Source organism: Eucalyptus grandis, chromosome 1 (genome assembly GCF_016545825.1).
Source record: "Eucalyptus grandis isolate ANBG69807.140 chromosome 1, ASM1654582v1, whole genome shotgun sequence".
NCBI lineage: Eukaryota > Viridiplantae > Streptophyta > Magnoliopsida > Myrtales > Myrtaceae > Eucalyptus > Eucalyptus grandis.
The window spans coordinates 219,059-291,147 of record NC_052612.1 but is presented as its reverse complement, the minus strand read 5'-3'; the positions used below and the strand labels follow the sequence as shown (position 1 = coordinate 291,147).

The window sequence follows — 72,089 nt, the reverse complement described above, 5'->3', positions numbered from 1 at the left end:
TTGCTTGGGTACTTTTGGCAAGTTTCTGATATGTTGGAGATCGTGATTGATTCTGTCTGTAGATTGATTGATTTAGTGAATAGAAAGTTTTAGTAAATAGGAAATTTAAAATTCTTTGTATATTATTTCCTTTTATTCTCTTCCATTCCTGCACTATAAATGTAATTAATGTGCTTGTATACAGATAAATGAATACACAGTAAAATTCCTCTTTCTCCTCTATTTCCTGTCATGGTATCAGAGCAGATACTCCTGGTTAGCTTCCGCATTTTTTGAATTGCCACCGCTTCATCTTCTGGGCTGTTGTTGCACGATTCTCACCTGCAAAACAGACCAGCAAACCGGTTAGGAATTCAACTCTTTTTTGAGTACCATGACAAAGAATATTGAGGGCTCTTCAACAGAGGGAACACCCACCTCAAATCCGGTTATCCCCTCTGAAGAACAAAGATCTTCAGAAAAAACTCTTTCGGGAAGATTGGCTCCTACGATGGGCCATATCCCCGGCCCAATGCAATGGCCCGCGAATTTCCCACCAGTTAATTGGTATCAGTGGGCTTCTGGGCCAGGACAGATGTGGTCCCAGTACCCATATGGACCAATGCCAGGCCCCACTGAAGCATCGGGCCAGACGAACTTGGGCCAAGGATTCACGTCTGTGCCGGGTCAAGGATACGGAGCTGTCCCGGGTCAAGTCCGGGTCAAGTCCAGGTCAAGGGACGAATCCCTACCCGGGATCTCAACCCGAATCCACGCCGCTGGGTCAGGAATCCGGATCCATGCCGAGTCAAGGGACGAATCTCTACCCGACATTTCAACCCGGATACATGCCGCCCCTTTTTCCGGTCATCGGCGGCGGCCGGCTTGAACCCGGCGACCCACTTTACACATCGCCGGCGGATGGCCCCAAACTACACCTGATCAGCAACCAACTTACCGGACCGGAAACTTACTCGTCGTGGGCTCGTGATCTCCGGCGGGCTCTGCTGACAAAGGACAAGGACGGCTTCCTCGACGGAGCCGTCCCGTTCCCGACCGACGAACGCCTCCAGCGTCTCTGGCGAAAGTGCAACCAGTTGGTTCGCACTTGGATCGGCAACACACTCGCTCCCGACGTTGCCGCTGGACTGCCACCCACCGAAGACTCCAAGCAAATCTGGGACAGCATCAAGGAGATGTACGGCCGGCTCGACCGAGCACGGCTCTTCAGCATCACGCAAAGCCCGATGCACTGAAGCAAGGGAACCTCTCGGTTACCGTTTGCTTCAACCGTCTCTCCTCTCTCGTGGAACGAGTTGGAGTCGGCCGAGGAGCGTCTCCGGGGACCCGAGGCCACAATAAGGCAGTACAGAGACATGCGGGAAAGGGAAAAGAGCACACGATTCTTACTCATCCTTAACGACTCTTACTCGGCCTTCTGATCTCAGATTCTCGCCATGGAACCATCGCCGCCGCTCGGACGCATCTATCAGCTCGCCGTCCAAGAAGAAAGTCAGCGCCTCGCCGCGGCCGAACACGCTCGAGGAGGAGAGGGGATGAGCCTTGCAGTTTTTCCGTCCGGCATGGGCTCACGAGAGGCGGTGGCCGGAGGAAGCAGCACAGCCGCACGCTCGGGATACCCAAAAATGGGCAATGCGGCTGTGGCGAAGAAGACACCCGATGGAAACCCTAACCCCCCTTTTTTTTTCGAATGAACAGCCCAGATTTGCACGGCAGATCCAACGGCTTCGATTCAAGCAGGCTGATGGACGGCTCAGATCAGCGAGATGGAATGAACGGCCACAGATCTTCCGTCAGCTCGAATGGATCCGAAGGCTATTATGGTGCCACGTCAGCTCCTTTTAAAGGATCCTACGATCCACGTGGCGCCACATCATCAGGAAAGGTTAGTGGGCAAAATATTAAATTCAAAAATAGATATTGTGAATATTGCAAACGCCCACATCATACGTTGATACGTGCTGGAAATTGCACGGAAAGCCTGCGACAAAAATAGAAAAGAAAAAGAACCGTCGGCTTATCGGGTCTCAACACAAAGGATAGATGGGGTACAACAGACAATTACTGAAGACCAGTATCAGAATATCATGCAAGTTTTGAATCAATTGAAGATGGGCGACAAAAGTGCAGGATTCTCAGGTACTTTATTTCATGAGGAGAATTCTTTTTCTATGAATGCATGGATAATCGATACGGGGGCTAGTGACCACATAATTTGTAGTGAGCAATTTTTTTCCCATGTTGATAGACAATCAGAATTTCCCATATCAATGCATCTTCCAAATGGAAATGTCACTCAAGTTACCAAGACCGGCATTGTTCACCTTGGTCCCCATTTTGTCCTCAGAAATGTCTTATACATTCCTGATTTTGAATTCAACCTACTTTCTGTCTCAAAAGTTTGCATAGATAGTTCTTGTCATGCAATATTCAGCTCCGACAATTGTTTCTTTCAGGACCGTTCGACCGGCAATTGATGGGCTTGGGTAGTGTTGCACAAGGATTATACTACTGGATTGATTCCCTAGAGATGTAGAATTATTAAATAAAGGCATCTCTTGTAATGCTATCATCGAAATAAAAATATTCTTTTGCATCAAAGATTGGGTCATAGTGCATGTTTTCCTCATCCTAAATGCCCAATATGTCCCTTGGCTAAACAATCTCGAACGTCCTTTCCGAAAAGTACATCTCGAGTAGATAGAAAATTTTCTTTACTTCATATAGATATCTGGGGACTATATCATACTTCTCATCGTGATGGATCTCGTTTTTTTCTCACGATTGTCGATGATTATACAAGGGCCACTTGGGTATATCTAATGCAATCCAAGAGTCAAACATTTACTCATCTGTCGAACTTTGTTTCCTTGGTTAAAAATCAATTCAATCAATCTGTGCAAAGAATTCGTACAGATAATGGATGTGAATTTTTCACCTCTGATTGTACCAAATTTTCTTTCTTCTCAAGGGATACTTCATGAGAGTTCTTGCACCTACACACCACAACAAAATGGAATTGTAGAGCGTAAGCACAGGCATCTCTTAGAAGTAGCACGTGCATTAAAATATCAAGCCTCTATTCCTGAAGGTTTTTGGGGAGATTGTGTGGTCACTGCTGCCTATTTGATTAATCGCATGCCAACTCGCATTCTGGATGGGAAAACTCCTTTTGAACTGCTATATAATAAACAGTCTCGAAATGATCATCTTCGAGTATTTGGTTGTCTGTGTTATGTGGCAAATGTCGGTCCTTTGGATAAGATGGGCCCTCGGGCCACAACATGCATATTCATGGGATATCCATCTCTTCAAAAAGGTTATCGAGTTATGGAGATTTCTACGGGACATTTCTTCATCAGCAGAGATGTCATCTTTCATGATGATATTTTTCCTTTTAAAGATATGATATCTTCATCTTCTACATCATCATCCCCAAGTCATAGGCCTTTTTTATGTGAGGAAGATTTATCTATGGCTCCTCAATATCTGTTCGTTGCTCCAGAACCAACAATTTCTGCTCCAAGGAATGCTATCATTTCCGAAGACGACTTACCTTCGCAATTACCTGAGGATCCTCCTTTTGTCTCGGCTCCCTCAGAAACTAATTCTGAGCCTTTCTCAGCACCTGAAACAATAACAGCTGAGCAACCTCGCCGTTCCGGACGACAAACTCGTCCACCCACATGGACTAAGGATTACATTTGTTCTGCATCACGTTCTCCAGGTACAAAGTATCCTGTCTCTTCATATGTGTCTTTTAATCGACTGTCACCAGAACATATGTGTTGCGTTAGCCGTCTCTCGGAAGAAAACGAACCTTCTTCTTTCCATGAAGCATCTCATGATCCAAGATGGCAGCACGCCATGGAATCAGAACTTACTGCCCTGATCGAGAATCATACTTGGGACATTGTTCCTCTTCCCCAGCACCGGAAACCCATTGGATGTAAATGGGTCTATAAAATCAAGTTTCGGGCAGATGGTTCAGTTGAAAGATATAAAGCTCGGCTAGTGGCTAAAGGATTTACTCAAAGAGAAGGCTTCGATTATCATGAAACCTTCTCACCTGTTGCCAAGGAAGTCACCATATGTTCCTTCTTGTCCATTGCAGCCATCAGAAATTGGTTTTTACATCAGATGGATGTTAACAATGCCTTCCTTCACGGCGATCTAGATGAAGAAATCTATATGGAGCTTCCACAGGGATTACGCAGACAGGGCGAGTCTCGAGTATGTCGTCTACGCAAATCCCTGTACGGATTGAAACAAGCATCTAGACAGTGGTACGCTAAGTTTACTACTGCATTGACTAATGCGGGATTTCGGCACTCTAAGCATGATTATGCACTGTTTACATGGAGTGAAGGTAATTCATCAATCTATTTGCTGATATATGTTGATGATATACTTGTTATGGGAAACAATGACTCTCATGTTGCAAGATTTAAAGAATATCTGCACTCTACTTTCCATATCAAGGATGCAGGACCGCCCAAATATTTTCTTGGGATTGAAATTGCTCGATCTGACAAAGGTATCAATCTCAGTCAGAGAAAGTTCATCCTCGAAATCGTTTCTGAAGCTAGATTATCCGGATGCAAACCAGCTATCATACCAGCTGAGCAAAATGCCAAGTTGACTACTCATGAATATGATCTGAATTCTTCTTCATCTGTTGAGGATCCAGTGCTCAAAGATCCATCAGCATATCAACGACTTGTTGGTAAATTAATATATCTTACTATGACAAGGCCTGATATATGTTATGCAGTGCAGATACTCAGTCAATTCATGCATAGTCCAAAACAATCTCATATGGACGCAGCCTTAAAAGTTGTGAAATACTTGAAGGGATGTCCAGGACTTGGAATTTTCTTATCTCGTGACTGCAACATGAAGATGATAGCAATTTGTGATACCGATTATGCTACTTGTCCAATGACCAGAAGATCAATTACTGGTTTCTGCATCAAATTGGGAAAGTCACTAATCTCGTGGAAGACAAAGAAGCAATCAATTGTCTCCTTATCATCGGCTGAATCAGAATATCGAGCCATGGCCAAGACTACTTGTGAAGTGGTTTGGATTCAAGGATTACTCTCAGATCTCGGTTTACAGGTTAGTGGACCAACTGAATTATTTTGTGACAATGATGCTGCACTCAAATTGGCAGCAAATCCTATTTTTCACGAAATGACGAAACATATAGAAGTTGATTGCCACTTCACACGGGATAAGATCAAAGAAGGAATCCTTGTAACAAAGGGTATTGGAACAATGGATCAACCTGCAGACATCTTCACTAAGCCATTATGTCAAAGACAGCATAGTTATCTACTGAGCAAGCTGGGTGTCCTCGACATATATAGGCCATCAGCTTGAGGGGGAGTGTTGGATATCGTGATTGATTCTGTCTGTAGATTGATTGATTTAGTGAATAGAAAGTTTTAGTAAATAGGAAATTTAAAATTCTTTGTATATTATTTCCTTTTATTCTCTTCCATTCCTGCACTATAAATGTAATTAATGTGCTTGTATACAGATAAATGAATACACAGTAAAATTCCTCTTTCTCCTCTATTTCCTGTCACGATAATCTTACAAGACTTATCCTCAAGAGGTTGGGCAATATGGTGTTTTTCTGGGACTTTTTGGTTCTGTGCTATCTACTATGAAAAATACAACGAATTTATTTAGATCTACCGTAATTTTGATAAAAGAAGATAATCTTTAAGTGTAGTAACGAGTAGTCCATCCATCCGACTTCTAGAGAATGTGTTTTTGCATGCTTGTACAGAAGTATTTTATTGTGTAAAACTGATTAAAGCATGCGTGTCTGGCTTTTGTGCAGAGGAGACAAAGAAGATGATCAAAAGTGGGCCGATGTTGCGGATGAGAATGTTGAGAGGAGGAAGAGATGTGATGAGGAGGCTTGCTCGGTCAGTTCGGAGCGACGTTCCAGCACAAAAACAGAGGTTATAAGAAAGAACGATATTACTAGTGGCCGCAACTCAGCTGAGAAGAACGAATGCAACGCGGAAATTGCCGTATAGTTTGGTAAAGACCTGAAGGGAGGCATGATTAGTCTTTTTTCTATCAAAATGTCCCCAGGAGGTTTGGCCTCAATAACGACTCTCGATTCATATCCATGGCAAGCGCTATTCAATTTTCACAGAAGCTACTTGCGATTAGACCTGTTAAAAGGGATCTCAAACCATTTATTAACTCAAAAGGAGAAGCCTTAAAATAAATGGGTTTAAATGGGTTATGTTATGAAACCATTTTCGATCCATTTAAGAAAGGGCCCGATGACTCAAGGCAACCCATTTAACTGCGCCAGATCTAGAAAAAAAAAATCACAAGCCAATGAATCTAAAAACATTGATATCAGGAAGAACATAGGTCCAAGTAACTAAAACATAACAAACCAGAAATCTAAATTCCAATCACGCCATTATTTGATTTTTCCTGCTAAGAGGCCACAAAGACCTGCACTTGCAGTCGGCAGGGTCGGTGGCAATGCGCTTAACATGAATAGCTGAAGGCAGAATCCATGAAAAGATCCGCGGTGATCACTGCGAGCTTATCGCCGATGGAGAGATCCACCGATCTCGCTGGGGAATCGAAATGGAATGCGAACAGCTGCATGCCGCTCCGCACGCTCCTCAACTTTGCGGTCGTGTCCGCGCTTCCATTAATCAGCCTCTATTATCCTTCAAATAATACACACAAAATCGACCTCCGGGTTGATGACTGTGACATCTTGAATTTCGATCCCATCTTGATAACATGAAATGGGCATTTCGTCAACGTACCTATGGTCCTTTTTCTCGAAACTGATCACTCACGAGTTAACTGATCTATCAGGTGAAGCCGTTAAGGAATATAAATGCGGTAGACTTGAGAATCCGATTAGAAATCGACTGCTCGACCGTGATAATCGGCGAGGGTTAATACAACACCGTTATAATCGATTAGTGATCGGATATAGGTCAATTCGACGGAATGGCGTAATTGAATTGCGGTGATTCCGCATTATTGCAAAATTCGTGTCAAACGGCATTAACCCAATTTTCTGTCGATTCTGTACTCGGTACTTGTGACATCCTGAAATTCAAGCCCTCTAAGAGATGAATGGATATAAATTTCGTCAATGCATTGTCGGTTGATCTCACTCGGAATTGATTACTCTAGAGATATTGACCTTGAGGGGAGAGGCTAATGAGAACAGAACTTGTGCAACTAAAAAACTTGACCTGGGAAAACAACTTGACCGTGAGACTTGCGTGAAGACAATCCTGTAGATAGGCAGGCCAATTTTAAGGATGACTAGAAGTTGATTCGCAAATAGAACATAATGAAACAACGGGTGATTCCGTTTACTGTTATCAAGCCCACAAACAACCCTATGTTAATCCTCAGTAATCATGTACTTTGAAATAAGAATCTATCCTCCGCAGTTTCATGTAGTCAAAGATGTCCCTGTGTCAAGATGTCTTGAACGTGGTTTGGCACGAGTCGGTTACGCGTGAATCCTCAAAGCCGTTTGTCAGTCTGAGTTGTACCTAAAATAGCGTTGGGCGAAATTGACATGGCATGAGAACTAAATATTGGACTTTGAATTATCGAGAACGTCTAGGTCAGACTTTAGATGAAGCTACTTTGTCAGTCGACAACACCGGTTAAGCTGAGTATTTGGAAAAGGGATTTTCGGACTAAGGAATCAAGCCCATGAGGACGTGGGCCGAGCAAAGCTAGTGTGGGCCTCAGGCCTAAGGTGGGACAACCACCATAGTCGGCCCAAAGTAAGCAAGTGAGCCCATTGGGCCTAACCACCTATTTCTTCTTCCAAGCCCATGGTCCAATCCTTAGCCATTTGAGCCCAATCTGTCATGCCCCGAACCTCGAGCACATGCCCATCCATCTCTGGTCGATAAAATTTTGCGACTTCCCAAGACGAGTCGCCGACCCTTTCATTTTATTGCACATGCGAAAGCAAAAATAAATCCCCTGACAATAATCATCTTGGAATAGAAAAGCAGGACAACTGATTCACAAACAAACATGCTTTTATATATACACTGAGTCATGTGCAAGGTCTATGAAGCGGTCCTAACTAACCTACGCTTCCGATCACCTCCTCTCAGCTCCAGGTCCTCCACTCGACGACCCTGAAAATGGTTATTCAATAATCAGTGAGATAATGTCTCAACAAATTCATGCTCTAAACCCTGATTAGGAGGCAAATACGCCCAGAAGCGCACTAACCACACAATCACATCATCATAAGGACTTACCTTGCCTCAAATCAATCCTGCAAGTTAGCACAGTTTATATCACAGACAGCCAAACAAATATGAGCAACAATTAAGCTCCAACAACTACAACGCCATACTCAATTCTCAAATCAACACAAAGGTTCTGATTATAGGGCCAAATCATTATGACACTCTCATACCGTGCCACACAATTTTATTCCATAATCCGGCGCCTTTAACTCAAACCCTCATGCATTCCTAATTTTGCTCTCAGCATATAGTACGGCCTACTTTCTGTTCGACAGTCCTCCAATATTATCAGGCATCGTCTCACACTATTGTGCATGGCATCATCACTATGTTGACGGCATTCCATAAAGGAGCATCAGTCCAAAGTCTACTGAGACTGGCATCCATTGGTAGGGCATCCATTAGCAGGGCATCCCATAATAGGGGTAATGTCTAGCTTAATAGCTCAGGACGAATTCTCTTAACCAACATACAATTATTCAAATATGGCCCCGAGTACCGTGCATTGCACTCATTATCTCTGTTAAAATGGTGAGTCTAGCCTATTTTCTTCATCTTAGAAATACCCATCAAAATCGTCATGTGTGGGTACACAGTCAATTCATTCTAGAAATTTGATATCCTTTCTTTTAAAATCCCATTATTTTATATAGTACTTAAAACTGTTTCTAGTGTCAAAATCCGACACTCGAGATTTTCTGAACAATTATTAGAAATTCACAATTTCAGAATTAAACACTCAAAATTTCAATCAGCACTCAATTTGCAAAATTTAACACTCAATTGCAGAAATTAACCATACCATTACAATCAGCACGAAATTCTGGTCAACGGCTATCCCGGCCTAAAAAAAAAAAAAATAATTAATAATTAATTAATTTCGAAAATTAATAAAATAATTCAATTTAATTTCTAAAAATACCAAACTAGGCCAAAATTATTAAATTAAATACCAATACGGACCCGAAAATTTCCAAACCCTTCTAGATAAATAGTATAATTTATTTAGGCCTTAGCTAAACCATGCTAACCACCTAATATGCTCAATTGAATAATTTTTAAATTTCTAATTTAATCTAACTAACCATCTAATTCCTAATTAAATAAATCTAAACACCCCTTAAACGTTATTAGCCTACTAAGAAGATGAAAAATAATTACAATTCGATTTTTTTATTTTTAAAAAATTATAAAGTTAAATAGGGAAAGATTGTGTGGGGCTTGGGTTGGAAATTTATAAATGAGTTCTAAGGTTCTAACCCACTTGACATTTTAAATAGGTCGAAAATGGGTCATAAGTTCTGACTTATTTTCAAACCCATTTAAATCAGACTCACTTTTTTTACCTTTTTTTTAGTTGGGTTTTTAAAAGCTTCTGACCCATATACAACTCATATAAATAAAATATGAGTCCAAAATTGGGTTCGTGATCCATTTTGACACCTCACACCAGTTTGAGATACATGTGGTAGGGGTGTACCATTTTGGGAGCCTTTGCAATACAAAAATTAGTCTAGGATAAATGTGATAAGATGCTAATTTGGAGTTTTTCATAAGGACACCTAAAACAATATAATACTTCTATTTGAAACGAAGAGTTTGGTTTCAATGAGAGATCAAATGTTCTTATTTTGGGGTCATCATCTATTGACTCTAGGTATAAATAAACCGTTTCTATAATCAAGCCACTAATCCTGTAAAAGTAATTATAATAATTTTCATAATAAATGAAAAAGAATGTACACAATAAAAACTTTTAATTGTTTGCAGATAAATGGGTGTGCAATACTCAACCTGTCTCTATTTACCTCAGACAAATGGGCTGTCTTCATTCGCATCTTTTCTTACCATGGGATTTAAGACCTTGTCCACGCTTCTTTGTATTGATTTTTGTTTGATTTTAGACCATTTACAGGTTGATTGGATGTACTTTGGTGGCCTTGTCTGCTGTTGCAATGGGTCTGGTTACATATTCAGGGTGAGCAACTAACGGATTTTCATAGCTATCTATGGGTTTCGCTCACATTTGCTTTTTAAAAGACCCACTTTAGTCAGTCTGCCTTCAGTAGCTTGTTCAAGCAGTTCAACTTTAGGAATCACATCGCTTGATAACCTCACCTCACAAAAGTGAAGTAAATCTGTTTCCTCACCATTGGAAATCAGTTAGAGCGATAGAGATTGCTTTACAAATTTAAGTAATGTCCCGTTATTCCCTCTGTTTTTTCTGGGTACTTTTGGCAAGTTTCTAAAATCTTTTAAACCTAATTTTCAAGATGTTGGGCAGTACGGCGTTTTCCGGGGACTTTTTGGTTCTGTGCTATCTGCTATTAAAAATAGATTGGATCTACTTTAATTTCGATAAAAGAAAATATTTTCAAGTGTAGGGAGAGTGGTCCGTCGATGTGTTTTGATATCCCTTCATAGAATTGGTTTATTGTGTAAAATTGAAGATGGCATGCGTGTCTGGCTTCTGTGCAGAGGCGATAAAGACGACCATAAAAAACGGGCCGATGTTGCGGATGAGAATGTCGAGAGGAGCAAGAGACTTGATGAGGAGGCCTGCTCCGTCAGTCGAGAACGAAATTCCAGCACAAAAACAGAAGTCGTGATAAAGAATGCAATTACGAGTGGCAGCAACTCAGCTGGGAAGAATCAGTGCAACACAGAAATTGCCTTACAGCTGGTAAAGATCTGGAGGGAGGCGTGATTGGTCTTTTCTCTGTCAAGTATCCCCAGGAGTTTGGCCTCAATAACAACTCTCGGCTCATGTCCATCGCAAGCGCTACTCAATTGTAAATTGAGGGAGAAATGCTGTTTATTTCATTTGCCTCTTCAATATTCACAGAAGCTGCCTTCTGATAAGTCGTCATTTGATAGTTGAATCGGGATTTCTTTCCGCGTGCAATTTCAGGTTTTAATGCCAGATTGTTAATTTTGGCGAACAACCATTGATAGGTGGATAACAATATGCATACATAGACTGTAAACGCAGAGAAGCACACTAATAAACACAAATACATGTATCGATTCATATCCCAGACAGCAAAGAAAGCCCCATTTATTCGACACCCATCTCTTAATTCTATGTAGGTAGTTATATAAAAGAAATCACACAGCATCAAAATTATTACTTTGCACGCGCCAATGATCCAGCTGATGGTTCCGAATAGGGATTTTTTGGGTGTGTACTAAAGTTTGTCGAAGAACGTTGTGGATTTGACGATGGCATGTGCGACTAAGGGTTCTGGGAAGTAGATGATGGCATGTCTAGTGGACATTAGCACGTGGAACAAGAGGCTCGACCCTCGCAGAATGGACGATGGCATGTGGGACAATGGTGACATAGGCTATCAAAGATCGTTGTGGATTTGACGATGGCATGTGCGACAAAGGGTATGTAGATGAGCAACGCGAAGACGTTGACCGCGATCAGGACACCGACAGCATTTAAAGTCTCGATACCTTTGCAAGTGACCTTGCCGAGCCGCAGCTGAATCGTATCGACCATGGAGTACAAGAGCAACACGCCGCCAATGATGGAGGTGGCAGTGGAGAGAAAGAACAAGGACCCCCTCAGCGCCTTGCTCGACCAGTGCGTGATTTCGTCGTAACTGGGCTGGGTGATGAGGTAGGTGAAGAGGTGGGTCTTGAGGGATTTGGCCACGAGGCTGGAAAAGAGATAAAAGGCGAACGAAATGACTTCATTCTTGACGAGCCTCCTCGCCACGCGAACTCCAGCTTCACACTTCCTGTTGCCCGCTAAGTTCCGTTGCTCAGCGCTCGCGAACGCCAGGCCCACGAAGACCGCAATGGTGAAGAGCGAGTTCACGCTCACCAGACCTTCCAGTGCTTTCTGATAGATATCCACTTTCTTCTGCAGCTCATCATAGCTAGTGATGCAACATGACAAGCCACCACCAAAACAACAATAACAAGAACCGTTATTTCAAAGAGCAAAATGTAGAATCTTATATCAAATCATGGAAAGATAAAAACGAAACTTATATCGGATAATAAAAAATTTTGTACTGTGATTAGTTCCGTTTACTATAAAAGAGAGAGAAAAGGGACTGACTTGACGGGAGTCCCATCCTCAGACGATTTTTCTTTGCAATCCTTGGACGGTCTAGATGGCGTTTCGCTATCTTGATCTCTCATAATTTCTTCTATCTTGTATTCTTAATTACCAATCTTACGGATGGAGGGCTTTTATAGAGATGAAGAAAATATGCTTAGCCAGCTTTGCAAGCATCCCTCGTGAAAGAGGTAAAGCAAGAACGGAATAAGGACAACAATATGATTGATATTCTCTTCTCTTTTGGTGTTTCACGTTTGAAGCTTATTACTCAACATGCTAAAAAGAAAGCAAGCAAGCTATGGAAAAGTGGCAAGTCAAGAACAATTAGAGAAAAAAAATATATACTATGATTCCCTTTGAGGTTCTACCCCTATAAGTGTTGACATCGAAATTTTAATTAAGTATTTTATAATAAAAATTGCTTAAAAAATTAATGACTAATTTAGCCCTAATAAAAATGATTTTTGCATCACCTAGATCTTAGTTTTTATTTGCAAGCACTAAGTTTTAGTTCCTATTTTATTTTCCCTCTTTTACCCTATATTCGGATAAATTAATATTAAAAAAAAAAAGGCCGCATGGGGCTGGGCTTTCACGTGTAGCCCCTTCTTCTTCTGTTTCCCCCACGCGGACCTAAGGCCCGGCCTCTCTCTTCCCCTCCTTCCTCCTTCCTTCCTCTTTCCCTGCAACTCACGCGCGCAGGACACCCTGCCGAAGCAGAGCAGGGTAGACCAACGATGGACGGGACGCGCCTTCAATGCCGCTGAGCTAAGGAGCCAAGCAAAGCAGGTGGGCGGCTAAGGGGACGCCGGTTCGGCCGCCCAAGGCCGGTCGGCACACAGAGGACCAGCGGCCCCCTCGGCCTATAAATGGGGCTTCGGGCGGAGGCCGAAGGACACATGAAGAGAGAGATCTGAGGGGCTTCTTCGGAGAGACATCCAAGAAGCCCGAGAGATCCGAGAGAGAGGGAGCTCGAGCAGAGACTGAAAGTGAGTGGTGAGGTGAAGCCATGGGTGGCCGGCACGCCTTGTTCCCGTCGAAGCTGTGGTAGCTCCCGCTTTTGTTGAGTTGGGGTCGGTTTGCCGAGGAATCCCGGCTCAGGAATGAGCGAGGCGGACGGACGCAGCCCGATCTATCGAGCTCGTCCGCCGTCCGACGTCTTCGAGATAGGTAGGGAACGCCGTCGACCGCCCCCCTCCTTTCTTTCCATTCATGTGTGATGGATTTATGAGATGGGCCTAAGTTGGCCCGTCCGCCATCTTTGGGCCCAAAGGCCCGCCCACGGGAGAATAGGGCCCATGGAAGGGGAAGGTATAAAGGAAGGGAGAGAGAGAGAGAGAAGTGAACGCTTGGCTGAACGTACGTACGTTCTCTCCCTCGCTCTCTCTCCAAAAAGACAAAAAAGAACCGTAAGGCAAACGGCACGTTCTTCTTCCCTTCAAGGCGCCATCGGATCGAACAGGACCAGAATTTCTTCTCGATCTTCAGCATTGGTGTCTAATCTGTGGCTAACAAGGTACACTCGAATCCGTGGTGTGCTTTACGATCGGTGATACGTGTTTTCCCGGGCTTCGTCTTCCGCAATGATTTAGGGGTTCGATTGAGTGTCGAATCCGGTTTTCGGGGATCAGTCATTCCCAACATTGGTATCGAGCCCTAGTTCACGTTTTCCCGATCAATTTGATGTTTTTTGCTTGATTTTTCGCAAAAATTTTCGGCCGTACGGATCGGGCGAGAAATCCCGACACCCGAGCGTTGTTCGGCCATTTTCTGAGTTTCAGTAAGTCGGAATCAAATTCTGAAGGCCTTTGGGTGAAAGGCGACGTCGAGACGAGTCCGGTGACATGTCGTGCGTCGCGGAAGACGCCGCACATGCCCACACGCGCGGCCACAAGCCGCTGCGCGTGGCGCCACGCGCCAGCGCTGGCTATGGCCAGCGCGTGCGCCACACACGCCGGTGACGAACCGGCACGTGCGCGCCGGCGACCGGCGAAACGGCTCGCGCCGGTCGGCGAACCGACACGTGCTGACGTCACCCGATGACGTCATTGTGACGTCACCCCACGGTCGATAACCGTCGGGATGACGTCATTGATGACGTCAGCGCCCGACAACGGTGGCCAGCGGCGACCCGACCCGATCAGCCTGGCGCATGCCGCGCACGTGCGGTTGACGCGCTGACGTCGGCACGCTCACGCGCGAGGCACGTGCCGGGCCGACGTCGCGTGACGTCACCAGCGCACGCGCGCGGCACGTGCAGTCGGTTCGTCCGACCGGCACGGCCGGTCCGACCGGCACGACCGGTCCTCCGACCCGCGCGCCCGTTGACCCGACCCGTTGACCCGTTGACTTTGACCGTTGACCGTTGACCCGAAAAAAAAAAAAAAAGAATTTTTCTTTTTTCAATTATGTCTGTGTGGGTTGTAGGTAATCCATTTTTATTCTGCATTTGTTGCATGAATCATGGAAATTTATGTATTTTCCATTTTGTTTATTGTGGATTATAAGTGATCCATTTTAGTTCCGCATTTGTTGCGGAACTATGATGCGTTATGCACGGATACCCAATCCCAAGAACGGACGAAGGAAGAGCTAGACTGAAAAGGCTGATGAAAGAGTTAGCTGATTATCGGTGGCTTGATGGTGATTTAGTATCACACATGGTCAAGGTCAATCGGATGATACAGAAATCATCGGAATGGTTATCTTATACCGGACTTTGAGAAGGTGCCGGCTTTGATGAACACTCTTCCACCCGAATGGCAAGCGGTGTTAGATCGGCTATGGGAGGTCAACGTGGTCCCGGATTACGGGGGCTAGTGGAAGCTTTTGTAAGAGAGTACTATAGGATTGAGTTGGCCAAAACTTCAACTCTTAGATTGAGCACCACATGGCGCAGAGTGAATGCACCTTGGTGGCGACATGAGAGCTCTCCAAAAGTTTTTCCATGGTTGGCAAATATACCTTCAGTTTTCTCAGATGTTTTGACTAATAGATTAGAAGGGACATTCCCTAATTATTTCTTAGATTAGTTTGGGATGTTATTGAGTGTGAATATCTTTTTTCTATGTTGATATTTCTTTTTGGACATATTACTTAGTGTAATAAATTGTTGTATTAGTTGAAAGCATTATTATTTTATTGGATGTAAATTATCTGTTGCTTTTCATTAATTGCTGATTCTTTGTGGGTAATTAGCTGTGGGTAGTTTAGAAGTTTTGTAGCTTCATAGAATTGATTTTGCAAATGACAATCATATTAATGATAATTTTAAGTTAGGATTTTTGGAGGATGATTGGAAACGTAGTGACTTTTGATTCTGAAACCTTACTTGAAATTATTCATTGATATGATGGGTCTCATGCAAATAGGGATGCATAAATGATAGGCATTAATTATTCGTGCATGTATGTCTGATGTGTTCAAAACGATGGTTCAGCAACTAAGAATGTAATTGCTGATATGAACGGCTACTATTTTGAAATATTGAATATGAAGATTCAATATGTGCTGGAAAAGCAAGAAGCACTAGAAGCTCTTGACCATGTTATGGAAGATCTTGAGGATCTTGTGCGCCACCTTGGCTGGTAGAGGACCGCTGACGGCATGTGAGCCGAAAATAGATATTTTCAATGCTGGTTCTAGCTCAGAAAGGGCTTTGTGCTAGAAGCGCAAACGTATTGATTCGTTCAATATGTGGGAATGCAAAGGATCAAGTCCTTATTGCAAGAAATCAAGAGTTAACCAACACAAGAGAGGAAAACGTCCTCAAGTGAAGAAAATGTCAAGGGTGAAATGTTACAATTGTGACAATAGAGGTCACTATGCTCGCGACTGTCGTGAGCCAAAGAAGGCATACACCTCTTGTACATTTGAGAACTTTGCTTATGTGTCAAGTTCTGCATTATAGGCTGAATCCAATCCTTTGTGGAATGTAGATTCGGGAGCGACGAGACCATGTAGCAAAGGATAGAGGATCCTTCATGGAATTCCGACGATACCAATTGGAACTAAGTGGATCTATATTGGAAATAACTCCATAGCTGAAGTTAAAGGGATTAGCACCTGCCAATTGAACATGCATGGTGGACGCATCTTGATGTTCTATATGCTCTGGAGATTCGTCGAAATTTAAGTGTCTGTTTTGGTGTTGGTCAAGCTTAGTTTTTATATGAACTTCCATAATAGAGGTGTAGATTTGTGTTTAGATACAAACTACTATAATTTTGGTCACTTTCTGGATGGTTTTATTGTACTAAATGTTGACTGTGGTGATGTCAATATGTTATTCCCTTGTTTCACGTCTTCTACTTTATATGATAATGATGTGAATATGGTGGCATGCTAGACTTGGTCATATGGGCCAACAACATATGAAAATACTAGTCAAAGAGGGCTTGTTGGGCAATATTGAAAAGTCGATTTGCTTATATATAAGCATTGCCTAGAAGGGAAAACTTGAAAAATGTAAAAGAGCTGAATTTCCTCTGCATTTAATCCATTCTGACGTTTGTGGTTCAATGAATGTGAGAGGAAGGCATGGGGCTGTTTATTTCATCACTTTTATAGATGATTATACTCGAGTCGGATATGTCTATTTGATTTCTCATGAATCTGAAGCATAAGTTGTTTCAGAAGGTTTATGAACCTAACAGAAAATCAATTAGACAAGAAAATAAAGGTATTTAGATCCGATCGATGTTGAGAATATTTATCTGATAAGTTCAGAAAATTATGTGATGAAAAAGGAATAGAAAGATAGTTGTCTATTCCATATACTCCTCAACAAAATGGTGTTGCGGAGAGAATAAACAGAACCCTACTGGAATGGTTAGGTCCAAGATGACGCATGCTAACTTACCTATCACTTTTTGGAGTGATGCGTTGTTAACTGCTGCCAATATACTTAACCAGATGCCTTCCAAATCAATTATTTCCACTTCATATGAGTTATGGACAGTTAAAAAAACTGGACTTAAGTTTTCTTAAGTCATGGGGTTGTGCTGCCTATATTCATGAGTCCTCTCACATGTTTGGGAAATTGAGTCCCAGATAAAAGTAGAGTATTTTAATAAGATACTCCGAACACTCGAAAGGGTATGTGTTCATAGGTGAGCAGGAAAGTGGGAGAATAACTGAATTTTGAATCACGGGATGTCACATTCTTAGTGGATGAATTTCCTAAGAAGGGCGAAATAAGGGAAGATTACTTCCTATTTGAAACCTTGGATCAAGATAATGATATTAATGGAGTTCATTCAAGTGGGAGTAATATGAGAAGTGATGAATTGAATTCAACTCATTCTCAATTACAACCACATGATGAGACAACATCATCATTATCTAATCCAAGTGGGAGCATAATGGGAAATGATGTGCTAAGTGTACAATCTTCCAAACGGCGAACAAGTTGCCAAAGTATTCCCCGTCGACGTTTTGACATTGAAGGGGAAACTTTTATGATTGCTCCACAAGATGAGGATGAGCCAAGAAATATTAATGAGGCTCTTAATTGCCCTAGTAAGGAAAAATGGATTAATGCAATGAAAGAGGAAATGGAGTCAATGAAATCAAACCAAGTCTGGGAACTGGTTGAACTTCCAAAAGGACACAAAGCTATTGGGAACAAGTGAGTTCTCGAAATAAAGCGAAAAGTTTATGGCTCGATAGAAAGGCATAAGGCTCGCCTTGTGGCGAAGAGGTATAATCAACAGGAAGGAATTGATTATTAAGATACATTTTCTCCTGTAGTAAGATTTACCTAGATTCGCATTATTCTGGCAATAATGGTTAGTATGGATCTTGAGTTACATCATATGGATGTAAAGACTGCTTTCCTCAATGGAAAATTAGAGGAAGAAATATATATGGAACAACCTGCTGGTTTCATAGTGAAAGGTCAAGAAGAAAATGTATGTCGACTTTGGGGTCGATATATGGCCTTAAGCGATCGTTAAGACAATGGTATATACGTTTTCATAATGCCATAATGGCATATGACTTTACAATGATAGATAAGGATCATTGTGTATATATCAAAAGATCCTAAGATCAATTTGTGATCATATCATTATATGTTGATGATATACTAATTGCCGGAAGTAATATGGAGTTTGTTAATACTTTTGTCAAAAGTTGGTTGTCTTCCAATTTTGAATTGAAGGATATGGGATTGTAAACCCATAGACACTCCTATTGCAAAAGGTGAAGGATTGAGCCATACAACGTGTCCAAGGACTCCACAAGAGAAGGAACAAATGAAACATGTTCCTTATGCTAGTGTCTTGTTAGAAGCTTTATGTACGCTATGATGTGTACAAGACCTGATATATGTTTTGCAATTGGAATGGTGAGCAGATACCAATCCAATCCATGTCAAGCACATTGGAAAGCCGTTAAAAGAATACTATGGTATCTAAAGGGAACTGCTGATTATATGCTGAGTTATTAAGGAAAGGATCTGCGACTCAAAGGCTATTTTGATACTGATTGGGAAGGAGATTTAGATGAAAGAAAATCTATCTCTGGGTTTGTTTTCTTACCGAATAATGGCACCATATGTTGGAGCAGTAAGAAACAAAATTGTATAGCCTTGTTCACGATGTAAGTTGAGTTCGTGGCATTATCAGCAGCAGTATAAGAAGGTGTTTGGCTTAAGAGATTTTTTGGATCATTTAGGTGTTATTGGAAGTGCTGCAGATTCATTGTTGGTTAACTGTGATAGCCAAGCAGCAAAAGTGTATACCAAAGATCCAAAATATCATGGCAAGACCAAACATATAGATACCAAGTATAATTTCGTCAAAGATATGGTTACACGAAAAGATGTGAACTTATAGTACATACTACGCATAGAATGGTAGCAGATCCTATGACAAAGCCAATACCTAGAGATGTGTTTTGTGGCCATATGAAATCTCTAGGACTGCGTAGAGGCTAATGTACTGAATATTATAATTTTCCCTAAGTGTTCACATATGATGAATTTATGTTTTTTCATCATTAATGCCTATGAATTTTTGTTTGATCTGTATGCATCTTAATGCTCAGTGCATTACTTTAAGTTAGGAAAGTATGTCGGACAGATATGAGATTAGCCCACTCACACGGGTAATCGCCTCTATTTACTATGTGATAAATAGAGATAAGACTGTTTTAAGCTTATTATCTAGGTGATAATCGAGAGCTCAAGCTTAAAACACGTATGTCGCCTTAACTGGGTGTTAAGATGAGGACATAATACTTACTATGTCCGAGAGTAAAATACCCACATATTTTACTTTATCTGTCTATGATGCCGATGTGAGTTCGATGAATTTAGTGAATGAGTAGATATGTGAACTCAAGTTAGACATTGGGTATGTCTGAACTATCATATGTACGGTATTGAAAGGTGTAGACATACGCTCCATGGGAAAGGAGTTGATACCGTAATACGTATTTCATACTACGTATGCATGAGACGACCAATAAGAGTGGCAAAAGTTTGATCTCAACTTCTTCTTTTTTATGTCGTGTGAGACTCTTGAGGAAAAGAGTTCCTCAATTTTTTAGTCCCCTCATGACTCTTACTTATCCTCAAGATTTCTATTTAGTGTTTGCTATCTTAGGATGTTGCCAATGGTCATGTGTTGATTCGATCTAATGGGGCATTTCTAGAAAAGCAAGCTGAACTGAAATTGAGAGTTTGAAGGAAAGAGGAAGATCGAATTTGGAGAATCACATTGTAGTTTTTGTATTCACCGGTTAACTAATTATGACTGTCTTTGTGATAATCATAATTGTGAATACAATATATATATCATTGTTTAAAAGAGATCAAGAGAGATATAAATGTGATCGATCGATCTAAGACGCATACTAAATCTACTCGGAGTGTAATGCCCATTATGAGCTGCTATATATTCCTAATGAGATGTATGGCAACGAGCTCTCAAAGTATCTTGTATCGCACGGATTATTCACCAGTATGAATGTTGAAGAGATAAAGAGAATTATGTTCGGCCCACCATGTGCGAGTGGGAGATGATGGATTTATGAGATGGGCCCTAAGTTGGCCCGTCCGCCCATCTTGGCCCAAAAGGCCCGGCCCACGGGGAATAGGGCCCATGGAAGGAAGGTATAAAGGGAGGAGAGAGAGAGAGAGTGAACGCTTGGCTGAACGTGCGTACGTTCTCTCCCTCGCTCTCTCCAAAAAGACAAAAAAGAACCGTAAGGCAAACGGCACGTTCTTCTTCCTTTCAAGGCGCCATCGGATCGAACAGGACCAGAATTTCTTTTCGATCTTCAGCATTGGTGTCTAATCTGTGGCTAACAAGGTACGCTCGAATCCGTGGTGTGCTTTACGATCGGTGATACGTGTTTTCCCGGGCTTCGTCTTCCGCAATGATTTAGGGGTTCGATTGAGTGTCGAATCCGGTTTTCGGGGATCAGTCATTCCCAACAATGTGTGCGCTGCATTTTTGGGGTTTAATGTGTTGATGGCCTCGGATCCCTGCTTGAATGCGAGCTTGTTGTTCCCGATTCTAACCCCCATCCGCCGATGCACCATACCAGTTGGACGAAATGCCCGAGCGGGACTAGCACGGCTGCTATTAATTTTTTTTCTGTCGCCGTTGCTTGTTTGAGTGAATTTTTGACAAGACCATACATACCATCACCCCTCCGCTTCGTATGATCTTTTTATTTCAATGTTTTCTTTCTTGTAGGTGACGTGACGTGACGTGCTTCGCTAGTGACCGATTCTTGGTATGCGATAAATGAAGTGTGGCGGCGGTGGCGTCAGTCTCAGTCCGACAACTGGTGGAGGTGGAGGTGGAGGTGGAGGTCCGTGAATGCGTGCGACCGCGGCGAGGGGGGGATTCCGGCCTTGGAATTTGTTCCGGAATGCTCTTCGGCAAAGACCACGCGTGAACGAGACGATCGTGTGGAGGGGAAAAGGAAAAGAGATATAAAAATATAAAAAAATAAAACAAACAAAAAGAAGAGAGAGGGAGAAAACGTGCAGAGGGGAGGGGACGGTGGGACAAGACAAGAGAGAGAAGATAAAAACCAAAAGTGAAAAGGACAAGTAACAGAAAAAACAAAGAGAGGGAGGCAGAAACGTTTAAAACAAAGGTGGGGCGTGCGCAAGTCCCGGGTCAGTTTCTTTTTCTTTTATTATTTATAATTTTTTGATATTTTTATTAAAAAAACGAAAAATAAAAAAAATATATATTATTAGTATAATTTTAAGGGCCTAAAATTGATTTTGAAAGTTTTTTTCTCTTAAAAATGCATGAAATATATATATCAAACTTGATGTTTTTTGAAGAGAGGGTATTAAAAGCAGGAAAAATGTTTTCTTTCCCAATATTTTACATTTTTTAATGGACCAAAATATATATATCAAACTTCGATAGGTTTCAAATCCCCACCTCCCCAGGAGATTAGGTACGCGTAAGTTTTAAAAAAGGTATTAATTATGCGGGAGTGAAATTTTATCCCGAATAGGAATTTTACTTGACAAAAAAAAAAAAAATGGATCCATCTCAAATCAATTAGTGGTTATTTCTATTTTGGGAGAGTTCGGCTAAGCCTAATAGTAAGTGAGCCATTAATCTCCGCACATGTCTACGTGCATAAGGGTACCTTAAAAGGGAGGTTGCAACGTTGCTGTATGAGGGAAGGGTAGAAATTCATTTTATGATGGATGAGAAATCAAACCCTCTTAGGAAGCTGGTAAAAAGGAATTTGGACCCGATAACCCGCTCGAACCCATTTTGAGAATTATGATCAAGTCTAATCTCATAATTTTTGGGTTTGTATTGAATGGGCAAATCTAAATAGTTTGGAAAATGGCTAAGATTTATACATACTAAATACGTATATGATATTTAATCTCTTGTATTGAATGGGCAAATCTAAATAGTTTGGAAAATGGCTATACATATTAAGGGGAGAAGGACACTAGACGTGCCAAGACTTGTGTACAGTGTTCATTTTAGTATCAAAAGATTTTTTAAAACAAATTTTCCAATGCCAACTCCAATATGTATGTATGGAAATCCGACATAGCCATTTTCTATTAGTTGCTTAAGTTGACGTGACTCGCCAAAGAGTTTAGTCAGCATGTAAATCCTAAAACGATGCCATCTAGTACCTTTCCGTCAAATAAGAACCTTAAATCCCCAAATTGAAAGAGAACTCTACAATTTCAAACCCTAATTGACCATTGAACCTAAATTCACTCCCTATTTCGATTTGCCCCCAAAATTAACAGCTCAATCTTGCAAATAGAGAGTAGGAGCTTCAGTAGCAACTCACAACCCAAATTTCTCTCCTCATGGGCCCTAATTTTCTCTCACAAACCCTAATTTTCCCTAACAAGCCCTTGTTTTCCCTCCAATCAAATGACATAGAGAGAGAAACACATCTTTACCATGGGCAATGAGCAAGCAATGGAAAGCGGATGGTGAGAGAGGGCGGGCATGCAACGACAAGCAAAGCGACGGCGAGCAAGCGATAGGGAGAGATGCGACAAGGCCAGCCTTTTTACTCAAGTTCAAATGACGTCGCTTTTGCCTCAAACGGTGTGTGATGTTGTTTTGTTAATTACCTAGCCACGTTGGACTGAACTATATATTTTTGCATGTCTACGTGGATTGGGTTTTCAGAAATATAAGATATGTCACTTAAAATTTTTATTTACAATTGACACATAATCAATTTGACTGAAATTTCTCACCATTGGCATTTAAGTAATCGTTTTATTTCTGATTTGGCACTTAAATGAGCCAGTGAAAAGTTTTGGTACTAAAGTGAGCATGATACACAAGTTTTGGCACTCTTATGTCTTTCTCCTGCATATTAACACTTTTTAGGCCTCGTTTATTAATACTGAAAAACGAGTGCTGAAAATTTGAATCCCTAATATTGAGTACTGAATTCTTTACGTTTGAAAACCAAAAAAAATAGTTGTTTGAACCGATGAAATTGGATAATAAATTTGATTAGCTTATTAAAAGACATGGGAGAGTGAAAATTGTTGGAAGGTTTTGACAATATATTTGTAAGGTTATTAACTTCCATTGGATATTTTGATAAGTCAATCAACTAAGTCATTCGTTACTTACTACATCCAATGGCTTTTGACATAAAATACTCAATAAGTTTGTGTGTAATTGGAAATTATCAAACGCATTTAATAACATTGATTGGTTAAAAGCTTAATTTTCAGGACTTAATGTGGTTATCAAGCAGATGCTGAATCTACTTATTAAGTGTTGTGATAGATTTTTGTTGGGTCCTTAAATTGCCTAATAGTTTAAATAACTATTGGGATTAGTACATCACTAAGTAATAAGCCAATATAGGGTCTCTAACATTGTTTAAATAATTTGCCAGATGGGTTAGGTCGACCATGTTTAACCCGTGAAATGAGAGGAATCTTTTTTTCTTTTATTTGAACTGTAGTATAAAATTTAGAACCGTCAAAGTTACAAAATATTCAGGCTTGTCAGCCAACATATGCGAAATATCTTAAATAAATGTAAAATTCATATGATTTCTTGGACTTGTCCCTATTTTTGCTAGACAATGAGGTTAGATGGCTTCATATTAAATGTTAGAGTTTTATTTCTTGAGTTTTTTTATATGGAAAAATTATTCAAAAAGTTCTAAACCTATTGCATTTTACTAATTTAGTCATAAACCTTTCAATTTTGCAAATTGAGTCCTAAACATTTTTACTTTTTACTAGTTGAATCCATCCGACCAATTTTGGCTGGAAGTTGTTAATGTGGACAATGGGCGTGCCACATAAGATGACTTGTGTTAACATGAATATACTTAATAATATGTTAAATATTTTTTCAAATTTATATTCATTTTTTTTCTTTTTCCTTCTTTTCTTTTCTTCTTCCCTCCGCTGGCCTGACCTCAAGCAAGGGCCACCCTTGCTAGCCTCAAGGTGAGGGATGCTTGGGCCTGGGCTGGCAAGGCCTGGGCATCTGATGCTCACCCAGGCGAAGGTCGTTGAGGCATGCCCTCGCCAAATCGAGCAAGGGTTGCCCTCCACTCCGGTGAGGGCAACAGGCTAGTGACCTTCGCCAACCATTGGCGAAGGTCTAGTGGCTAGCGATGGGAAAAGGGAAAAAGAAAAGAAGAGAAAAGGAAAAAAATGAAAAAATAAAAAAAGAAAAAAAAAAGAATAAATAATAATAAATGAAAATTGTCCATATTAGCTCTACCATGCCACATGGGACAGTCAACGTCCATGTCAGCAATTTTTTGCCAAAATTGATAGGATGTTTTCAATTGATGAAAAGTTAAAAAGTTTATAATTTAATTAGCAAAACTAAAAAATTTATGACTGAATTAACAAAAGTACAATAGGTTTAGTAGACAATTTTCCCATTTTATTTCTATTATCTTTGTTGGTTAAAGACTAATGAAATCAGTATAATGTTTTCTTTCGATGGTACCCTTTAACAAGACCAGCTTTCTCATGGTCCCTAGACATTCATTTGTCTGATGTTGCTAGCTCCAATGATTATAGAGATTGTGAAAGTTGTCAAATTTCTACTGAGTTATTTGTTATTCTAAGGAGTTGAGCAAAAGACTTTTGCATTTATTTAGAAGATATCACAAATTAGCAATTAGATTAGTATGGCGATTTTCTACTTAATGGTTTGGCACGCATCGCTTCCATATCAGACCTTGTGAACGGACAGGTTATATGTGACGTGGTCTATAAATGGTGTGGACCGGCATCATTCCAAGTGATCAATCAATTTAACCTTTTGTACTTAAACGATTGGGAGACGTTAAATGCATTTCTTTGTGCCAAACCAAATCCACTCAACATATTATTAGAACCATTTTTATATAGGCCGATGATACATGAGTATGATTGCAACGGGGGCAAAGTAATGAACGAAAGAGAAGAAGATGGCCATGATCAATACCATCGCATCCACACGCGATGATACTGGCGGCGAATTAGAATTACTAGATTCTAGGGATGTTTTGCTAAGACTGTGTGCGGTTGCTCGAGTATTTATTGAGCTCAAGCTTGGCGTGAGATAGATGGACGGCACGCATCATGGAGGGCACATAGATGAGGAGTGCCAGGACGTTGACGGCAATCAAGGTCCCTGTGGCCAGAAGTGTGTCGCTCTCTCCACAAGTGACGTTCCCGAGGAGCACGCGGACCACGTTGGCCATCGACATGGTCAAGTAGACGCACCCGAGGATCGAACCTGTCATCGACAGCATGATCATCAAGTTCCTTACCCCGTCGTTCACGTCCGCGCGGAGCGCTTCCGGTTGTTGGGATCGGACATGAGGTATGTGGAGAGGTTCATCTTGAGAGCTGTGGCGACGAGGCTCGAGAGCAGGAAGCACACGAAGGAAACCACCTCATCGAACAGGAGCACCATTTTCGTCTGGTGGCTGGCTTGGCACTCTTTCCGCGGCTGGAGAGTCTCGGGGTTGGCGCCCGCAATGGATATCCCGACGAACATCGCGAAGGTGAAGAGGGAGTTCACGCTCACCAGATCGTCTAGCACCATTTGGAGATGCTCTATCTGCTGACGCTTCTGTTTCTCGTTCCTATTGCAACAGATTCGTGACGGATAATAAATCAAATGTCAGAGACGCACGCATGCACATAATCATACGTTAGTAATATTGCATGGGAATGGGGAGAGAGAGAGAGAGAGAGAGAGAGGACTTCTTTTGTGTTTTTTCATCTTTATTTTGAACAGAGGACTTCGCTCGAGCAGCAGCATCTCCTTGATCAGTAGACGCCATGATTCAACGATTTCAATGGGATCAAGGGATGGAATGGAGGAGGTAGGAGGGGTTTGAACTTGTTATGTAGCTGGTGCCACTGTGAGATATTCCTTGCCAGAGGTTACAAGCGAGATTATGAGAAAAAGGGGGAAAAAAGACAGAAAACATCAATAGGTTAAGGAAAAAAAAAAAAAGAGGATGCGACGGAACCCTGTTCAGCTGCATTGGCTGCATTTTCGTGAAATACATTGGGTGACCAGATTCTTCCTTCAATAACCAAGTGTAATTAACAGCCTTCTACTTTTTTTTGTATTAACTTGCCAACAGAAACCGATCCGATCATAAAATTGTCCAAACCTAGTAACGAAAAACCTATACATCTCTTTCGCAAAATAAGATCGCACACGATAATCAGATCTTTTCTGCATAAAAATAAGAAAGAATAGGACAATAAACCTCTAATCCATTGTCGTATGACTCCATGTGGCTGCATATGGGTTCTATGTTTCTTGAAGAATAGCTATTCTGCTCCCACTTTCTCTTTTGTACTTTTCATTATAAGTATGTTACTCGAGTTCGATCTTATCCTGCTTCATCTTGAGAAATCCCGACTCGTAGTGACGCAAGGTCTTACAAATGTGGAGAGATGCTTTGGCAATTTCCCATAATTCCTAGGATAATCAACTGTCAATAAGAGCAATCCTATAACGTCATGGGGGAGTTTTCATGAAGATGGAAAAAAAAAAGTGATTGATCCCACAAAAGTCTCTTCGCTAACAATCCTGTCCTCAATCTATTTAAGCAAAGTGAAAAGTAGAAAGCAAAAAGCGGAAAGCTAATCTGATATGCGGAAAGAAGCAATGCGTCTTATTTACTCAGGGGTCCAAAGTATTTAACATATAGAAAATTGAGGATTGGCAAATGTGACCTTCAAGTTTCATATGGTGATATTGCTTCCACAGTTTCCGTCTTCTTCTTTGAATGAAAAAAGTATTAATTCGATTAATTCATTTGCATCACTAGACATACACTATATGCAGAACAGATAGGTAAATATTATATAATGGATTTAAAAAGTGAAAATTCTTCATCTACTCTTGTACTTTCAATAGTATAATACATTTCAAGTTATAACAGTGACAATAATCATAACTTTGTAAAAGAAAAGGAAATATCGCACAAAATATATATATAATATATACATATGCACGCGTTTGGGATCCACTTTACTATAATATATTATCAAGAGGTTTCCCTTTACTCTTCTCTTGACAAAGATATTTTGGAAAATAAAAGAATCACTTCATTAAGTTGAATGTGTTAAATGTGAGAAAAGTCAATTTTGCCAATTCACATTTATTAAAAGTATATCATCAAGAGATTTTCCTACTATACATTCACTACTATACATTCACTTTTCTCTTCCCAAAACTCTTCAATTTTTACATGGAAAAAAAAAAAGGAAACATTCCATTAAGTAATGCACTGATGTGCGGAAGTCAATTTTAGCACAATAAATTAGATTAGATAAGTATTGAGATTAGATTATATACTAGATTGTATTAGACAGAAATTATTCATTAAGATATTTTCTTTCTCCAATAAGGTGAGCCTTGGGGGAATTCAAAGGTCATGATCTTATACTTAACTACCCCAACTATGGGTTACAAATTTACAATTTCACCTACTCACCCAAGAACACTCCCTCTAATCTCGAGGTCAAGACTTGGTCGACCGATGAAATTTCTCATATTGAGACTAAATTATATGAACACAATCAAGTTATCAAATTGTTTCTGGTTTTATATAATTTATGGATGACGGATATATATATATAAAGGGAAAGTTGCTAAGATCCCCAACCCTTTCTATAAAGAGAAATACTCGTTCCTTCTCTCAATGTAATAGAGTGTGGCCCAACTCTTTTCGATAATGTCACAGTCCCAGGGTATCTGTTTTGGGCTTAGACAAGCTTCTAATCAATTAGGTTATCCTTATGCCGTCAGAGAAAATGTGGTACAATGACGGTCGTAGGGATGTAAGGAAAGTCGTCTCCTTGAAGAACAGGATCGAGAGGAAATCACATTGGCCCCTATTATGTAGTCCCTAAGTGAATCCTTTTTGTTCCCCTTCTCTCTCACGGTCGTCGTATAACTGAGTCAGAGTCAGCACCTTCTAATGCTTGGGCTCGCACCTGACACAATCAAGGTCATTCATGACCCCGTACTCCATTTGGGCTCAATTGAGCCTAACTCGCTTAAATTTTCAAGGGGTTGAGTTCGACTTGGTTGGGCGGGAAAATTTTAGTAGGGATAAGGATGCCGAAAGTGCCATAAATTTCATATAGTGCTTACTTAAATATTATAACTTCTTTTATGATTACTTCAATACTATAACTTTCAAAAAAAAAAAAAAAAAAATTAGTTAAGTGCTATAACTTTCAATCGATCATTTGAATAATATAACTTTTTAAAAACATTCACCCAAGTGCCATAAACCCAATGTGGCATTACACTTGTGGTGTTATTTTCTCATTTTTAGTCAAAACTTCGAGCCTGAGCTCAAGTTCTCAAATTTGAAAATGCAATAAAGTAGAAAGAGATTCATTTAGGGAAGTGAAATTTTTAACATACTTCACTTAATATTTTATTAGCTCTTGCTATAAATAAGTGTGAAATCGATAGGACTACCTATTGATGTTATGCCACTATAATTATGTCGACTGTTCACGTTATCTTCTGTAAGAGTTATGGCTATGATAGCAAATACAAATTATTTTGCACTGTTCTCTTTATCCTGTACTTGAATTCCTTCTATAAGAGGGTCATAATTCAAATTTATGCCCTCCAATTGAGCGAATCTATTAGGTTATGCATATCTTTGTAACCCTAGCAAAAGGGAAGCACTGGTTCTTGCTGGGGCAACACTCCATGCTGTCAGTAATGTGAGTGAGGCACGCAAAGTCATATGTTCTTTTGGTTTCTGTTCTTGAAAGTTTTGCCTGTCTTCCTTTTTGAATTGTCTTGTGCATGAAGCAAGCTCGTGCTATCAGGTGCTACGTGCTGTAGAGCCCATTTGTTGCATACTTTTATGTTGTTAAACTAGGTGTAAAATTAGAAAGAAACAGAATGGTAAAACCTTATTTTACCTTCAGTAGAGGAAGGACAAACATAATGCTGATGGAAAATACTTTGTGGCATTTTATGTCATTACCAATCGCCTTCTCTCTATGTTGAGCAAGTATTTTCAAGTTTCCATTGAGTCTAGGACTACAAAACACATGACATCATTTATTTCATCTTATCGAATACCATACTTAATGGTACTGTTAGTCAGAAGAAAGGTCACGTCAGTGTAGAGAAGCTCCGTCAGTGATAGGTTTCCCCAACTAATCAAGTTGGCTGTACTGGGAGTCTGAGGTGTTTGTCGCAAGAGATTTTTTTTGCCTTTCTCAAATGTAGATGGTTGATATCTTATAAGTTGATTTTCTCTCTGTGGACAGGAATATCTAGTGAAGAATGCTAACGGAATGGAACTAATGTCGATGTTGGACTTTTTTGGTGCAATTATTAGCGCTATACAAATGTATCCTTTTAGGTCTTGATTAACTAATGTCCGGATACGAGGCTGATATTATGGCGTCAAAAGATCCATCATTTTCACTGGTCTTATTTCCTGTGTTGTTTCACGGGCAAATGTCTCGCATTTGGTTGAATTTAGCCTTCTGTTCCGATCGTTCTCATTCCTGATGGGACTTGCACTAATGTTACCTTTGCTTTTGCAATCATTCAAAGTAGTTGATGGGAGAACGGTAATAATTCGAACAATATCGAATCAACGCAGCGGAATAAAATAATCTCTCATCTTGTGTAAACCTAATAGGAATTGATATAGTAGAGTAAAATAAATACCAAGCACGCGAACACAAGACGATTTTTTACGTGGAAAACCTCCTCGATGTGAGGAAATAAAAAACCACGGGACCGGAGTCCACCTGAAAATCTTCACTATCAATAAAATTGTTCTTCTCTAGTAAATACTAGAGGTACATAGCAACAAAAACCTCAACAACATAATTCTTGGAATACACATGAATTTCACAAGAGATCAAGGACACATTTGACCAAAAACGCAGGTTTTGATCAATCCATGAAAAACCTAATGTAAGGAGCTTCAAACAAAAATCAAACCTTTCAGATTCGATTAAATTGCGCCACGAACATGCTGACAAAATTTCAGCTCAATCGGACCACGAATCGACCTCCGACGCCAGCTTGATGTAAATCGATATGCCCAAAACTCATTTTCTGCTTTCTCTTTTTCTCTTATTACTATTTCCTTTTCTACTGCTACATTTTTATATAGATAATGAGAAACCCTATTTCCTCATATAATTTATGATATGGGCTCAAGCCCTTTTGGGCTTGCAACTCATTGGGCTTCCTCCACATAGGAGTGAACCCGGCTAACAAATCTCCCCTCACGACAATGTGGAGGGATTCACCATCCCTGTTATCAAACGGCAATGTTCAAGCTTCTCTCTTGGTAGAGTCTTCGTCATCATATCGGAGCCATTATGATCAGTATGAATTTTCTCAAGTTCCAACAACTTTTCATCTAGAACATCCCTTATCCAATGATATCTAACATCAATATGTTTCGATCTAGAATGAAAAGATGAATTCTTACCAAGATAAATTATGCTTTGATTATCACAAAATAGCACATACCTCTTTTGCTTGAACCCAAGTTCTTCTAAGAACTTCTTCATCCATAGCACTTTACTAGCTTCAATAAATTTATCGGTTGTAGAAAGTGCATCTCTTTAATGCAACAACACTTCGCAATCTTGACTTCCATGACACATGACAGCTCCACCAGCAAAAGAAATCAAATAACCAGAAGTAGATTTACAAGTATCAATATCTCCTGCCAAGTCGGAATCTGTGTATCCAACTAACTCAAGTTTCCCGATCCCGAAACTGAGTTTCAAATTTGAAGTTCCCCGAAGATACCTCATAATCCACTTCACTGCATTCCAGTGCTCTCTGCCTGGATTTGACAAATAGCGACTAACAACGCCAATTGCATGCGCCAAGTCTGGGCGTGTACATACCATCGCATACATTAAGCTTCCTACAGCTGAAGCATATGGAATACTTTCCATATCTTTCTTCTCTTTATCAGTCGTAGGACTTTGCATCATATTTAACTTAAAGTGGGCAGCAAGAGGAGTACTAACCACTTTAGCATTGTCCATGTAAAATTTCTAAAGGATCTTCTCGATATATTTCTCTTGCGACAAAAATAACTTCTTAGCATCTCTGTCTCGGGTAATTCTAATGCCAAGAATCTGCTTCGCCAAGCCCAAGTCTTTCATGGCAAAAGACTTGCTCAAGCATTTCTTCAATAACTCAATTCTTGAAGCATTCCCGCCAACAATCAGCATATCATCAACATAAAGCAAGAGAATAATAAAGTCATCATCAGAAATTTTTTGGACAAACACACAATTATCCGAGAAAGTCTTCTTATAGCCATGTTTTGTCATAACTGACGCAAATTTCTTATACCACTGTCTCGGTGCTTGTTTTAGGCCATAGAGACTTTTCTTCAATTTGCACACATAATCCTCTTTCCCTTTCACTTTGAAACCCTCAGGTTGTTCCATGTATATCTCTTCCTCCAAGTCACCATGTAGGAAGGCCGTTTTAACATCCATTTGCTCAATTTCTAAATCTAGGCTAGCTGCCAAGCTTAGTACCACACGGATAGAAGACATTTTCACTACCGGAGAAAATATATCATCAAAATCAATACCCTTTCTCTGACCGAACCCCTTAACAACCAATCTAGCTTTGTACCGTGGTTGTAAAGTATGTTCATCTTGCTTCAACCTATATACCCACTTGTTCTCCAAAGCTCTTTTACCTTTAGGTAACTTCACCAATTCAAAAGTATGATTATCATAAAGTGACTGCATCTCATCTCGCATAGCATCGAACCAATTGCTTTTGTACTCATCTTCTATTGCTTCGCATAACACTCGGTTTACCCGCATCAGTCAATAATACATACTCATCTTCAGAATACCTGGTGGAAGGTCGTCGGTCTCTAACGGATCTCCGAACTGGAACATCCAGTGGAACATCTAATTGAGCCTCTGGTTTAGGAATACTATTATCTATTTCAACATGTTCAGGAACATGTGCGTTATTTGGAACATTGACTTCTGCTGCTCTTCATCAACCTGTGTAGGAATATTTGTAAGAGGAACTGGATCTAAATCAACCAGATTATCACTAACCTGTGGTGCTGAAATCATCTTCGATTTCTCAATATCCTCTATTGTTTGATCTTCCATAAACACAACGTCTCTGCTTCTTACAATTTTCTTTTCAAGTGGATCATAAAATTTGTAGTCAAGCATATCCTATCCATAACCAATAAATATGCACTGTCGTGTTTTCACATCAAGTTTAGACCTCTCATCTTTGGGAACATGCACAAATGCTTTGCACCCAAATACACGCAAATAATCATAAGAAACTTCTTTGCCTGTCCAAACTCTATTAGGAACATCAAACTCTAAAGGAACACATGGAGTAAGATTTAATACATGCACAACTGTACTTAAAGCCTCACCCCAAAAGGATCTAGATAGCTTTGATTGTGAAAGTAAGCATATTACCCTTTCAACCAATGTTCTGTTCATTCTCTCAGCTAAGCCATTTAACTGAGGCGTCTTGGGAGGTGTCTTTTGATGTCGAATACCTTGTTGTCGCAGTATTCATCAAAAGGTCCAATATACTCTCCCCGTTATCAATTCGATGCATTTCAATTTATTTCAGTCTGTCTCTCAAGCGAAGCCTGAAATTGCTTAAAAGCATCTAACACTTGATTTTAGTTTTCAAGGTATAAATCCAAAATTTCCTTGAAAAATCATCTATGAAGGTAACAAAATAAAGAGAGCCACCAAGTGATTTTTTTTTTCATAGGACCGCAAACATCAGAATGCATTAAATCCAGTATACCTGACTTTCTTGAAGGATGGGAGCTTTTAAATGCAACTCTGTTCTGTTTTCCTGCTAAACAGTGAGCACACTTCTTTAGTGCTGAACTTTTCAATCTTGAAAGGAGCTTCTTCTTGGCCAATATTGACAAACCCTTCTCACTGATGTGATTGAGCCTCTTATGCCATAACTCAGCTGCATCTTCGCTATCTACTGCATTAATTTTGTCTCGTAGACAACTTTGCGCATAATGTATAACGAAGAATATTTTTCACCTCTAGCCACAACAAGAGAACCTTTGGTAAGTTTCCATTGACCATCATTGAAGGTGCTGCAATACCCCTCATCATCCAACTTGCCCGTAGAAATCAAATTCAAGCGGATATCGGTATATGTTTAACATTATTCAATACTAACCTTGTGCCATTGCTGGTTTCTAGGCACACATCACCGATGCCTACAGATTGAGCTAGTCCATTGTTTCCCATCTTCACAGATCCAAAGTCACCTGACCTGTATGATGTAAAGAAATCCCTACGAGATGTAGCATGAACGGATGAACCACTATCAATTACCTAATTGGTCTCATGAGAAACAAAATTCACCACATCACCATCAAAAATAGTGAGAAAGTCTTCTTTAAGTGCAGCGACACGATTGTCATCACTGTCATCATCACTTTTCTTCTCTTTACCTTTCTCCTTTTGTTTCTCCCTTTTTAACTGGCGACAAAATCTCTGAATATGTCCCTTCTAATGACAATAATGGCACTCAACATTAGCAAATTTATTATACTTACCTCTGCTTTTGTCTCGACTTTTATCTCTATTTCTCAGACCTCGAGACTCACTTCTCCCCCTTTTCTCAACAACCAAGGCATCAGAATGTGAAGAGGACGATCCCTGTGTCTTCCTTCTCATCACTTCATTCAAAATACTACTCTTGGCTAAATCCATGGTAATTGTACCATCCGGGGCAGAATTAGACAAAGATGTTCGGAACGTCTCCCATGAGTCCGACAAAGTACCAAGCAACCATAGTGCTTGTATCTTATCATCAAACTTGATTCCCATTGCAGCCAACTGATTTATAATTCCTTGAAAAGAATTTAAATGATCAGTCAAACGAATACCATCATGATATCTCAGAGCCATCATCTGTTTTATCAAAAATAACTTATTATTCACAGTCTTTCGAGCATATAACTGTTCGAGCTTATCCCATAAACTGCGTGCATGTGTTTCCTCAATAATATGGTTTAAAACATTATCATCTACCCACTGCCTGATATAACCACACACTTGACGATGAAATATAGACCATTCAACATCAGTTTTATTCTCTGGTTTCTCCTCAGCAAATACAGGCAAATAAAAATCTCACATATAAAAGATCTTCCATCTTCCCTTTTCAGATATGATAATTCCAACCATTCAGTGTAACCATTCTACTCTTATTTGTTTCCATTGTTTAACACAAGGCAGAAAAATCAAGCAATAACATGTTGCTATGATACCACTCTGATGGGAGAACGGTAATAATTCGAACAATATTGAATCAACGCGGCGGAATAAAATAATCTCCCATCTTGTGTAAACCTAATAGGAATTGATATAGTAGAGTAAAATAAATACCAAGCACGCGAACACAAGACGATTTTTTACGTGGAAAACCTCCTCGATGTGAGGAAATAAAAAACCACGGACCGGAGTCCACCGAAAATCTTCACTATCAATAAAATTGTTCTTCTCTAGTAAATACTAGAGGTACATAGCAGCAAACACCTCAAGAACATAATTCTTGGCAATATACATGAATTTCACAAGAGATCAAGGATAAATCTGATCAAAAACGCAGGTTTTGATCAATCCACGAAAAACCTGATGTATGGAGCTTCAAACGAAAATCAAACCGTTCATATTCGATTAAATTGCACCACGAACATGCTGACAAAATTTCAGCTCAATCGGACCACGAATCGACCTCCGACGCCACTTGATGTAAATCGATATCCCCAAACTCCATTTTCTCGCTTTTCTTTTTCTTGTCACTATTTCCTTTTCTCGCCGCTACCTCTTTTTATAGATAATGAGAAACCCTATTTCCTCATATAACTTATTATATGGGCTCAAGCCCTTTTTGGGCTTGCAACTCATTGGGCTTCCTCCACATAGGAGTGAACCCAGCTAACAGTAGTTTCATCTCCGTGTGTGGTAGACAATGTTTTTGGAGTCGACGTGTTCCTGAAATTGTCCTTAATGTTCATACAAAGCTTTCTTGAGCACAATGAGCTCAAATCTATTCATTGGTCGCTGGAGCAGCAAATCTCTCTCTCTCTCTCTCTCTCTCTCTCCCCATGTGTACCTATAAACATATGTATCAGACAAAGGCGTCCACTACGTTTCTAATGAATGCGAATGGGTTTCCATGTGCACAAGCACAAACACCTGTACAGAGTTGCCATCTGCGCATGCACTCTCTTTTGGCCTTTTAAATTTATCCGTACTTGTAAAAAAGTTTAGAAGCTGCCTATCTGAAATGTAACTAGCTTCGAACTATATCATCCTTTAATACACTTGATTGACTCAGAGATCTTCAGAACCGCTCAATGCAAGAAGCAGGAAATGATGAATCACGTGAATGTAAATCAGTGGGCTTCTCAATAACCACTTAATTTTATTCTTGCGCTGTTTACAGAAATTTGGAGACAGAAAAGACTTGAGACGATGGTTGTTGCCCTTCGTTAAGAATCAAGCATTTAAGTGCCAAATGTCTGTTATATTTTGTTCAGATGTATGGTTTTCACGTATGCAAATCTCATTGCAAATGTTTTTTGTTTATCCCAATCAAAGAACGAGAGTAAGAGCTTGGAAATTTGGAAAGGATGCTTATGGAAAGATTCTAGGGGAGTTTCTCATTTCAGCTTTATTTGCGCTACTCTATTATCAGATAATCAACAAACTTAAGTCAACTCATAACTGCAAAATGTGGAAATTATATTTACTTCATCAGTTTTCTGGAGTTGCCTCTGTATTAAGCCTATTATTATCAGTTATTTTGTTGATGGGATTTAACTAAGATGAACGTGCTTAAGACTTCACTGATATGCTTATATATGCCGTTTGCTGACTAGACCCTGAAAAAGTACCCTCTTTTTGAAGGAATCTTTATTTTAACTGGTGCGGGCACTACCTTTCTAGGGATTTGCACTGGCTATACTCCTGTTCTACTCATTTGTCCCGATTTTGCTGAAGGTTTGATTTCAAGACATTAGATTTTCTGGTTGTGCAGTTGTTTGCAACATGAGATCCATCAAAATTTTCGTTTGCAGATAAATGGGTCTACAATGCTCGACCTGTCTCAATTGACCTCAGACATGGGCCGTCTTTATTTGCGTCTTTGCTTACCATGAGAAGGTTTATTCGCAGGATATTTGGCATGATTGGGATTTAGACCTCATCTACGCCGCTTTGTGTTGATGTTAATCCATTTACAGGTTAATTGGATGTACTTTGGGGGCCTTTGCTGCTGTTGCAGTCGGTCTGGTCATTTATTGAGGGTGAGCAGCTAATGGATTTTCAGATCTATTAGTTGGTTTCACTCACATTTGCTCGTTGAAAGACCCACTTTTGTCAGTCTGCCTCCAGTAGCTTGTTCAAGCAGTTCAACTTCAGGAATCACATCACTTGATAACCTCGCCTCACAAAAGTAAAGTAAATCTGTCTCGTCTCCCTTGGAAATCAATTAGACTGGTAGAGATTGCTTTATAACTTTAAGGAATGTCCCATTCTTCTCTCTGAGTTTTCTGGGTACTTTTGGCAGGTTTCTAAACTCTTTTAAACCTTATTTTCAAGATGTTGGGCAATTTGGCGTCTTTCCAGGACTTTTAGGTTCTGTGGTGTCTGCTATTAAAATAGAGTATATCTAATTTAATTCTGATAAAAGACGATATCTTCAAGTGTAGTGACGACGAGTGGTCCATAAATAAATGGTTTATTGTGTAAAACTGATTATAGCAAGTCTGGCTTTTGTGTGGAGAAGACAAAGAAGGCCACAAAAAACGGGCCAATGTTGCTGATGAGAATGTCAAGAGGAGCAAGAGATTTGATGAGGAGGCCTGCTCAGTCAGGCAGGATTGAAATTGCGGCACAAAAACAGAGGTCATAAGAAAGAACGAAATTACTAGTGGCAGCAACTCAGGCGGAAAGATTCAGTGCAATACCGAAATTGCCTAGTGGCAGGTAAAGATATGAGGGGAGGTGTGACCGGTCTTTTCTCTGTTAAGTATTCCCAGGAGTTTGGCCTCAATAACGACTCTCGGCTCAGGTCCATCGCAAGTGCTACTCAATTGTAAATGTGGGAGAATTTTGTTTATTTCGTTTGCCTCTTCAATATTCACAGAATCTTCCTTCTACTAAGTCGTCATTTGATGGTTGACTTGTAATTTTTTTCCTGATGCGATTTCAGGGTGTTAATGCCAGATTGTTAATCGTAGCAAGCAACCATTGATAGGTGGATAAGAATATGCATAGTGCTGACAAGAGTGGTTCTGCATCTCCTTCTTATTATTGCAGAAACTGTAGACGCAGAGAAGCTGACTAATAAACACAAATACATATATTGACTCACATCCCAGAAAGCAAAGAGAAGCCTACACTCATCTCCCAGTTCTATGTAAGAACTTAAATGAGTACTGAAACAGCATCATATTTAGATCTTTGCACCTGAAGATCTTTTGCTCGATGCTTCAGAAGGGGGATCTTTGTTCCGGGAAGTAGGTTCTCGAAGATCATTTTTGACAGCAAGTAGTTTTGCGGAGAAGACGATTGCATTTGGGACAATTGGCTGGAAGTAGGATATCAAAGACCGTTGTGGATTTGATGATGGCATGTGCAGTATATGGTATGTAGATGAGCAACGCGAAGATGTTGACCCCGATCAGGACAGCCACAGAATTTAATGTCTGGATACCTTTGCAAGAGACCTTCCCGAGCTGGAGCTGAATGGTGTCGATCATGGAGCACAAGAGGAACACACTGCCAATGATGGAGGTCAATGCGGAGAGAACGAACAAGGACCCTCTCAGCACCTTGCTCAATGCGCCATTGATTTCGTCGTAAGTGACCGGGGAGAGGAGGTAGCTGAAGAGGTGGGTCTTGAGGGATTTGGCCACGAGGCTGGAAAAGAGATAAAAGGCGAACGAAATCACTTCGTACTCGACAAGCCTCCTCGCCACATGAACTCCAGCTTCACACTCCTTTTTGCGCTCTATGTTATGTTGTTCAGGGCTCGCGAACGCCAGGCCCACAAAGACCGCAACGGTGAAGAGCGAGTTCACTCTCACCAGATCGTCCAGTGCTTTTTGATGGACCTTCACTGCCTCAAACAGCTTTGTTCCGCTAGAGATGCAAACATGACAAACCACCACCAAAATAACAGCAGCAGCAGCAGCAACAACAACAAAAGTACCGTTATTTTAAAGAACAAAATGTAGAATCTCATATCAAATCATGGAAAGATAAAAACGAAACTTATATTGGATAATAAAATTTTTCGTACAGTGATTAGTTCCGTTCACTGTAAAAGAGAGAAAAGGGACCAACTCGATATAGATCTTTTTCTCATCCTTGGATGGTTGAGATGGCGCTTTGCTCCCTCGATCTGCCATAATTTCTTTGTCTTGTATTCTTAATTACCAATCTTATGGACGGAGGGTTTTTATAGAGATGAAGAAATTATGCTTAGCCAGCTTTGCAAGCATCGCTCGTGAAAGAGGTAAAGCGAGAATGGAATAAAGACAACAATATGATTGATATTCTCTTCTCTTTCAGTGTTTCACGTTTGAAGCTTATTGTTTAACATGCAAAAAAGAAGCAAGCAAGCTAACAAAAAGTGGCAAGACAAGAACAATTAGAGAGAGAATAAGATGATTCTTGTTGTGGTTCTACCACCTGCAAGCATCTGCCGTCGAGGGAAGGGTAGAAATTCATTTTATCCAAGTAGCTGGAGTACCAAAACGAGGAGATCAAACCCTCTTAGAACCCCTCCAAAATTCTTTGAGATTACGTTTGCATGTAGCTGGCAAAAAGGAATTTGGACCCGATAACCCGCTCAAACCCGTTTTGAGAAATGGGGTACGGATGGACCTTTCTTCAATTTTTTAAATAACTGGGTCAGCCTGTCTCGTGCTCAGAATTTTTGGGTTGGGTCGGTTCAACCTTGTTTAACCCTCCTTAGCCTGGACTTTTCTTTTGTGCTTACATTATAGTTAGAATTATGCAATATTCAGAATTAGACATTGTTCAATCTTTTAGCTAAGATATACTTATATAATTTACCTAATCTCTCATATTGGATGGGAAAATCTAAATAATTTCAAAAATGGCCACACGTGTTGACACTCTTTAGGGCTTATTTATTAATACTGCAAAACCGAGAGCTAAAAATTTGAGTATCAAATATTGAGTGCTGAAGTCTTTATGTTTGAAAAAGCAGAATTAATAGTTCTTTGAACCGATGAAATGAGGAATCGGTCACCCCTAATCGAAACCTAGTGACGTAAACCAATACATGTCATTTGCGAAAATAAAATAAAAAAAAAAAAAAAAAATTGTTGACAATTGCAGACTTTTGAGACAATGGAAGAAATGGGGTTTACACAATTATTCCAAGACTTAATTAGATCTCTTCTGCATAAACATAAGAAAGAATAACACAATAAACCTATAATATGTTGTCCTATGACTCCATGTGATTGCAGATGGTTTTGTGTTTCTTGAAGAATAATTGTTCTACTCCAACTTTCTCTTTTTTAGTGTTCACTACAAGTAGGTTACACAAGTTCGATCTAATCCAACTTCATCTTGAAAAATCCAGACTTTTAGTGAGGCTGTTGAAAATATATCTTGAATTTGAGCATGAAGAACAAACTTTCCTAATTCAAGTAAATTTATTATTTTGAATAGGTTTCCTAATTGGAGAAGTTTTCTTATTTTGGATCTAACTATTGTTTATATATAAGAAATGTCTTCATTGTGGGGAATATAAAAGACAAACTTACACAAATCTTGTTGTGTATTCCTTCATGAGATTGAAAGATTATTTCATGAAAAATATGGGGCTATAAATACTATGTGAGCTATTGGGTGTAATTAAGGGTTGAAAACATTGAAAGTGTTAGAATGACTCGAGTATGAGCTATTGGGTGTAAATATGAGGTTAAACACTGTGTGAGCTATCAAGTATAACTAAGGGATAGGAAACACTGAGTGTTGGAATAACTCAAGTATGGTTGTAATATCCGTTATATCACTTAATCTATAGTGGAATTATTTGCTACTTTTTCCATAGATGTTGGTCACTCAACAAAAGCATGTAAATTTAGTGATCGATTTATTTTCTAGTTCAATCTATTTTATTATTTGATTGATTGTTTCTATGACAATTGATATCAAAGTTAGACTTGGTTGATTTGAAGTGAATCAATGGTGACAAAAGAAGGAAAGTGAATATCAACAAATTTGATGAGAATGATTTTGGTGTCTAGAGATGCAAATTAAGGTTTTTTTGTATAAGAGGAATCTACACTTGCCCCTACTAGGGAGAAGCCTGACTCAATAAGTTGAATGGGAATTGTTGGATAGTCAAGTGTCACGGTCTGTGAATCATCCCGTACTCGTGACACTTGTGAGTGGTGCTTAAGGTTATCGAATGACGAGGGGGGATGTAGCGAGGATAAATACAACTGGTCCGTGGGAGTGGCATTGGGACGGTTGGTGCTGAGAGTTCTAGGATTAAAAGATTATATTACTTAAGAGCTATAAAGACGGGGTTGGGCTCCATGCATAAACTGGTCGGGAGCTGATTGCCGATCTCCTAATGAAGCTATGGTAGGTCAAAACCAGCTGTTGAGCTTAAAAATATTTGCTGTCTTGCTCGATGGACTAAACATCCGAGCTAAGCTAGGCATGGTACGATCTTGTATAAGGAAGCTATTCACGATTTGTTCTCTAGAACAACTATGGAACAAAGGCTGACCTAGTGAATCCCGCCGCCTATGAAAATTTGGTGCCTCACGAGTTGTTCCACTATAGGTTGAACTAGAAAGTACCAGTTGAGAGTGCTAGTATGAACAAAATAAAGGAGTTAGGGAAGAGAATAAGAACACAAAGAATTGCCAACTGAGTGCAAACACTTAGTAGTAGATCACACTATCTCACTAAGTCACTCTTTGGTGACAATTTGGTATCAAAGCAAGATCCCTACTTGCTCATCGATCTCCTTAAATACTCCTCCACTTCCAAACTAGTGGGTGAGTCGAAGAAAGATCAAAGGTAAAATCCCAAATTGATTCCTCGCTCCACTATAGGTTGAACTAGAAATTTGACACAAAAGTCTGGAAATCTTCAGAATATACTCTGGATATATGTTACGTTCAGTCTTCTGGCCGTCTTCTGACTTTGATAATATCCTTTACATGTTCTATCATCTGCATGGTCTATTACTTAACCATTAAACATGTTAGTAGCCTTTGATTTATTTTGTCATCTTCAAAACATCATAAGGGATTTCCCTAACAATCTCCCCCTTTTGATGATGACAAAACAATCTCTGAATATGCAGATTTGTAAACATACTTTTAAATCAAAGGATATCAGAAGATAGAAAATAAATTGAGCATAACAATATATAGAAAAATAATCGCAGCTCAATATTATGTCATAGATAATATCAACCAATCAGCACATATGCATATTCATATCTTCTCCCCCTTTTTGTCATAGTCAAAAAGCGATAATAATGGATTCACGTAGAGAATGATAACAAATATCTTGCATGAATCACAATTTCCAAAAATCAGCTTTTATCGAATATTAAAGATATGCAATATAGCTCACTTCGATTATATCAGCAAATATCCAATAAAAATCACGGATGCATCATAACTTGCACATACCTTTTTTTGTCATAATAATATCAATAAGAGATTTGTTAATGACAAAAGGTAATAAAATATGCACTAACCGGATTTTGTAGATCTTAACAATTCTGACACATTTACCTTCCTTCTTTTCATAACAAGATCATGATCAATCAAAAGATTTTTCCATAATTGATCAATGCTCCCCCTCAATTTGTTGCCTTTTGAGGTGATCACGATTCTTTTCCTTTTCTTTTGGATTTGCTTTCTCCCTTGTGATCATGACAATATTTGCGAATAGAATTGTTGCTTGTGCACGTTGAGCAGAATATTTTTTTCCATTATTTCCTTTGTACCAACAACATCTGCAACGATCATTTGCATTTTGAAATTCGAGGCAAAAAATTATTTTCTTCAATTAAGCTCTTCTCGATTTCAACCTGCATCAACTTAACAAACTTTTTCCACAAATAATATCCACGTAATATATAATGCCATTTCTTCAAATAAATATGTTGAATAGCATAGATAAAATTATCAAATATTAAAATTCAGAACTATTCAACCTTCCGTACGACACATAAGGGATTTCCTCAACAATTTGCAAAATTTTTGCATAAGGAATAGAATCTTTGAACCTCCAGAAGATAGAATAAAATCTTCATGGTTTTCTGATCGAGTTTTCCAAAATCCATATGGAAGATTCTTTTGTGACCTGCAAATTCTTATATAACAGATAATAATCTTTGCAAAAATGTCACGTAATATCTTCCTTTGATTTATGGATCAAACTTGCTAGATATAATAAATCTTCTAAGAATATAGCAAGAATATCCATGAATATGCAGTAATATCTTTCGAGATCAAAGAGATTTCCTTGAGCATAAATTTCAGATATGCATTTTGCAAAAGGAAAATAAATATTTCTGTCACGTGCCACAATTGCAATACCTTATATTTATGACAGAAGATATTCACAATATAATAAACAATCATCCAAAATGCACGTAGAGATTTGCAAGGCGGGATGATAAAAATATTTTACCCATGGTATATGTTTGCAATATACCATTGATTAAAAACATTACCAATCTTCGCAGGAGATGCATTTCTGATCGCATCATGATTTGCATAGATTTGCAATCATTCATCCCTTAAAGAATTTCCTGCAATCAACTCATTTCCTTTTGGTATCCATTCATTTGGATCCTTCCTTGACATTAGAGTAAAATATGAAATTTCCATAATCAAATATTCTTTCTTAATTCATCATAACAAAGTATTCAAAGAAAGAATATTATGCACAATAATATCTTGCATCATAAATTAATATCACGTAAAACAGATTTTTATTTGGCAAAATATGATAAAATCTGAGAGTATAAAATCAAACCAAATAAATTCATTTGTCTTTAAGCATGATATAAAAAATGATCACACGTATCAAATTAAATCTCGAATCACAAATCACACAATTCTTTCTTCAATAAAGCAAATCAAAAAATATGATCATTATAAAATCTGAATCAATCAATGATATATCGAATTTCAAGCATAATGAGAATTATGTGCCCAAAAACATTCCTTACCAACTTCTTCTTTTCCTTTATTTCCTTGATTTTCTTATCGGATTCTGAGTCTGGTCTGAATCAGACTTTGATTCTGAGTCTTGTAATGCGAGTCGACTCAGATTCGAATGTGCCGTCAAGCATATATTTCTTTGCACATCATCTTCTTTCATTGTTCTTTTCTGGCCATTCTGATTGTATTGTCTTCTTTCACTAAACTTCCTTCCTTTTCTACTCAGCTTTTGAATTTCTCGATCATAAAAGCAAGTTCTTCGTCGTCCATGTCATTTTCTGAGTCTGTTTCATCCAAAACAGCATTAGATATTAAAGCGATGGACTTCTTACCTTCGGGATCTTCATCGTTAAGTTGCTCCACTTCATAGGATTGAAGAGTGCCGATCAATTCATCAACGGTGAGTGGCATAATCCTTTGAGTCTCCCGGATTGAGGTCTTGACATGGTTCCAATCTTTTGAGAGACCTCGCAAGAGTTTGTTGACCTTCATTGGGGCAGAAATTTGCTGACCTTGATATGCTAAACCATTTACAATTTCTGTAAAAACGGCTAAACATATCTCCAATCGATTCTCCTTGCTTCATCTTGAAGGATTCATATTTGCCGAGCAGGAAGTTTACTTTTGTCTCTTTTACACGATCGGTCCCTTCATATGTAACATGAAGTCTATCCCAAACTTCTTTTGCTGTTTCACATGAAGAGATTCTGTTATATTCAGCAAGAGACAAAGCGCAATATAAAGAATAAATAGCTTTTGCATCAAGCGCTTCTCTTTGGACAACTCCGTCCGAGACATAGGGCGGGGGCTTTGGTGTTTTTGTCTTTACCATTCTTATTTGATGTAGACGCAGCAATGGGGTTGATTCCTCTTTCCACAACATCCCATTGTAAGAGATCTCTGGATCTTAGGAATGCTTTCATTTTGTTCTTCCATACGTCGTATTCCTTTCCATCAAAATATGGTGGCCTTGTGTTGCTTTGCCCTTCCATAAGTCCTGGTGCCAACATACTAGCCATAAAGAATCTTTAGCTCAAAAAGTAAAAACACTTTTATAAACCGAGCACTTGGCTCCGATAACAATTGAGAGTGCTAGTATGAACAAAATAAAGGAGTTAGGGAAGAGAATAAGAACACAAGATTTATAGTGGTTCGGCTTATTCCAAGCCTATGTCCACTCTCCCACGCTAACAGCCTTCTTGGCTGGATTCCACTATGCAATCAACAAGAGATTACAACTTGGTGCAAACACTTAGTAGTAGATCACACTATCTCACTAAGTCACTCTTTTGGTATTTCTCTCACGATTACAAACGTTTAAGCTCTCAAGAGACAAGTATATGATCGAAAGTCGCTCGAGACTTTGGAATTATAAATTCTACGCTCCGTCTCTTACTTGCTCATCGGTCCATGATCTCTTAAATACTCCTCCACTTCCAAACTACCCGTTGGACAGTATCCGGGAGAACGTCTTCCAATATACCCATTGGACAGCTACGTATCTAGAAGATTTGGTAGCCGTTGAGTGACAAAGGTAAAATCCCAAATTGATTCCGATCGCCCATACAAACGAAATCTTGGTTTCCATAAGTAAAGCTTCTTCGTATAGAAAGATATTGTCTTCAACATCCAATTGTCAATCAATTAGATTGAATCAATCAAATCAATCTTGATGTGGAATCCAAACCAGATCACTAGCCGTTATATGATTGGGCTTGAGTTACGATTCATTGAATCTGGATGTAAAGTCGAGAGCAATAGACTTTACAATCTGAGTCGAGACGGCAGTCTTCGGACTTTGAGTCTTGAGTCGCGAGTCTTCGAGACTTTGACACGAAGTCTGGAAATCTTCAGAATATATACTGGATATATGTTACGTTCAGATCTTCTGGCCGTCTTCGACTTTGATAATATCCTTTACATGTTCTATCATCTGCATGGTCTATTACTTAACCATTAAACATGTTAGTAGCCTTTGATTTATTTTGTCATCTTCAAAACATCATAAGGGATTTCCCTAACACCAGTGGTCTACCCAGTCCTACGAGGGCGTAGAGTGAATCGCTGGGGCAAAAAGTGCTCGAACAAAGCGCGGCTCTCGACTAGCTTATAGGATGACAATGAGGGCACGGGTAAGAACTGATTCCTTACCGAGTGAGTTGAGATGGAGAAGAAGCGATTCCTCACTCAATGGGGATAACATTCTTAGATCGATTAGTGAATTCAATGAAAAAAGTCTACTGCCATTTTTTTCAATAAGGAAAGAACCTCCATTGTCTGCTGGGGTCAAGATGCTTAGTAGGAAAAAATAGTGCTGTCAAAAGATTCAATTGGCGAAGAATGCCACACTTGCCAAGGAAAGTACAAGTGACTGAAAAGGGGCTCAAACAGCTGAGATCAAAAGAGGCCACCAATGGAGCAAAACTTGTTTTGTTGGCCGAGTATGACCATTTGATGTATGATTTAAAAAAATGGTGCATCAATGGTTAAGGGATGCAAGGAAGCAAAAGAGCATACCGCAACAAGGGCGTTGTGGAATTGAGTGGAGAAGAATTTCACGGTCCATGAATCATCTCGTACTCGTGACACTTGTGAGTGATACTTGGAGTTGCCGAGTGAATAGTGAGGATGCAGCGAAGATTAATACAACTGGTCTGTGGGAGTGGCATTTGGAAAGACGGTGCTAGGAGTTCTAGGATTAAAGAGTTATATTACTTAGGAGTTCTAAAGGCTAAGTTGGCCTCCTGTGTACAAACTAGTCAGAAGCTGATGTCGCTCTCCTGATGATGCCATGGCAAGCCGAAACAAGTTGTTAAGCCTAAAGAGATCTAATGTCCCACTTGATAGACTAGATGTCCAAGCTAAGCTAAGTGTGGTTCAATCTCGTATAAGGAAACTATTCACTCTTTGTTCTCTAGAACAACTATGGAACGAGGGTTGACTTGATGAATTTCGCTTGCCAGTTCCTCATGGTTGTTCCGCGGCCAAGGAACTGTCAACCCATGACACAAGCATGAGGTGTTCTTTGGCTGACATTGTCTCGTAACGTCGCGTTTAGCATTGCGAAAGAAAAGACTGCTGTAGGTTTGATGAAAGCCTCGTGGACATGTAGAAGAAGCCATTTGTGATCAATAATGTCTATTTAATACGACATCTGTTTAACTTGAAGATGGGCGAAGGTGCGTTAGTTACTGATCATATCAATGAATTCATTGTGGTTGTTAGTTAATTGAGTTTAGTTGAGATTGACACAAAGATGAGGCATGTGTTTTGATTCCATTACTCCATTACCTAATAGTTTAATAGTTGGAATACAGTTGAAACTGTTGTTACTGATTCCTCTGGGTCAATAAGTTCGCCATTTGATAGGTTCGAGATTTGATTATAAGTGAGGATATCCGTAGAAAGAATCTGATGAACTTGTGCCTAGTGCTTTAATAGGTGAAATAAAGAAAGAACTAGTACTTGTGTTAGCAAAAGTAACTCAAATATGGATGGGCATGGTGAATATAGGATTGGTGGTGTTGTCTATTAGAGTTGTGGCAAGAGGGGATATTTTAGAAGGAGTTGCCTTAAGCTGAAGAACGAGAAGAGTAGTGGAATCAGTATTTAGTCCGCAGATGATGTTACAATTGTAATTGATGATAATTCGGATAGTGTTGATTATGTCATGTTTGTCATTGAGGATTCGTTGTCTAATGGATGAATTATGGATTTTGACTATTCATTTCACGTCACACCAACTAAGAATCAATTACAACTTATCAATGTATAGATAATAGTGAAGTGTGGTTAAGAAATAATGTTGGGTGTGATATTGTAGGTGTTAGTGATGTTAGAATTATAATAGATAATTGCATTGTAAGGATAATGTTGGAGTAAGGTTTGTTCTAGAGTTGAAGAAGAACCTAATTTTCTCAAGTGATCTGGGTTCAACTAGGCGTCAATATAACTCAGAATGTGGAATTTTGAAGCTCCTTTGAGGTGGAGATAATGAGAGGAATCAAACACAATGATCTACATAAGCTTTAAGGTGAGATAATGACAGATTAGTCTGTGAAGACATTGGATACATCTAATTGAGAGTGTGAACTGTATGTGTTTGTGACATGTCAGCAAGAGAAGCCTAAAGTTTCTTAGTGAAAGGGATCTTTTGTGTGGTCATGTTGCCAACGAATTGAATATATAAAAGTGTTGTGAATTAAATTAATGACGGAAAGTGCATTTTACTATGGATGTTAGAAAATCAATGGAAACCGCAAAGTTAATTCACTTAGATGTTCGTAGGTTATCATGGTTTCCTTCAAGAAAGAGTGTTACAAATATGTTAACAATTGTAGATGACTACTCCAGGAAGACTTTGGTGTTTGTGTTAACTCACACAAGTTTGATGCTATTGTCAAGCAATTGAGAGCTTTGACCGAAATGGAGATAAGTAAAATAATCGAGCATATGTAGACTTACAGTAGCATAGAGTTCTGTTCGGAGTTATTAAACGAATTATACATAAAGGAAAGTATAGTGAAACATCGCACTAGTTCTAGTGAATCACAACAAATTGCTGAGTTGAAGAAAATAACATTATAGGAGATTGCCCATGAAATACTTTATAGTGCTAGTATGACTAAGAGATCTTGGTGGACCCGCTTCGTCGATGTGAATAGAATCTCACCGATTGTAATCAGCTATCAGACTTCCAAAGAAATGTAATCTAGGTAAAGTTGTTGATTATAAATAGGGTGCATCAATCAGGAGTTTCTAACTTTATATGCATATTAGATATTTGATTAGATTATATATTAATAGGGTGCATTAATTAGAGTTGGGGATTTGGTCTTTTAGGGTTTCTCCAGTGAGGTGAGTCTTTGGGAATCTATGGGTTATAACTTTTCCTACTCTCATAAGGACACTCCCACTAATCTTGAAGTCAAGACTTGGTCAAGCAATCAAATTTCATGTATTAGAATTTAAATTAGATGTATGCTCTCACGCCAATCAAATCATTTCTAATTGTATATAATTTGGAGACACCAAAGAGCATTGGCATCTAGAAAGGGAAAGTATATATATATAAAGATGCTTGTTCCTTCTATCAATGTAGTAAAGTGTGACACTACTCTTTTTGCTAGCGTCACTATCCCAAGATATCCATTTTGGGCTTACACAAGCTAATAATCAATTAGGTTGATTGCTTTCGTGGCACGAGAAAATGTGGTACAATAAAGGTACTAGCCATGCAGTGATATCAATCTCAAAAACAAGATAGAGGGGAAATCACACTTGTTCCTATTATGTACTCCCTCATTTTGCTCCTTTATTTCCCTTACTCTCTCATGGTCATCGTATAACCAAGTCAAGTCAACACCTTCTAATGCTTGAGCCTGGAACCCAACTAAATCAAGGTCGTTCATGATCTAGTACTAAATTTGGGCTTAATGGAGCTTGACTCGCTTAGATTTTCAAGGGGTCAAGCTCGACTTGGTTGTGCAGATAAATTGTTAGTTGGGATAAGAATGCTAAAAGTGCCATAATTTTCATATAGCATTCACCTGAATGCCCTCACTTTTTTTTTTTTGTTCAATTTAGTACCATGACTTCTAAAAAATGTTTATCTAAGTGTCACAACTTTCAACCGATCACTCTAGTGTCATAACTTTAAAAAAAAAAAAAAAAAATCACCAAAGTGTTAGAAACCCGATGTAACATAGCATTCATGGTATCATTTTCCCATTTTTAGTCTAAACTCAAGCTTGAGATCAAGTTCTCAAATTTGGATACGCGATAAAGTATAGAGAAAATAATTTAACGAAGCCAAAATTTTTAACATACTTCACTTAATATTTTATCAGCTTTTGCTATAAATATGTGTGTGTGAAATGGGAACAATTCCAACAAACTGATATCAACATAGACTTATAAATATAGGACTATCAATTCGTGTTATGCCACTATAGATATGTCAACTAATCATGTTATTTCCTATAAAAAGCAAAGTCTTTTAATATGATGACAAATTATTCTACTGTTAAAAAACGAACCAATGGATCTTAAATCGTGTCAGTTTTAGCCCGACGCTTATATCAAATTCCGTTTATATTGCGGAGCAAAATCATGCCATACTTCTGGGTTGTATCAATAGTAGACAGCCCCACATCAAAAGAATTAAATGATTTTTTTGTTGAATTAGAAATACTCAAGACTATTGTTAAGATAAATTTAGTTAGTGGATTAGATCTATTATTATTTGAGTTTTCTCTTTTTCTTTAAGATACCTAAAACAACTTATTAATTTCGTTTAGAACAAAGAGTTGGGTTTCAACGAGAGATCAAATGTTCTTACTTTGTGGACACTATATGACTCTAGGAATAAATAAAACCATCTGTGTATATCAAGCCACTAATCCTGTAAAAGTAATTAAAATAATTTTTCACTGACTTTTATAAATAGATTAAAATGTATACAGTAAAAAGAGAAAAATAGACACGCAAACAAACAAAAAGAGTCAGCGCGGCCATTAAATAAGCGGTTTGATATTTAGATTAAATGTACATTTTGCACTTGATTAAAAATCACAATTCAAATTTTGAATTGACTTAACCCTATTGATTAAATACCTGGCTTCTGAGTCTCCTTTAGTTAATAAAAAGTAGCATTTATTACCATCTAAAACATTTGCGAATGCATTAATGTCCAGATTGTATCCTTTCATCAGGTTGATATTCTGGGATTTGAAATTTAAAACATCGTTGGCTCTTCAACTCCAAAAACAAGCCGACCAAAAAAAAAAAACTCCAAAAACAACAATGACACTAAACTTGATTTTCACAAATCAGGTTAGATTTACGTAAATTCCATTTCATCATTATTAGAGCTTAATTACTCCTCCTCCAGGAGATAACTAAATTGATTATATTTCTAAAGTACATACATTTTTTTCCTTTTTGGGTAATATATGTAAAACATGTATTTTGTAAAGCATTTTATTAGACAGAGATGGATTCGTGAATATTTTAACACTTTGATCGTGTTAACCAGTGCTACAACTTTTAAATATACATGGAAAATACCTTAACAGCTGCGGCACTTCAGAATTTATATCAAATTAGGATAGATTTTTGAAAGCTTCCCTCGCCTAACTTTGAGGGATTGCAAAATTAAAACATATAATAGCAAATACATGACTTGCACCGCTTCACAGCATAACCACAATTGCACGCAGCCGAATTTCAAGCACATCCGCACAAGAAGTGCTCCATTGGTAGGCTATTGAAGCTTCCCATACGGATGTACCACGTTTCTCTGTACACGAATTTAGTAGACAAGTCTTAATAGCAGTTGCATATTCTATATTTCGTCAACCTATTGCATAACTTGTCAAAAGTCGAATGGTTTGATTTTGGCAGTGAAGCATACTGACCTAACACCTGTACGACGTTATATACACGAGACCTTGAGGGCGATTTCTTTTTATAAACCAATATCATCATAATCATTGATTATGCAGGCCCTATTATAAAGTCTATATATTCGATGACTAGAATGATGGTAGCTTTCGTAGACCAAGTTTATCTAATAATTCTCCGTATATATAAGTCGTCCTCCGGGCATGTTTCTGTACAAGTGTGTTAGTCTGTCTCTGAGAGAGAGAGAGAGAGAGAGAGAGAGAGAGAGAGAGAGAGAGAGATGGAAGGTGAAGACAGAAGCAGCGTCCATGGGTATCGCGGACATGCAAAATCTGGCCCGGGTAATACCCATTTCGCTCTCCCCATATCGACGTATATTTGTCCCTACTCATTTTCCTCCATCACTTGCATGCGTCTTAAGGATCCCTCTTAGATTCCCCTGCTTGAGGTTCTTTTATTCGTATCATTTCTTTATATGAAATTTCCCCCCTTTTCCTCATGATCTGCAAAAACACTTCCAGTTGTTAAGCGAGCGTAATGTCGTGACCGTCATGAGCTTTGGAGTTGTCTGTTCTTTTTGCCATGGTCGTATTCTTCTGCAGGACCTTTAGCGGCTGTTGTGACGTTTGGTCGACGTCAATCTGTATGTCATGTTTACGTAGGAACGATGTATCTCCACTTCGAGTGACAGATAGTTTTAAGTTCTTGTGAAAAATGGGTCGTACGCAGCATTACCGCATTCAACCAACGTTGGTATGTATGACAGTCATGGTAGCTGGGATTGATGGTTTTGGGGGTGTTGGGGGTCCTGATTTCTATGGCGTGGCTTGCATGCAAGCAATGGAAGTCTCTCAAAATACGTTAAACCCTATAGGTAATCTCAACGCCCAAACCGAAGCCATCCTTTTCCTTAACATTTCCTTTGTGAATCTCTCTCTCTCTTTCTCTCTCTCTCTCTCTCTCTCTCTCTCTCTCTCTCTCTCTCTCTCTCTCTCTCGCACGCGCACGCACATACGAAATGGGATAGCAAGATCCATTTCGATTCCATCTGGGTTTCTCCTGGGGGTGTTTGGTCAGGAGAAACAGAGAGAAGCCTTGCATGCGGGGGAGCCAGACAGGAGCATTAATGCCAACAACTCGGACACATGAGAAATGCCTTGAGAAGTGGAAAAGAGACTCCCTCCCCCCGTCCCTTTGACCCCTCCTCATTAACTCCTCCACTCAAAAACAAAAAAAACGAAACGAAAAAGAAAATCTGAACGGTAGAGAGCCCCCGCCCCCTCTTTATTCTTCTTCTTCTTCCGTGGTGGGATGTTTGCCCGCTCTTACTTTACTACCTGCCTTTGTTTGGACCAGTAAATGCCCAATTGGACTGTTACAGACCAAGAAAACAATGGAAGAACGAAATAAAGAGGCCTATTCTTTTTGACCCATGCTCCTGATCTCGATATTCAATGGCATCTTTTCCTCTTCGGTTCTCTCTCTCTCTCTCTCTCTTTCGTTTTATTGCTTTCTTTTTCATTTTTGCATGGACAAATGACACTTCTCGGCCCGTTAGGTATCGCCTCCTTCACTTTCCACTCTTTTGCCAGCGTGTTTTCCGGTCGGTACATTGGCTCTTCAGTTTGAGTTTTGTCACATCGCTCGGCTTATCATTCATGCAGTAATCTTCCCCATTCCCTCTTCTTGGTACGCCTTGGTTTTGAAATGGGACGAGGTAAGAAGATGCCCTTCTGCTTCTGGAGAGTAGGATCATCTTTTTGCATGTCGAAAGACATTCAGGATTGGTGGACACGAATCTTCGTCTTTTAATTATGAGCACCTGCCCATTAATGAGTCATTCTGGTTCTCCGTTGACTAATACTTGCATTAGCATTGGATAACGATATGAGTGATTGCAGTGACTGAATTAATGGTCCCCTCCCTCGAACAGATAACTCGTTGCCACCGGCGGATGAACCAATCGACAATAACGACCGCAAAACCACGGAGCGCCCCGGTGGTGGCCACGGTGGCGGTGGGGTCAGGGAGCAGGATCGGTACATGCCGATAGCCAACGTCATACGGATCATGCGCCGCATCCTCCCCCCGCATGCCAAGATCTCCGACGACGCCAAGGAGACCATCCAGGAGTGCGTGTCAGAGTACATAAGCTTCATCACAGGGGAGGCCAACGACCGGTGCCAGCAGGAGCAGCGCAAGACCATCACCGCCGAGGACGTCCTCTGGGCCATGGGGAAGCTAGGGTTCGACAACTACATCGAGCCGCTCACTATATATCTGAACCGCTACCGTGAGATCGAGGGGACCGCCCTAGCAATGGTTTGCGCGGCGAGGCTTTCTATCTGAACAAGCGTGGTACCACTAGTAATACTGGTGGGATGGATTATTATTATGGACCGCCGCCACCGCCGACGTCGGGGATGCTTCCTCCTTATGGGCCGCCTCACCACCAAGCAATGGGGTATATGGATCCAGCGGCGGCTGCGGCCATGGGCACTTATTACGGGGTTGGGCCATCAACAGGGAGTGGTTCTTCCTCGGCTAATTCGCCTTCACAGGCCAATTTGGCGGGCTTTGATCCTTTTGCTCCCTTCAAATTTTAGCTTCTTGCCAGTTAGGACATTATAAGATGAGATCGGTGACCTCTAATTGGATAACAACCAGGTTGGATCTCTAACTTTTATTGTCGCTAGTGCTTATTTGAAGGAATTGAACTTGTGGAGTTGTTGAAAACAAGAAACTAGCTAGGCTTTTCTAGATGGTTGTTCTCTGTCATTTCAAGAAACCTTTGTCGTTGATATTGCAAAAAATCTTTGTTCATTGTGCTCTGGGCCTCGAGTTAATTTTGATCATGGAATCATACGGCCTTGGTTTTATCCAGAGTTTATAAGCTTCCAAATAAGACTCCAACGTCTGAAGTACTATCCCCAAATATAACGCAACATCACTTAAAAAGTCTATTATCTAGCCCTCCCTTAAAGATATCCTGAAACAAAACGAAGAGGTAAGTCGTATCCATCCAAAAACATGGAACGGGATGTGGAAAGGTCCTGATAAAAGGCAAAACAAGGGGATAAGTTCATAAAAAGTAACCGCAAATTCCTTCATAAACGTTTCTTTTTCCAAAATTGCGACCTCACTAATTCATCAGTGATGGCGAAGTGCTAACTACGACTATATTCTTACGTATACAAAATGAGCTAATCTTATGTCAACAAGGCAGTTGTTGCACTGACAACTAGCTGAATGATTTAAGTGTCATCAGAGAACATCACTCACATGGAAGAAGAAGGTAAAAGAAGAAAAGGCTACTTCATCAACTTGGAGAAGCATCCGCTTTGCCGCGATTTACAGTCTCCAAACACTCCTTAGCTCGGTGAACCTTCGACTGAATGTAAAAGCTACCATTCTTGGCATTCTGCTCAAATAATACGTCATATTTCTGCACAAACAGAACAGGCTTAAGCTATTGAGAAGCAAGCAACAGCAAAGAATCAAAGCAAAAGAAACAAATAAAATTATTGGAGACCTTCAATATCTCTTCCCATGCGGTTTCTTCAGAGACACCAAGAATCTGTCTCGCCTCTTGTTCCGTCATGGCCTTACTTGCTCTACGGACAGCATTCTGTACCGTTTCCTGGGCAACACCGGTTTTTGAAGCATCTGCGATGGAAGATACACCCATTTTCAGCATCAGAGAAAAGTCTAATGTCACCAAATCTGTTTCATTTGGAGAGAAAGCTCCTGCTCCATCATTCACACTTTCCTATTCTCTGCTCCACTTATTCATTCTCAATTTCAAAAGTGGTGCCAGGGGCTGCCTTCCATTTACACAGCACAGGTAACTTAATAAGAGAATTATTGATGCTACACCTTTTCTTTGACTAATACAGTCTGTATTTCTTTTTGCACACCAAATATACCAAGAGTAATATGTACTAAGACTGTATAGGAGACTAAACAAAATTCGTTAGAAAATTGCTTAAATTGCCGCGAATTCATTTATGATAAATGATTTTGATCAAACAATCCTCAAAAGGATCAATCCAACTAAAGAAGAAGAAAAGTAAACATGTTTTTTTTTCTTTTGGGGGGCTAGGACAGAAACTAATAGGGCATTTGATAATTACAAAGAAAAACGGTTGAGATGCAAGGGCGAGAGACAAGGACAAAGACAGCAAAGGGACTCATATTCACAGAGAGGCCCCAATCCCAAGGGGTCTCAACTATAGAATATATGGACGCTTAAAAGGATTCAAGGACAAGAACTATAACCACTGAGACAGAAAGGCAGCACACCATTGTCTTTCTCCCACCATATAGCAACTAACCCCAGTCAGAATAGACTCAACTAAGGAATCTTTTTTCTTTATTTGAAAAAAGCCAGACATATAAGGAAGAGAAGATGACAAGTAGAGGCGCGCATGATAAAATTTATACTTCTCTATTTCTCTGTCTCTATTTATCTGTTTCTCTGTTTCTTGGAACAGGTTTGGAACAAAAATCCATTTGGTAATGCAATTTGATTTTTCTATTTTCGGAACAGATTTCTATTCCAAAAATAGATTTAAAAAATAAATCAGAAGCTAAAATTTTTAATATTTCAATTTCTGAAATAGAAATTGAGAAATCAATTTCTTGTCAGAAATCAATTTCTTGTCATGCACACTCTAAGAGTGCATTTGGGAACCATTCTACTCCTGGGAACAATTTTTGCTGTCAAATGACTTTTTTTTTCCTTTAATTTGTTCCCTAAACAAGTTTTTAAACATTCGAAAGTGTTTAGCAACTACACAAAATTTCTATTCCCAAAATAAAAATATGTTTAATACGACCCTCAGATTTTTTTGTGACTTGGAATTCTTTTTAATTTTTTTAATAATTTTATTACAAATTTCTCTTTTTTTATCTTTTCTTTTTTTTTTTTTTTCCCTTCGCATCTTCTTTTTTTTGTGACCGAACATCTTTTGGCTGGTCATCAGCTCTCGCCATGGCAAGTGACCAGCTAGAGGAAGAGGAAGAAGAAAAGGAAGAGAAAAAGAAAGAAAAGAAAAAAGAAATAGTCTGGGCTTGATTCAGGAGTTTTCTTGGGAGCAAAAAGTAACTTTCTTTTACTTTTTGATTCTATTCCAAATCTATTCCCAAAAACAAAAACTTTACCAAACGGATTTCTATTCTTTTGTTTGTACTAAGAACAAATAGATAAAATCAGGCACCATTTGGCACAATACCAATAAACTATCCTCCATCACCTGCTCCCCACAATTGTTGTACTTCACCATACAGTTTCAGCTCAGAAAAAAAAAAAAAATTCATATTTAATTTTTCAACGTTCTGAACCAGTAGAAGTTGGAGATTTCAAACAAAAGTTTGTAAACAGCAGCATCCAACCTAGAAATATAGGCTGACTGATGCCAGACTGAAATTCTGTCATTGCCGACTGGGATAATGTTCAAAATGACTCCTTTTTGTCACAGAGTACATTCAGCATGAAAAGAAACTCCACTGTCTGATGGGAAAGGTAGTTGATCGGTCCGTGAACAGTTACATTTCAGCTTTCAAGTTGAGCATTAGAAGATTACTACAGATTGCATGGACCGTTCCTCACTAAGCTGGGAAGGGCAAACCAGTCCTTTTACTATATATAGCTTCACTTTCAACCATATCTTCAACAAGAACATTTTAGTCAAATTCCCTATATTCTTAGCAAAAATTGGCAGCAACTTAATGCCTTCAAAATCTTAACCATATTTTCTTGATTTTTAACTTTTAATAAGCATTCAAGAGGACAAAGATATTAATGATACAAACAAATAAAATAAATAGTAAAAATATGCCCACAGAAAAGCTGGAAAGACTTACTAGCGAGTGCCTGACGATATGCCTGCACAAAAGCCCTGGCTAAAATACCACCGCCCATCACAACCAAGTTGGCAAGAATCTTCGCTGCCTGCAGAAACAACTACAGATCAATAATAGCAAAGGGTATGTAGAAGTTATGTCCATTTAAAGAGCAAGCAATCAGCCAAACGTCAATTGCCCATTCACATCAGCCTTTAAGTACTCAGCATTCCCAACCTTCTGCGTGTTCCCTGCTCTCTCTCCCTCATTCATGAACATGCTCTTCTGTGCCGAAGGACAATTTACTACAGCTAGCATCTACTCATACAATAGCCACACCCCTTGCCTATTTGGCTCCATACCGCCAAATTATCAGTTCTCTCAAACATTGCCAACTGACCAAGCTAGTCGCCATGCTTCATCTTTTTGAAAGAAAAGAAAATTGTATGCAGCTAATTTCTCCTCAAAGAAAAACTGGCAAAAAAAGGTTTTCCTCTTGGACCCAACTTAAAAATGGATGCATTAACCAAGCATCCATTAGAAAAATAATTCGTCGTCATATAGCCCACAAAAAATAAATTACCACCGAGAGTACAACATAGAAATAACACGAGCGCAAACCCGCCCGGCAATATCCTCCCTCGAAACCCAGTAAAAACTCTGCAAGTCTCATTCGTCGCCGGTTCAAGTCCCACCCAATCGGGTAGGTCATAAGAACCAAACGCGCCCTTAAAATTCACACTCGGATAATCGACAAATCTCCAAATCCACCCGAACTCCGATTAAAACAGACGGGGCACAATCCTAACAAACACATCGCGAAACCCTAACCACGCAAGGAGCGAATGAATTCTGGCAGGGCCAATGCCATCGGGCGAATGCAAAGGGCACGAAGCGGGTCGGGCAAAACGAAAAATGCGAACTTTGCGGGGATATTGCGGCTCCCCCCCAATGAGCATAAAGATGCAATTACAGGGGAGAACCACCCAGGCTGGGGACGGTCGAAACCGACATCCGCCGGAACCACCGAAGAAGACGATCGACGCGATACGTACCATGATGGGCCGCAACAACGGGCGAGGAAGCCACTCCTCTGGCCGGGATGAATCAGGGGGCTCTCGCTTGAACCAACGAATTCTGCCACAGAGAGAGAGACGGAGAGATGGTTACGGCGTGGAGTTGAGACCCCTCAAAGAGAGAGGGGGAACGAAAGGGAACTCCCAAGGGCGTTATGGTCCTTTTCTTACTCTGAGACAATAAATAAATAAAGAAAGAGGCAACATATTGATATTACCAAGGGCAACAACACGTATGTTTTCCCTATTTTTGTCCAAAAGAAAACTTGGAATTTCCTCGCGATGATTAAAAATAAGAAGGACGCGGAAATTATATGATTAGTGAGTCGATATGTCAATAGACATCCAACTAGTTAATTAAGCTAATTTTTTTTCGTATCGTACGTGTTTTTTTTTTTTTTTGGTAAAGGTAAAGAATATATTAGCTTTGGACAAAATACAAAAGCCGGCTCCAAAGGCTTACACTCTAGGAAGACCGAAGAGTGGAATGGAGCCGTGACAAAAGCCAAAGGCAAGCAGACCAAAAGGTGAAGAACCACAGTTACAACACAAAAGAAGCACACCACCTAACCTCCGCCAATCATTCGAAAACGAAGAAACGGAGCGATGATGAAGCTGGATCAGAAGGAGGGAAGAAACGGGGAGACTAACGCCCGAGACGATCCGTAAAGATGGAGGGGTCAAGATCCCAGCTTCTTTGGAGACGCCTATTTCTCGGAGTGTCACGAACACTTGTGAAAGTAGTCGCTTTATCTTTGACTATCTTCATAAGGTGGTTCTTAGTGCTTCCCCTCGGAAAATAATATCATTCCTTTTCTTCCAAATCAAATAACAAAGGCCACCGAAAGAGAACCTCGCAATCCGATGGTAGAAATCCTTCTTAGGAGAGCAACCGATCGCCCAAGCAAGGTTGTCCATCCATGGCCTCGATTTTCAAGGTAGATTGCATCTCGTCGCCCAAAAATAAGCAAGCGTGGCCGAGATACCACAGTTGAAGAACAAGTGATCAATAGAGTCCGGAGTAGCATTACAATATGCGCAAGTACCCGAAACGATTCTACCAGTATGGATTAGGAATTCCTGGGTGGGTAATCTGTTCTTGGTAATCAACCACAAGTTAAATTGATTTCTAGGGACAATAAGTTCCAAATAAAAGAGTCCCAAGAAACTCTTTCCTTCTTTGTTCTAGTGAAATCCCATGCGAGGCCAGAAAAGGATCCGGATGAGTGATGATTTAATAGAGAGAACAAAAAAGTGAGCTCTTAAATGCATGACGAGGGGGAGAATAGATCGCAACAACAGCATGCTTAAGGAGACCCAACAATTCAATGATGGATGTCGAAATAAAAGATCAAGGGGACCATCGCGAGCCATTGATCATGCCATAAAGAAACCGAAAGTCCATTACCAATCTTCCAAGCGAAGCAAGACCTAAACTCTGTTCTTAATTGCAATATTTTTTTCCAGCCCCAAGAACACGTAGAAGGTGTTGAGGCGATCCAAAAGTTGTCCTTTTTTAAGAAATTAGAGTGGATCCATCGACACCACAGCGATTCTTTGTCGGTGAAAAGGATCCATATTTAAGCATGGCGCTTTATTTTGGTCTTTCAAATTCCTTATGCCAAGCCCACCTTCATTTTTGGGAGGCATAATCTTCCCACGCAACCTTAGCCCCACATTTACCAAGTGCGGATCCTTTTAAGAATTTCTCAAGATTGTTTCAATACTAAACCCTTAAAAAATAAAAACACTCGGAAATTATATGATTGAATGGAATGGAGTCGATACATCAATAGACACCCAACTATGATAGAAATCTTAGAGTCCAAGATTGAGCCTAGCGGTGATCCGATCAATTAGAGCAATACAATGAACTTTTCTAAGTCTTGAAGAGATGATGGGAACCCCGAGGTATCGCACAGGCAAGGTACCTTCTTGGAATCCAAAGGCCATTTGAATATAATTGCGAATAGCCAAAGATCCTCCCGACATAAAGATTTCGCTCTTGTTTCTATTCGGGATTAAGCCACTCCATGAAGAGAACATATCAAGGCCCTTTTTCATTAAGGTGATAGACGCCCAGTCAGCCCGGCAGAAAAGGAAAACGTCATCCGCGAAAAAAAGGTGGGTCAGCCGAGTTGCCTTGCACCTCCAATAGGGATTGAATTCGTTAAGAGAAGTCTGAGAGACTAGAATTCCAGAGAATACCTCCATCACAAGCGTGAACAGATAAGGGGACATAGGATCTCCTTGTCGTAGTCCTCTCCCACCGGCAAAGAATCCATGAAGCTCTCCATTGATTGAAATGGAATATTTGGGAGTCCGAACACAAGCCATAATCAACCGAACAAACACATCGGGAAGCCAAATGCCATGAGTGTTGATTAAGAAAATTTTTGATAGTATCATAAGCCTTTTGGAAATGTTTGCACATTTACGGTTCCAAATAAGTATTTCTTGAGCCAAAAGAATGTTATCTCTAATCCTCCTCCCTTTTGAAGCGTTTTGGAGTAAACTAAGAAAGACGCGAAGCTAAGGCGATTGCACTAATAGTAATGATTTTATAAATGGTGTTACAAGGGCGAAAGATTTCCGAGACATCACAAGCATTAGGGACTTTTATTAGATTAAGGCATATCCATTTACCATTAAATGAGAACAAAAAAAAAAGTATTTTTCTATTTTTCTGTCAATATCAATGATTTATTTATTTCGTGAAAAATAAGTTATTTAAAAAATATTTTTTTGAAAATGATAGTTTGTATCGTTTGTAAAAATGAACGAATAAAATATATTTCCATTGTTCGGGAAAATGTTTAGATATAAATTTTTCTTGATGATAATAAGATATCCCATTAATTAATCATTTTAAAATATTATTTGAAAAGATACAAGTGATCATTTTAAAATATACATTTTCTAAATTATTCTTTTTTCAAGAAATAAATGAAACATAAATATTATTTAAATTTCAAAAAAGTTATGATATTTGAATCGCGTGTCGAGGTTGGCTTTCTATGGGTAGCGTAGATTCATTGCTATCTGCTGAAGGACTGTAGAACCTTGCGGTTGAGCTAGACAGAATTGCAGTCTGCTTGCAGGAAATTGCTAAAGCTGAGTTATATCTTGAAACCTAGTGTGCATTACATTGTGGGGAATGTGACAGCTATATCTTTGTGGTTTCATAACTGGTACCCCTTCGGAAATTCTTTTAGACAGGTTTCCCTCTAGTATTCTTTATAACTCAATTGTTCAAAAGAATGCAGGTGGCTGCTGTGATAGATGGTAATGATTGGTGCTGGCCTTCTCCTAGAATCGAGGATTTGCTAGCTATTCAAGTGGATGTACGCGGAGTTATATTCCCCCGGATCTGATACTGAGGATAAGGTGAATTCTCTGGGGGCTCATTATTTGAAGTTCAATCAAAAAGAGGCATAGAACTTAGCCCTCGACGTGTTAAGGTCCAATGGCACAAGCTTATCCGGTTTATTGGTTTAGGCCAAATGTTCCAAAGATAGAATGAGGAGGCGGTGTTCCCTGGAGGATAAGTGCTCATTATGCAAGCAGGAAGCTGAAACAAGAAAGCATATGTTCTTTTGATGCACTTTTTCAAAGCAGATCTGGGAGAGGATGATGTTTCTGCTTTGCTTACCTAGATGAGCTCGGGCTTGGAATCCTCGATTCTCTTGGCCCTTCACTCCCTTTAAAAGAAAAATTTTGACGGTGGTGCTACCTGCAGATATCAAGGCAATATGCAGCAATTGAAGGATTAGAGGTTAAAAGTTGTACTTTTGGGTTTGTAATGGAACCTCTCGATCAATGGGCTGAGGATGAATTTCCATGTGTAAAGGCTGGTGAATAGTTTCATGACTTCTTCCTGCGATAAATTTCGTTGTTCTCTGTCTAATTGATAAGATATTGGGTTTTGGGCTGCTGGGTATGGTTGCATTAGGTTTTGGGCTTAGCCTATTGGCTCTTTGGGTCTATCTAGGATGTGTAAAGTTGATATCTGGGCTAGTATGGGAAGTGGCCCTCCCTTCTTTTGGTATTATGCAAATAAAACTATTTACTTAGCAAAAGCAAAAAATCTACGGCACTGTCCTCAACTAGGAGAACTAGGTCAACTTGTGGTTGAGGACAGTGCCATAACGCGTGTCAACCTAGCTATAGGCATTTAACCCATTCTCACTTACTTCAGGCATAAGAGGCTACTATACATGCCTACCCGGTAGTAGCCAAAACCGAAGTTCTGACGTAGTGTCTACCTTCACCACCATAAGGCCCCATAATTTCCTATCTATCTTTGTCTTCCCGACAGAGAGGGAATAGAAGGACAGCGTGGGGTCTCTCACTCCAGGGCAATTCTCCCGCCTATTTCCTCCGTGAACCTTTTTAGGACTTGCTCAAGTCCTACATGTTAACATTTAAGTGCTCAAAATTTGAGGAGTTTCGGATTTAGTAAATATTAAAGTGTTTGAGCCGCAAAATTTTGATTAAGCAAAAAAAGAAAAAGAATTTTAAAGTCGATGTACACATGCCCAATGATTCCTTTTCTTTTGTTTGGATAAATTTAAAAAAAAAAAAAGTCAACTAGATATTGGTAATTAAAGGAGAGTATTGATAATATAATCCTAAAATGATTGATAAGTCACTCAAATAAATATTGATAAATTCTTATAAAAGTAGGTAATTTTAAGGTTGTTGTAAGATATACAAATGAAAGTTGGTAAAAGATAAGAAATTTTGGTAACTTGCAATCTATCTACAAGATCAGTAATTTCCTAAAATTGTCGATCAGTTACCGAAAAATTACCCGGAACATCAAGTGATTAATAATTTACTGAAAGTTTTTTTAATATATACTTTTTTAGAAATTTACCGGCACGAAAATAGAATTGTTTGCTTTTTATAATAGAATATTTAAATCATTGCCCATCAAATAATTCAAACTCAGAAATAAGATCTCGGTAACCGCTGCATACATAATGATAGATCTAAGTACTAGCCCAGCCTGACCGTAGAGGGGAAGCAATGAAAAGAAAGTAGTAGGCTAATCAATCCAAGTTAAGTTTATTGCAACGCCAAATTTTGTTGCACAAAGAACAAGTGGAGTCCAAATCAAAATGTGGTCGTACAAGCACATGGCAAATGATTGAGATTACATCCTTACAAGGTCACGAATGTTAGTCTGGACAATGAAAAACACAAGCAAGGCGGAGTCCGCAAATCCTGCACCCTGTCTTATGCTGGCATGCTCCGACCATTTTGTCCGTTTGAGATAAGCATTTGGTGCCAGTCTCGTCCGGATTGTGAGCAGAAGTTGGAAGGTGACACTCAAAGAGGCAGAAGCAATCTGGCGAGCCATTTACACTCGGTGGTTCTTGGATGATGGATCCTTGAGACCGTTACTCGACGAAACTTGATGAAAAGGATGATTGATTATTGCACCCTTATCACCGTCGTCTATTGCACTCTTAAAACTAGAATCCGTATTCGAATGTGATTAGTGGAACTAAGTTTTAGGATTCAGTAAATGAATGCTTGAAATATTGTTTTCTGGATTCAATTATGAGCGCATATTAGACGGTTTAGATGCTACTTAATTAAGACTGGCTCGTGGCTGAGCTTAGTAGTGTGTTGGTGGCAGATGCGAAGCGTAGATGTATGCCGGGGGAGGAGGCGATTTCTCAGGTGGGGCAAGCAATTTGTAGATGTAAGGAGGTGGCGGCAATGGAGATGGTGGTGGAGGTGATTTGTAAATGTAAGGTGGTGGAGGTGGTGATTTGTAGACATATGAGGACGGCGGTGGCAAAGACAGTAGACATAAGGCAGCGGTGGGGAGATTTGTAGACATATCAGGGAGGTGCCATTGTGGAGGTGACATGCAATGCCGGTGCGAAGTAGATCAAGGCCTATGGAGCCACCAAGATCAATGGCAAATACAGCGTCACCGTACTGGGCTTCGACTATTGCCAAGTACGACTCTAAGGCGTGCACTGCCAAGCTCCACGCTGCACCTGAGCATTCTCTTTGCATATATATAGTAAAACAATTAAAACTTAATTATATTGTTGCTAATTTTAGTTTGAGCACAACAAAGGACAAACTCTGCCTGGGCTGCCGTCCAGATTCGTCATGACTGAAAAGCCCAATTGGATCCTTAAAAATATCTTGAAACTAGGTTAATATTTAAGAATTTGGGTAAGAGAAACTCGGAGAAGAGGGAGAAGGGGCTTTTCGGTTGAGGACGGCAGGGTGACGACAGAGAGTATTTATAGTGGGAAGCCGCCAGGGGGCAATAGCTGTCAAGAAGAGGAATAATTCAATAAGCATCATAGATTAATCAAGTAAGATAGCTTCTCTAGCTGGCCTCAAAATCCTTTTTTAAAAGCCAACGGCGGGAGGGTCAAAAGTAGTTCCTGTTCAGCTTATAGAACGAGTCGACGATGGCCTTGACGTCATACAGAAAGAGGAGCGGAGTCGACCATTTCCAAGTCAAGAAGAGAAACCGTTGAGGCAATCAGAGATCTCTGGACTTGTACGGCGCTTGGGTTCGATTGCTATTATCTTAATGCACGGGGTGGGCAGATAAAACGATGCACGTTCGTCACTTTCTGGGTGGAGCCACTACGCTGTACTTCAATTTTGTGCATTCTGCAATTCACGTGCTTTTTGTCAATCGGAATAGTTCTCGGTCGCGAGAGGTGCATGTGGCATCCATGATTGGCCTACGAGCTCTCCAGGAAATAAAATTTTAGTTTGATGGGAAGGTACACGAGAGAGAGGGAGGGATAGATACAGAGATCACATCTCTTCTGAGCTGAATTTGCGTTTTGTGAGGCCATCATAACGTGCTGGTTTTGAAGGTGATGACGGATAGTTGCCCAATAAATCTTAAATTTGTACAAATGTAAATTTAATCCCAAACTTTTTAATTTTACTAATTCGATCCTAAATATTTATGAGAAATTCCAATATAATCCTTCTGCTCAATTTTTGTCGGAAATCGATTAAGTGGCGGTTTCATTATCGCCGATCCTCTTACATTGCACATTGACATGTTATCAATTTCCAGTGAAAATTAGTTAGAAAAACTATATTTGAATTTTGTGTAAATTTTTAAGATTAAATTAGCAAAATTAAAAAAAAAGAATTAAATTGGCACCCAGACAATAGGTTTAGGATTTATTGAGTAATTTTCCTTCTAGAATTCTATTATTTAGCGCTTAAAAGCACTTGTTCTTTCTCCAAACTGTAAAATTTCAATAAGTGTTGGTAGCTATCAAGAAAATATTGATAGAAAACTGGCCGGTGACTTTTTTCCACTCACTTATTGATATCCTACCAAACTAATTGGTCGACTTTTATCTACATAATTACTAACATTTTGAATATTTTAACTCTTATAATAAATTAGAATGACTTGCCAACTCTTCATAAATTAATTTATCAATTTATTTTTAGGTTGTCAACTATTTAATTAAATTCAATTAATATGATTAACCTCATTATACATCTTAACTAGTACAAGTAATTCTTAGTAATAATCAAAGATGGTGAAATACGAGGTAAGCATGTGGCTCCATTCCTTCCACAGCAAGCGTGGGGAAGTTTAATACATTGCTGTTTTGAGATAGAAAAAAAGATTCAGCTAGCAACTTTGAATTTGACTACAATTAAGGGTACAGTTTTTTCACAAAAAATAAATGATTTTAAAAATATTTTCCGAAAAATTATCACTTGTATTGTCTATAAAAATGAATAAAACGAAAAATATTTTTATCGCCCATGAAAAAATATTTAAATATATATTATTGTTAATAATAAAACTATTTTTCACTGACTAATTATTTCAAGTGATATAAGCGATTCATTTGAAACAAAATATTTTTCATATTACTCATTTTTCACAAAACAAACGAAGTATAAGTAAAAACAAAAAGTACATCTTACTTTTCTGTCAAAAATGTAAACATTGTTCAGCTACGAAAAAGCTATATTTGAATCACGGCTCAAGGTTGGGAAAATGGGCGCTCACCTGATTGTTAGGACAGCTTGGGATTGAGAAATGTGCAATTGTGGAAATGATTAGGCGTTCCGAAGAAGCTCTGGAACTTGCTGCTTCTATCTGGCTCCCTATTGATGCCCTGGATTCATTGCCATCTGCTGAAGGACCGTAGTACCTAGCAGGTTGAGGCTAAACAGGATTGCATTTGGGCTTGGCGAAAATTACTAAAGCTGAGGCATATTTTGAAACCTTGTGTGCGATAGATTGTGGGGAATGGGAAAGCTATATCATTGTGGTTTGATGACTGCTACACTTTGGAAATTTTTTTGGACGGACTTCCCTTTTGGATTCTATTATGACTCAAATATTCAAAAGAATGCTAAGGTGGCTGCAGTGATTGATGGTAATTATTGCAGCCGGCCTTCTTCTAGATTTGAGGATTTGCTAATTATTCAAACAGTTGGACGTGGAGCTATATATTCTTAGATCGACTGGGAAGTTCAACAAAAAAGAAGCATGAAAGTTACTTAGCCCTCAACATGTTAAGGTCCAACGTCACAAGCTCATCTAGTTTAGGCCAGATGTCCCAACTCATGGGTTTAATGCTTGGCTTGCTATCCTAAACCGATTGCAGACCAGAGATAGAATGAGGAGGTGATGGTCCCTTGAGGAAGAGTGCTTATTATGCGAGCAGGGACCTAAAACAAGATAGCGCCTGTTCTTTCAATGCTCTTTTGCGAAGCAGATTCGGGAGAGAGTAACATTTCTGCTTTGTGTACCTTAGAAAAGCTTTGGCTAGGAATCGGGAATTATCTTGGCCCCGCACTTCCTTTAAAGGAAAAGAGTTTGAAGGTGGGGCTAATGAATCTAGCTTGGAGTTTCTCCGTCTGTTACATTGGGAAGGAAAGAAATAGGGTAGTTTATGATCAATGTGATCCCCAAATTGGCAGAGTTATGGACGAGATACCCTTCTCTATGTTTGAACTATTTTTGAAAGCATGATATATGGTAGAAGGATTCGAGTACCCGCAGATATCAAGGCTGTATGTAGCAATTTGGAGAATTAGATGTTAAAAGTCGTACTTCTGAGTTTGTAATGGAACCTCAGTTGATTGGTTGATGATGAATTTCCAGTTGTAAGGGTGGCGTATAGTTCCATGACTTTAGGCTGCGATAAATTTCGTAGTACTCTTGTTCATAGATGTAGAGGAATCGAGGGGCATAGGGTTAGCTTCTGCGTTGGGTTTTGGGTCTGCTGGGTATAGTTGCATTGGGTTTGGGCCGAGCCTATTGGCTCCTGATTCTATCTAGGATGTCCTCAGTTGATACTTGAGCAAACAAAAATATTAAATTACCAAAATGTACGTCTCAATAATTGAGTGTTCAAATTTTGAGAAGTTTCAGATGTAAAATAAAGTCAAAGCGGAGCAGCAAAATTCAGATTAAGAAAAAATAAAAGTCGATACAGCATATGCCCTACGATTCCTTTTTTATTGTTTAGATATATTTGAAAAAAGGACTTAACTAAATGTCGGTAAGTAATTCAAATGGAAGTTTATAATCCAAAATTCGTTAGTAATTTAATCTAAAAAGGGTTGGTGAGTCACTCAATAAAAAATATTGATAAATCCATATAAAGGTTGGTGATTTTAAGGCATTGATAAAAAAAAAAAAAAGGACAAATGAAGTTTGGTAACTTGCAAACTGCAAAGAAGATTATTAATTTTCACAAATTGTCAAAAAACGAGTGATTAATAAATCTTTCTTACTGACGGTCTTTTAACATATCCGGTTTTAGAAATCTACCGGCACGAAATCAAAATCTTTTTTTCAGAATCGAACAATTTAATCGCCCCCCATCTTATAATTCAGGCTTGGAAACCAAATATCAATAAATTATTTGTGAATTTAATTGATAAATCATAAGTATTGGTCAAATGTGATAGAGAAGAAGCAAAAAAAAAGAACTCATTAAATTAATCAATTTATGCTTATTGTTAGATGGAATTTTATTCAATAACAAGAGGATCCAACAAACAAATGAAGGGAGGAGTCCAAATCATCATGAAGTAGTACAAGGACATGGCAAAATAAATGAGATTACATCCTAAGAAGGCGACGAGTATTAGTAACGGAAAGGAAAAATACAAGCAAAGCTAGATGGGCAAATCCTGCACCCTTATTTTATCAAGGCATGCTCCGACCATTTTCTTTGTTGAGATAAGCATTTTGAGCCTGTCCCATCTGAAAGTAATGTGAGCAGAAGTTGGAAGACGACAATCAAAGAGGCAGAAGCAATCTGGCGACCCATTTCCCCTCGTTGGCTCTTGGCCGATGGATCTTTGAGACCCTTATTCGATGAAACTTGATGAAATTGATGATTGATTCTTGCACCCTTATCACTCTCCTTATTACACTCTTGAAACTAGAACCTGCATTCGAATGCGATCAGTGAGATTAAGTTTTACATTTCAGTAAAGGAACGCTTGAAATATGACTTTTTGGATACATTTGTGAGCAAATATCAGTGTTTAGACACTACTTACTTAATTGGAACTGGCTCATGACTAGGCTTCTTGAGCTTAGTAGTATGTTGGTGGCGGAGGTGATGAGTAGACGTAGGCCGGGGGAGGAGGTGATTTCACGGGTGGTGGAGGCGAGGTGTAAAGGTAGGGAGGAGGAGGTGAGGGTGAAGGGGGTGGTGGAGATTTGTATACATAGGGAGGAGGCGGCGATGGAGATGGCGGTGGAGGTGATTTGTATACATAGGGAGGAGGCGGCGACGGAGATGGTGGTGGGGGTGATTTGTATACATAGGGAGGAGGCGGCGACGGAGATGGTGGTGGGGGTGATTTGTAGATGTAAGGAGGTGGCGGTGATGGAGATGGTGGTGGAGGTGATTTGTATACATAGGGAGGAGGCGGCGATGGAGATGGTGGTGGAGGTGATTTGTAGATGTAAGGAGGTGGTGGTGATGGAGATGGTGGTGGAGGTGATTTGTAAATGTAAGGTGGTGGAGGCGGTGATTTGTAGACATATGGGGGCGGCGGTGGAGACTGGTAGACATAAGGTGGCGGTGGGGGAGACTTGTAAATGTAAGGTGGTGGGGGAGGAGACATGTAGACATAAGGTGAGGGCGGAGGTGGTGGTGGAGACTTGTAGATGTAAGGCGGAGGTGGGGAGACTTGTACACATAGGGAGGAGGTGGTGGAGATTTGTAGAGGTAAGGTGGTGGCGGAGGAGACTTGTAGACATATGGGGATGGTGGGGGTGGGGAGGAGATTTGTAAATGTAGGGCGGAGGAGGAGGAGACTTGTAGACATAAGGTGGTGGCGGAGGGGACTTATAAACATACGGGGATGGTGGTGGGGGTGGAGACTTGTAGATGTAAGGAGGCGGAGGAGGCGACTTGTAGACATAAGTGGGAGGTGGGGGTGGTGGAGACTTGTAGACGTAAGGTGGCGGGGGAGGAGACTTATAAATGTATTTGGGTGGTGGAGGCGGGGGAGACTTGTAGACATACGGTGGCGGAGGAGGTGACTTGTACACATAGGTGGATGGAGGTGGAGGCGGGGACTTGTAAGACGTAGGGGGCAGGAGTTGGCTTGAGCTTCTTGCACTCAGGGTAGGGGGTCTTGGGAGCAAAAGCAAAGTAGTTAGCGGAAAGCACGACTTCATGGTAAGTCTTGGACTTGACAGAGAGCTTGGCACCCTTCATGCCACCGTGCAAGTCGGTGGGGATGGAGCAGAGAGAATGCTCAGGTGCCGCATGGAGCTTGGCAGTGCATGCCTTGGAGCCATACTTGGTGTAGTCAAAGCCCGGAATGGTGACGCTGTATTTGCCATTGATCTTGGTGGTTCCATAGGCCTTGATCAGCTTTTGCTGGCCTTGCATGTCACCTCCACTACGGCACCTGCTCCATTTATTAAAAAGTAATCATTAAAAAATATACATAATCCTAATTCAAAAGTCAGCCAAGGGATGATATATTTTATATTTATACCTTATTGTAATAGTACCTTAATTTACTCAAACAAAATTAGTGATGATAGAATTTGCACATGTCTACCAACCTTTGAGGTGTTTCTTGTCGTGGGATTTGATAGGGTGTCCCCAATCATAGCACTTGTAGCAATAAACTTTCCCGACAACCTTAACGACCAAGTGAGGGTGATGATGGTGGACCGGCGGAGGAGGAGATGTGTAGTAATAAGGTGCAGGAACATGTTTAGGAGGAGGAGGGGACTTGTAGTAGTAAGGCGGTGGAGGAGACTTCTTTGGTGGTGGTGGAGAGGTGTAGTAGTAAGGTGGTGGGGGCGACTTCTTGGGTGGTGGTGGAGATGTATAGTAGTATGGTGGTGGAGGCGATTTCTTAGGTGGTGGTGGGGAAGTGTAGTAGTAAGGTGGGGGAGGAGATTTCTTAGGGGGAGGCGGAGATGTGTAGTAATATGGTGGTGGAGGCGATGGCATAGGTGGAGGAGGAGACTTGTAGTAATAAGGCGGTGGAGGAGACTTCTTTGGTGGCGGTGGGGAGGTGTAGTAGTAAGGCGGGGGAGGAGACTTCTTAGGGGGAGGCGGAGAAGTGTAGTAATATGGTGGTGGAGGTGATGGTGAAGGCGGAGGAGGAGACTTGTAGTAGTATGGCGGTGGTGGAGACTTCTTAGGCGGCGGTGGAGATGTGTAATAGTAAGGAGGTGGAGGTGATGGTGAAGGCGGAGGGGGAGACTTATAATAGTATGGTGGCGGCGGGGATGGTGAAGGTGGAGGTGGGGACTTGTAGATGTATGGAGGAGGTGGAGATGGCGATGGTGGAGGTGGTGACTTGTAAACATAAGGAGGTGGGGAGAAGGTGATGGTGGGGGAGACTTGTACATGTAGGGGGGGGGAGACGGTGAGGGTGGAGGCGGTGACTTGTAAACATAAGGAGGTGGCGGAGAAGGGGAAGGCGGGGGTGGAGACTTGTACACGTAGGGTGGAGGGGGAGATGGCGAGGGTGGGGGCGGTGACTTGTAGACATAAGGTGGCGGCGGTGAAGGAGAAGGTGGAGGGGGAGAAGAGTAAGTGTAGTAATCATCACCAAAAGCAGACCCTACATTGCTCGAAACTACCAATATGGCCAGCGCCAAAGCTAGCGCCTGCCAAAGACGGCCCCTGCCGGGGCCGCCTCCCAAATTGGTCATGGCCGAAAAGCCCAGTTGTCTTCTCGGGAGTAGCTTGAAACCGGGTTTATCTTTCAAGAATATAGATAAGAGAAACTCGAAAAGAGGAGAAGTGGCTTTTCGGTTGGGGAAGATATGGGGACGGCAGAGAGTATTTATAGTGGGAAGCAGCGGGTGGGAAATAGCTGTCAAGAATAGGAATAATTCAATGGCCTTGACAAAAATTAACCAAGTAAATTGGCTTCTCTAGCTGGCCTCAAAATCCTTTTTTAAAACCACCGATCGGATGATCTAAGTTGTGCCGGTTCAGCGTGTGGAACGAGTCGACCATGGCCTTGACATCATACAAAAATAGGAGAGGAATCGAAGCTTCCCAAGTCAAGAAGCCATTGAAGGAATCAGAGAGCTCATGGCCTGCACGGCACTTGGGTTCGATCGCTATTATCTTAATGCACGTCGTCAGTATACAGAAACGATGCACGTTCATCACTAACCTGCACTTCGCTTTTGTGCGTTCTGCAATTCATGTGCTTCTGTCAATCTTACATGTTCCCAGTTGCGAGAGGTGCATGTGGCATCCATGATTGGCCTCTCCTCAAGCTCTCCATAGTATTCCATTTTTTAAGAAAGTAAACGAGAGGGAGAGGGAGAGAGAGACAGAACCCATCTATTTTCAGCTGAGTTTGCGTTTTGGGAGACTATAATCACTGGCTGGTTTTGAAGCTGAACATGCAGAATTCTATTAACCCGCACTCAAAATACGTATTTCCTTTTTCCGTATTAAGAAATATCATTAAGTATCAGTAGGTGTCAAGAAATTATTGATAAAAAATTGACTGATGATTTTTGGAGATAACTCATTGGTAACTTACCATCGATTTTCTGAAATTACCTACATTTCTTCGTAGTTCGGTGACTAGCTAATAATAAACTAACTT

The 72,089-nt window shown here is 39.9% G+C and overlaps 4 protein-coding genes and 1 pseudogene across 4 annotated transcripts; 1 reads left to right on the top strand and 4 right to left on the bottom strand.

Moving 5' to 3' along the window:
- Positions 1 to 25,190: 25,190 nt before the first annotated feature.
- On the bottom strand, positions 25,191 to 26,251 carry LOC104428592. Its single transcript, XM_010041559.3, has 2 exons — positions 26,084 to 26,251; positions 25,191 to 25,962 (listed from the first exon to the last, which is right to left on the bottom strand). The coding sequence occupies exons 1-2, from the start codon at positions 26,161 to 26,163 to the stop codon at positions 25,653 to 25,655; spliced, it is 390 nt and encodes a 129-aa protein (XP_010039861.2). The 5' UTR covers positions 26,164 to 26,251; the 3' UTR covers positions 25,191 to 25,652.
- Positions 26,252 to 37,693: 11,442 nt separating this feature from the next.
- On the bottom strand, positions 37,694 to 38,859 carry LOC104428591. Its single transcript, XM_010041558.3, has 2 exons — positions 38,762 to 38,859; positions 37,694 to 38,557 (listed from the first exon to the last, which is right to left on the bottom strand). The coding sequence occupies exons 1-2, from the start codon at positions 38,824 to 38,826 to the stop codon at positions 37,948 to 37,950; spliced, it is 675 nt and encodes a 224-aa protein (XP_010039860.2). The 5' UTR covers positions 38,827 to 38,859; the 3' UTR covers positions 37,694 to 37,947.
- A 12,972-nt stretch (positions 38,860 to 51,831) lies between these two features.
- LOC104428596 lies at positions 51,832 to 53,669 on the top strand (annotated as a pseudogene).
- Positions 53,670 to 54,140: 471 nt separating this feature from the next.
- Positions 54,141 to 58,069, bottom strand: LOC104443245 (mitochondrial import inner membrane translocase subunit PAM16 like 2). Its single transcript, XM_010056610.3, has 4 exons — positions 57,963 to 58,069; positions 56,929 to 57,016; positions 54,596 to 54,729; positions 54,141 to 54,508 (listed from the first exon to the last, which is right to left on the bottom strand). The coding sequence occupies exons 1-4, from the start codon at positions 57,963 to 57,965 to the stop codon at positions 54,383 to 54,385; spliced, it is 351 nt and encodes a 116-aa protein (XP_010054912.1). The 5' UTR covers positions 57,966 to 58,069; the 3' UTR covers positions 54,141 to 54,382.
- Positions 58,070 to 68,019: 9,950 nt separating this feature from the next.
- Positions 68,020 to 70,790, bottom strand: LOC120294487 (extensin-2-like). The gene is given in 5 exon segments (XM_039314591.1): positions 68,020 to 68,423; positions 68,538 to 69,172; positions 69,175 to 69,264; positions 69,267 to 69,905; positions 70,066 to 70,790. Coding segments are annotated over 3 exon segments (1,092 nt in total). The 5' UTR covers positions 69,670 to 69,905; positions 70,066 to 70,790; the 3' UTR covers positions 68,020 to 68,423; positions 68,538 to 68,573.
- Between the last annotated feature and the right edge of the window lie 1,299 nt (positions 70,791 to 72,089).

What these genes read in the sequence shown, in the direction of transcription:
- LOC104443245 (XM_010056610.3), bottom strand. An exon ending in ATATCGTCAGGCACTCGCTA is followed by an intron (nt 54,730 to 56,928) that starts GTAAGTCTTTCC and finishes CTTCCATCGCAG; the next exon opens with ATGCTTCAAAAACCGGTGTT. An exon ending in CATGGGAAGAGATATTGAAG is followed by an intron (nt 54,509 to 54,595) that starts GTCTCCAATAAT and finishes CTGTTTGTGCAG; the next exon opens with AAATATGACGTATTATTTGA.
- LOC104428592 (XM_010041559.3), bottom strand. Translation starts at nt 26,163, where the DNA reads ATGGCGTCTACTGATCAAGGAGATGCTGCTGCTCGAGCGAAGTCCTCT. An exon ending in GATGAAAAAACACAAAAGAA is followed by an intron (nt 25,963 to 26,083) that starts GTCCTCTCTCTC and finishes CTGTTGCAATAG; the next exon opens with GAACGAGAAACAGAAGCGTC.
- LOC104428591 (XM_010041558.3), bottom strand. Translation starts at nt 38,826, where the DNA reads ATGGCAGATCGAGGGAGCAAAGCGCCATCTCAACCATCCAAGGATGAG. An exon ending in GAGAAAAAGATCTATATCGA is followed by an intron (nt 38,558 to 38,761) that starts GTTGGTCCCTTT and finishes TTGCATCTCTAG; the next exon opens with CGGAACAAAGCTGTTTGAGG.